Genomic DNA, 72,089 nt, shown 5'->3' with positions numbered 1-72,089 from the left:
TGGACCCTACTGCAAGGGATCAAAGAGGTGGTCACGAGGGTGGGGGGTGCCTCCCCCTAGGGTGCGCCCCCCTGCCTCGTGGGCCCCTTGGTGCTCCACCGACGTACTCCTTCCTCCTATATATACACACGTACCCCCAAACGATCAGAACGGGAGCCAAAAACCTAATTCCACCGCCACAATTTTCTATATCCACGAGATCCCATCTTGGGGCCTGTTCCGGAGCTCCGCCGGAAGAGGGTCGTCATCACGGAGGGCTTCTACATCATCCTAGCCCCTCCGATGAAGTGTGAGTAGTTTACCTCAGACCTTCGGGTCCATAGTTAGTAGCTAGATGGCTTCTTCTCTCTCTTTGAATCTCAATACAAAGTTCTCCCCCTCTCTCGTGGAGATCTATTCGATGTAATCTTCTTTTTGCGGTGTGTTTGTTGAGATCGATGAATTGTGGGTTTATGATCAAGTCTATCTATGAATAATATTTGAATCTTTTCTGAATTCTTTTAAGCATGATTTGTTATCTTTGCAAGTCTCTTCGAATTATCCGTTTGGTTTGGCCAACTAGATTGGTAGTTCTTGCCATGGGAGAAGGGCTTAGCTTTGGGTTTGATCTTGCGGTGTCCTTACCCAGTGACAGAAGGGGCAGCAAGGCACGTATTGTATCGTTGCCATCGAGGATAACAAGATGAGGTTTATTTCGTATTGCATGAATTTATCTCTCTACATCATGTCATCTTGCTTAAGGCATTACTCTGTTTTTAACTTAATACTCTAGATGCATGCTGGATAGCGGTCGATGACTGGAGTAATAGTAGTAGATGCAGAATCGTTTCGATCTACTTGTCACGGGCGTGATGCCTATATACATGATCATGCCTAGATATTCTCATAATTATGCTCAATTATATCAATTGCTCAACAGTAATTTGTTCACCCACCGTAGAATACTTATGCTCTTGAGAGAAGCCACTAGTGAAACCTATGGTCCCCAGGTCTATTCTCATCATATCAATCTCCATCATTTTTATATTGTTTTGCTATTTATTTTGCTTTTACTTTTTACTTTGCATCTTTATATCAAAAATACCAAAAATATTCTATCTATCAGATCTCACTCTCGTAAGTGACTGTGAAGGGCTTGACAACCCCTAATCGCGTTGGTTGCGAGTAGCTATCGCTTGGTGCAGGTACGAGGGACTTGAGCGTGGGCTCCTACTGGATTGATACCTTGGTTCTCAAAAACTGAGGGAAATACTTATGCTACTTTGCTGCATCATCCCTTCCTCTTCGGGGAAAACCAACACAAGCTCAAGACGTAGCAGAGCCTCGCCAGCAAAACACTGGGGGACAGAAAAATTCCCACCAAAGGTCAAAACAGTGAACATGATTCACATAACGAAGAGGAGGAGCAAATGTGCACTCCGAGACGTATGCACCGTGGAGCCCGTCACCCCCAAGTTCAACCCCTGGTCAGCCTGCCCGATCACTTTTGATCGTAGGGATCACCCGACTAGTATCCGGCATGGAGGATCGACTGCCTTGGTACTAGACCCAATAATTGACGGATACCATCTCACCCGAGTCCTTATGGATGGCGGCAGTAGTCTTAATCTGATATATCAGGACACAGTCCGCAAAATGGGGATAGACCCGACAAGAATCAGCCAAAGCAATACTACCTTTAAAGGAGTAATACCAGGCCTAGAGGCCCGTTGCACGGGCTCTCTAGTACTAGAGGTTTTATTCGGTTCTCCCGACAACTTCCGAAGTGAAAAGTTACCTTCGACATCGCTCCATTCCTAAGCGGCTATCAAGCACTACTCGGAAGAACGGCCTTCGCTCGTTTTCATGCAATACCGCATTACGCTTATCTTAAGCTTAAGATGCCCGGTCCACGTGGCATCATCATAGTTAGCAGAAACACAGAGCGTTCCTTACGTGCGGAAGAATGTGCGGCGGCTTTAGCAGCCGAACATCGAGCGGCCTCTACAACCAGAATAAATGATCGGTCGTCAAGACCGCAGACACGGCTAGACGAGTCCGGCGCGCCACTAGATGTAATAGCTCTATAAACCTAAGACTGGGGTCGATGGATACACCCCCATAGGTGGTGCTAGGGGCTTCCCACATGTAAAAAGGACTACATTTCGGCTTGACCTTATTTAGATTGAATTTTAATGGTTTATTAAAAATAACCAATTTTTTGCACGAAAACTTTCACCTGGGTTTTTCTCTCTTACAGATGATCATCGTGCTACACCCCTCTAGGATACGGCACAACGGAGACACATGCGCAGACGTGCAACAGGGCCCCATTCAAAGGTTTCTTTTTAGATTAAGACCATGTGTAAACCTTTTTTATGTGCTCTTGTTGCTTCACACCCTTCGGATACTCAACATAACCAAGAGGGATGCTGGCGTTATTGACATTTCATCACGTCAGACTAATGCACGTACCTGGAAATTCAGGGCTTACTACCGAGGGCATTACTCAGCCCAGTATACATTGTAAAGACCGAATACCTTAGGGAGTGTTCGGCGTCGCGAGTTTGGCCTTATATGCACCAGCTCGGAATCATGTCTTTGGTCAATAGTTGGGTTTGCCCAGCTCCCGTGTTTTGCTACCTTATGTTCCTCTCTATCGGCTAAGGTGGCACCGGGAGAACTACTACGGTTGTGCTCTGGTTCATCTGGATGAGCACCTCAGTAGAGAAAGCCGAAAACTGACTGTCATGATAAAGCGCGAGACTGGTCAACCACTCGAGGACTCAGCGGAATCTTCGCGATTCCTCCGCATTAATGAAGGACCAGTTTCCCAGTCATGTATGTACGCGCACTGTATTCGAATAAGCGCGGACATACCAGGGGCTACATAGTAGCCCCACTATCAAACTCCTATGGCTAAGTTAAAGTGTTAAAGCAATATAGTCCGATTGCCTTGTTCGCCACGCTATCACCTCCTTAATGGACCAAGACGTTGGATCAAGTGTGAATACGCGCTTTTCCGAACACCCCCGCATTATATGCGTGGGGGCTGAAGCCGACAACTGTAAACTTTCAGGTTATATGCATACATAAACGGCCGCACAGGAGGCATCATAATACTTTTAGGCAAAAGTATAAACACAACCTTTATAATCCAAATAGCATTGTTTTTACAATCGAGATACATGTCACTCAAACATGATACTCTTCGAGCACTAAGCCTCTCTTAAACGAGCGCCTTCTAGGACTTCTTCGAAATAGTGCTTGGCCGAGACCTGGCCTACAGCCGGACCTCGGGTGGCAATAGCGGTGGCATCCATCTCTGCCCAGTATGTCTTAACATGGGCAAGAGCCATGCGCGCACCCTCTATGCACGCCGACCTCTTTACAGCGTCGATATGCGGCACAACACCAAGGAATCGTTGCACTAAACTAAAATAACTATTCAGCCTTGGTCCTTCCGGCCAAAGATGGTCCACGACAAACCTCATGGCAAGCCCGGACAGCCTCCGAAGCTCAGTCCACTCGGCCATTTGCTCATTTAACAGCAGCGGACACTTTGGAGCACTGAACTGCGACCAGAACAACTTTTCCACTTCATGATCTTTTTGATCTTTGAAAAACGCAGTCGCATCAGCAGCACTCATTGCCAAGTCCGAATACGTGTCTGCAGCACTCCATAATTGACCCAGAGGGGCATACTTCGGATCTCCGAACTTCGTCCGCAACAAAAAGGGCTTCCTAGCCGTGATATCTCTGGCTTGACGGAGCTCCTCCTTCGTCGCTCTGATTTCAGAACAGGTTTCCTTGGCTGCTTCCACGACTTTCTTCAGGTCAGCCGCTCTTGCTTGGTTTTCCTTTTCAAGAAGCTCATATCGGCCGGCGGCATCTTCCAGCTCAATGATATGTCTCCAATGTATCTATAATTTCTTATTGTTCCATGCTATTATATTATCTGTTTTGGATGTTTATGGGCTTTATTATACACTTTTATATTATTTTTGGGACTAACCTATTAACCTAGAGCCCAGTGCCAGTGTCTGTTTTTTTCCTTGTTTTAGAGTATCGCAGAAAAGGAAAATCAAACGGAGTCCAATTGACCTGAAACTTCACGGAACTTATTTTTAGAAGGAAAACAACACGGGAGACTTGGAGTCCACGTAAGGGAATCAACGAGGAAGCCACGAGGCAGCGGGCGCCCCCCCCCCCTGGGCGCGCCCTCCACCCTCATGGGCCCCTCGTGGCTCCCCTGACGCACTTCTTCCTCCTATATATACCTATATACCCTAAAACGATCATGGAGCACAATAGATCGGGAGTTCCGCCGCCAGAAGCCTCCGTAGCCACCAAAAGCCAATCTAGACCCGTTCCAGCACCCTGCCGGAGGGGGAATCCCTATCCGGTGGCCATCTTCATCATCCCGGTGCTCTCCATGACGAGGAGGGAGTAGTTCTCCCTCGGGGCTAAGGGTATGTACCAGTAGCTATGTGTTTGATCTCTCTCTCTCTCTCTCTCTCTCTCGTGTTCTTGAGGGGATATGATCTTGATGTATCGCGAGCTTTGCTATTATAGTTGGATCTTATGATGTTTTCTCCCCCCTCTACTCTCTTGTAATGGATTGAGTTTCCCCTTGGAAGTTATCTTATCGGGTTGAGTCTTTCAAGATTTGAGAACACTTGATGTATGTCTTGTCGTGCGTATCTGTGGTGACAATGGGATATCACGTGATTCACTTGATGTATGTTTTGGTGATCAACTTGCGGGTTTTGCCCATGAACCTATGCATAGGGGTTGGCACACGTTTTCGTCGTGATTCTCCGGTAGGAACTTTGGGGCACTCTTTGAGGTTCTATGTGTTGGTTGAATAGATGAATCTGAGATTGTGTGATGCATATCATATAATCATACCCACGGATACTTGAGGTGACATTGGAGTATCTAGGTGACATTAGGGTTTTGGTTGATTTGTATCTTAAGGTGTTATTCTAGTACGAACTCTAGGGATGTTCGTGACACTTATAGGAATAGCCCAACGGATTGATTGGAAAGAATAACTTTCAGGTGGTTTCGTACCCTACCATAATCTCTTCGTTTGTTCTCCGCTATTAGTAACTTTGGAGTGACTCTTTGTTGCATGTTGAGGGATAGTTATGTAATCCAATTATGTTATTATTGTTGAGAGAACTTGCACTAGTGAAAGTATGAACCCTAGGCCTTGTTTCCTATCATTGCAATACCGTTTACGCTCACTTTTATCATTAGTTACCTTGCTGTTTTTATATTTTCAGATTACAAATACCCATATCTACTATCCATATACCACTTGTATCACCATCTCTTCGCCGAACTAGTGCACCTATACAATTTACCATTGTATTGGGTGTGTTGGGGACACAAGAGACTCTTTGTTATTTGGTTGCAGGGTTGCTTGAGAGAGACCATCTTCATCCTACGCCTCCTACGGATTGATAAACCTTAGGTCATCCACTTGAGGGAAATTTGCTACTGTCCTACAAACCACTGCACTTGGAGGCCCAACAACGTCTACAAGAAGAAGGTTGTGTAGTAGACATCAAGCTCTTTTCTGGCGCCGTTGCTGGGGAGGTTAGCGCTTGAAGGTATATCTTTAGATCTTGCAATCGAGTCTTTTAGTTTCTTGCTTTATCACTAGTTTAGTTTATAAAAGAAAATTACAAAAAATGGAATTAAGTTTGCCTCATACGCTTCATCTTTTTAATATCTTTCGTGAGTATGATGGAAAGGAAAATTGTGCCAAAGTGTTAAAAAAGAATGCATTAAAATGTTTGGCACTAAATATTTGAATGATGAGCATGATTGCAATGTTGTTAGTATGAATTCCTTGAATATCCATGATGCTAATGATATGCAAAGCCACAAGCTTGGGGAAGCTATGTTTGCTGAAGATGATATTTTTTGTCCCCCAAGTTTTGATGAGCAAATTTATTATGATGAAAGCATGTCTCCTATTTATGATAATTATATTGATGAAAGTGTATTTGGAGAGGTCATGTCTTTATTTTGTGATGAATCCACTATTCCGGAAGAGGTTCCAATTGATTATGAGAACAAAGTTGCTATCTATGATGATTATTGTGATGACTTGTATGCTAAAAGAATAATGATATCCATGAAACTTGTCATCATGATTTTAGTTTTCAATTGGATTATGCATCTCATGATAGTTATTTCGTTGAGTTTGCTCCCACTACTATTGATGAGAATAGATTTGCTTATGTGGAGAGTAATAAATTTCTATGCTTGTAGATCATGAAAAGAATGCTTTAGGTGCTGGTTATATTGTTGAATTCATTCATGATGCTACTGAAAATTATTATGAGGGAGGAATATATGCTTGTAGGAATTGCAATAATATCAAGTTTCCTCTCTATGTGCTTAAAGTTTTGAAGTTATGCTTGTTTTACCTTCCTATGCAAGTTGATTCTTGTTCCCACAAGTTGTTTGCTCACAAAATTCCTATGCATAGGAAGTGGGTTAGGCTTAAATGTGATATTCATATTCTTCATGATCCTCTCTTTATGTTACAATTCTTATCTTTTATGTGAGCATCATTGAAATCATCATGTCTAGCTAGGGGCGTTAAACGATAGCGCTTGTTGGGAGGCAACCCAATTTTATTTTTGTTCTTTGCTTTTTGCTCCTGTTTAGTAATAAATAATTCATCTAGCCTCTTTTTATATGTGGTTTTATGTGTTTAATTAGTGTTTGTGCCAAGTAGAACCTTTGGGAAGACTTGGGTGAAGTCTTTATGATCATGCTGTAAAAAACAGAAACTTTAGCGCTCACGAGAATTGCTGCCATTTTTATTTAGAAAGTGCTATTTAGTTAATTACTTTTGTAGATGATTAATAGATAAATTCCTCAGGTCCAGCAATTTATTTTAGAATTTTTGGGGTTCCAGAAGTATACGTTTGATCCATATTACTACATAATGTTCTGTTTTTGATAGATTTTGTTTTTGATGTGTTGTTTGCTTATTTTGATGAATCTATGAGTAGTATCGGAGGGTATGAGCCATAGATAAGTTGGAATACAGTAGATACTACACCAATATGAATTTAGAATGAGTTCACAACAGTACATAAGTGGTGATTTATTTTCTTACACTAACGGAGCTTACGAGTTTTCTATTAAGTTTTGTGTTGTGAAGTTTTCAAGTTTTGGGTAAAGATTCGATGGACTATGGAATAAGGAGTGGCAAGAGCCTAGGCTTGGGGATTCCCAAGGCACCCCAAGGTAATATTCAAGGACAACCAAGAGCCTAAGCTTGGGGATGCCCCGGAAGGCATCCCCTCTTTCGTCTTCGTTCATCGGTAACTTTACCTGGAGCTATATTTTTATTCGCAACATGATATGTGTTTTGCTTGGAGCGTCATTTTATTTCATTTTGTTTTGCTTGCTGTTTGAATAAATACCAAGATCTTGAATTCTTAAATGTTAGAGAGTCTTCATATAGTTGCATAATCATTCGACTACTCATTGATCTTCATTTATATCTTTCGGAGTAGTTTGTCATTTGCTCTAGTGCTTCACTTATATCTTTTTAGAGCACGGTGGTGGTTTTATTTTGAAGAAATAGATGAATTCTCGTGCTTCACTTATATTATTTTGAGAGTCTTAAATAGCATGGTAATTCTCTTAAATAATCCTAATATGCTAGGCATCCAAGAATAGTAAAAACTTTCATATAAGTGCATTGAATACTAAGAGAAGTTTGATACTTGATGATTGTTTTGAGATATGGACGTAATAATATCAAAGTCGTGCTAGTTGAGTAGTTGTGAATTTGAGAAGTGCTTGTGTTGAAGTTTGCAAGTCCCGTAGCATGCACGTATGGTAAACGTTATGTAATAAATTTGAAACATTAGGTGTTCTTTGATTGTCTTCCTTATGAGTGGCGGTCGGGGACGAGCGATGGTCTTTTCCTACCAATCTATCCCCCTAGGAGCATGCATGTAGTGCTTGGTTTTTGATGACTTGTAGATTTTTGCAATAAGTATGTGAGTTCTTTATGACTAATGTTGAGTCCATGGATTATACGCACTCTGTTGGAAATATGCCCTAGAGGCAATAATAAAATGGTTATTATTATATTTCTTTGTTCATGATAATTGTCTATTATTCATGCTATAATTGTGTTATCCGGAAATTGTAATACATGTGTGAATACATAGACCACAACACGCCCCTAGTGAGCCTCTAGTTGACTAGCTCGTTGATCAAAAGATAGTCATGGTTTCCTGACTATGGACATTGGATGTCATTGATAACGGGATCACATCATTGGGAGAATGATGTGATGGACAAGACCCAATCCTAAGCATAGCTCAAAGATCATGTAGTTCGTTTGCTATAGCTTTTCCGAATGTCAAGTATCATTTCCTGAGACCATGAGATTGTGCAACTCCCGGATATCGTAGGAGTGCTTTGGGTGTGCCAAATGTCGTAATCGCACTCTATTAGATATGGTGTGATCTATGATGTCTCTTACCGATTTACCGCTGTCATTTTGGGGCTATGCTTTAGAGACTGCCGCATTCACTTTAAATAGGGCTCCGCCGAAATCCGTTGAGACGACACCGTATGAATTATGGTTTGGGAAGAAACCAAAGCTGTCATTTCTAAAAGTTTGGGGATGCGATGCTTATGTCAAGAAACTTCAACCTGAAAAGCTGGAACCCAAATCGGAAAAATGCGTCTTCATAGGATACCCTAAAGAAACTATTGGGTATACCTTCTACCTCAGATCCGAAGGCAAGATCTTTGTTGCCAAGAATGGGTCCTTTCTAGAGAAAGAGTTTCTCTCGAAAGAAATAAGTGGGAGGAAAGTAGAACTTGATGAAGTATTACCTCTTGAACCGGTAAGTGGCGTAGCTCAAGAAAATGTTCCTGAGGTGCCTGCACTGACTAGAGAGGAAGTTGATGATGATGATCATGAAACTTCAGATCAAGTTGCTACTGAACTTCGTAGGTCCACAAGGACACGTTCCGCACCAGAGTGGTACTGCAACCCTGTCTTGGAAATCATGTTGTTAGACAACGGTGAACCTTCGAACTATGAAGAAGCGATGGCGGGCCCGGATTCCGACAAAGGGCTGGAAGCCATGAAATCCGAGATAGGATCCATGTATGAAAACGAAGTATGGACTTTGACTGACTTGCCCGATGATCGGCGAGCCATAGAAAATAAATGGATCTTTAAGAAGAAGACAGACGCGGATGGTAATGTGACCATCTATAAAGCTCGGCTTGTCGCTAAGGGTTATCGACAAGTTCAAGGGGTTGACTACGATGAGACTTTCTCACCCGTAGCGAAGCTGAAGTCCATCCGAATCATGTTAGCAATTGCCGCATTCTATGATTATGAGATATGGCAAATGGACGTCAAAACGGCATTCCTTAATGGTTTCCTTAAGGAAGAATTGTATATGATGCAGCCGGAAGGTTTTGTCGATCCTAAGAATGCTGACAAGGTGTGCAAGCTCCAACGCTCGATTTATGGGCTGGTGCAAGCATCTCGGAGTTGGAACATTCATTTTGATGAGATGATCAAAGCGTTTGGGTTTACACAGACTTATGGAGAAGCCTGCATTTACAAGAAAGTGAGTGGGAGCTCTGTAGCATTTCTCATATTGTATGTAGATGACATACTGTTGATGGGAAATGATATAGAATTCTTGGAAAGCATAAAGGCCTACTTGAACAAGTGTTTTTCAATGAAGGACCTTGGAGAAGCTGCTTATATATTAGGCATCAAGATCTATAGAGATAGATCGAGACGCCTCATTGGTCTTTCACAGAGTACGTACCTTGAAAAGATATTGAAGAAGTTCAAAATGGATCAGTCAAAGAAGGGGTTCTTGCCTGTATTGCAAGGTACGAGATTGAGCACGGCTCAATGCTCGACCACGGCAGAAGATAGAGAAAAGATGAGTGTCGTCCCCTATGCCTCGGCCATAGGGTCTATCATGTATGCTATGCTGTGTACCAGACCTGATGTAAACCTTGCCATAAGTTTGGTACGAAGGTACCAAAGTAATCCCGGCATGGAACACTGGACAGCGGTCAAGAATATCATGAAGTACATGAAAAGGACTAAGGATATGTTTCTCGTTTATGGAGGTGACGAAGAGCTCGTCGTAAAGGGTTACATCGATGCTAGCTTCGACACAGATCTGGATGACTCTAAGTCACAAACCGGATACGTGTATATTTTGATTGGTGGGGCAGTAAGCTGGTGCAGTTGCAAGCAGAGCGTTGTGGTGGGATCTACATGTGAAGCGGAGTACATGACAGCCTCGGAGGCAGCACAAGAAGCAGTCTGGGTGAAGGAGTTCATTACCGACCTAGGAGTCATACCCAATGCGTCGGGCCCGATGACTCTCTTCTGTGACAACACTTGAGCTATTGCCCTAGCCAAGGAGCCCAGGTTTCATAGGAAGACCATGCATATCAAGCGTTGCTTCAACTCCATTCGTGAAAGTGTTCAAAATGGAGACATAGAGATTTGTAAAGTACATACGGATCTGAATGTGGCAGATCCGTTGACTAAACCTCTCCCTAGAGCAAAACATGATCAACACCAGAACTGCATGGGTGTTCGATTCATCACAATGTAACTAGACTATTGACTCTAGTGCAAGTGGGAGACTGTTGGAAATATGCCCTAGAGGCAATAATAAAATGGTTATTATTATATTTCTTTGTTCATGATAATTGTCTATTATTCATGCTATAATTGTGTTATCCGGAAATCGTAATACATGTGTGAATACATAGACCACAACACGTCCCTAGTGAGCCTCTAGTTGACTAGCTCATTGATCAAAAGATAGTCATGGTTTCCTGACTATGGACATTGGATGTCATTGATAACGGGATCACATCATTAGGAGAATGATGTGATGGACAAGACCCAATCCTAAGCATAGCTCAAAGATCGTGTAGTTCGTTTTCTGTAGCTTTTCCGAATGTCAAGTATCATTTCCTTAGACCATGAGATTGTGCAACTCCCGGATATCGTAGGAGTGCTTTGGGTGTGCCAAACGTCACAACGTAACTGGGTGACTATAAAGGTACACTACAGGTATCTCCGAAAGTGTCTATTGGGTTGGCACGAATCGAGACTGGGATTTGTCACTCCGTATGACAGAGAGGTATCTCTGGGCTCACTCGGTAATGCATCATCATAATGAGCTCAATGTGACCAAGTGGTTGATCACGGGATCATGCATTACGGCACGAGTAAAGTGACTTGCCGGTAACGAGATTGAACGAGGTATTGGGATACCGACGATCGAGTCTCGGGCAAGTAACGTACCGATTGACAAACGGAATTGTATACGGATTGATTGAATCCTCGACATCGTGGTTCATCCGATGAAATCATCGTGGAGCATGTGGGAGCCAACATGGGTACCCAGATCCCGCTGTTGGTTATTGTGTTGGAAATATGCCCTAGAGGCAATAATAAATTGGTTATTATTATATTTCCTTGTTCATGATAATCGTTTATTATCCATGCTAGAATTGTATTGATAGGAAACTCAGATACATGTGTGGATACATAGACAACACCATGTCCCTAGTAAGCCTCTAGTTGACTAGCTCGTTGATCAATAGATGGTTACGGTTTCCTGACCATGGACATTGGATGTCGTTGATAACGGGATCACATCATTAGGAGAATGATGTGATGGACAAGACCCAATCCTAAGCCTAGCACAAGATCATGTAGTTCGTATGCTAAAGCTTTTCTAATGTCAAGTATCATTTCCTTAGACCATGAGATTGTGCAACTCCCGGATACCGTAGGAGTGCTTTGGGTGTGCCAAACGTCACAACGTAACTGGGTGGCTATAAAGGTACACTACAGGTATCTCCGAAAGTGTCTGTTGGGTTGGCACGAATCGAGACTGGGATTTGTCACTCCGTGTAAACGGAGAGGTATCTCTGGGCCCACTCGGTAGGACATCATCATAATGTGCACAATGTGATCAAGGAGTTGATCACGGGATGATGTGTTACGGAACGAGTAAAGAGACTTTCCGGTAACGAGATTGAACAAGGTATCGGGATACCGACGATCAAATCTTGGGCAAGTATCGTACGGCTAGACAAAGGGAATTGTATACGGGATTGATTAAGTCCTTGACATCGTGGTTCATCCGATGAGATCATCATGGAGCATGTGGGAGCCAACATGGGTATCTAGATCCCGCTGTTGGTTATTGACCGGAGAGGTGTCTCGGTCATGTCTACATGTTTCCCGAACCCGTAAGGTCTACACACTTCAGGTTCGATGACGCTAGGGTTATAGGGAAAGTATGTACGCGGTTACCGAATGTTGTTCGGAGTCCCGGATGAGATCCCAGACGTCACGAGGAGTTCCAGAATGGTCCGGAGGTAAAGATTGATATATAGGAAGTATGGTTTTGGCCACCGGAAGTGTTACGGGCATCACCGGTAGTGTACCGGGACCACCGGAGGGGTCCGAGGGTCCACCAGGTGGGGCCACCAGCCCCGGAGGCCTACATGGGCCAATAGTGGGAAGGGACCAGCCCCTAGGTGGGCTGGGGCGCCTCCCACCAAGGCCCAAGGCGTCCTCAAGAGGAGAGGGGGCAAACCCTAGGCGCGGATGGGCCCTAAGGCCCACCCTAGGTGCGCCCCCCTCTCTCTCCCCTTGGCCGCCTCCCAGATGGGATCTGGGGGCTGCCGCCACCCCTAGGGAGGGAACCCTAGGTGGGGGCGCAGCCCCTCCCCTTCCCCTATATATACTTGAGGTTTGGGGCTGCCCAACACATGTGATTTGCTCTCCCTGTTGGCGCAGCCCTACCCCTCTCCCTCCTCGTCTCTCGTAGTGCTTGGCGAAGCCCTGCTGGAGTCCCGCGCTCCTCCACCACCACCACACCATCGTGCTGCTGCTGGATGGAGTCTTACCCAACCTCTCCTTCTCCCCTTGCTGGATCAAGGCATAGGAGACGTCACCGGGTTGTACGTGTGTTGAACACGGAGGTGCCGTCCGTTCGGCACTACGATCATTGGTGATTTGGATCACGACGAGTACGACTCCATCAACCCCGTTCACTTGAACGCTTCCGCTTAGCGATCTACAAGGGTATGTAGATGCACTCTCCTTCCCTCGTTGCTAGATTACTCCATAGATTGATCTTGGTGATGCGTAGAAAATTTTGAATTTCTGCTACGATCCCCAACAGTGGCATCATGAGCTAGGTCTATGCGTAGTTACTATGCACGAGTAGAACACAAAGTAGTTGTGGGCGTCGATATTGTCAATTATCTTGTCGTTACTAGTCTTATCTTGATTCGGCGGCATCGTGGGATGAAGCGGCCCGGACCAACCTTACACGTACGCTTACGTGAGACCGGTTCCACCGACTTACATGCACTAGTTGCATAAGGTGGCTGGCGGGTGTCTGTCTCTCCCACTTTAGTCGGATCGGATTCGATGAACAGGGTCCTTATGAAAGGTAAATAGAAATTGGCAATTCACATTGTGGTTTTGGCGTAGGTAAGAAACGTTCTTGCTAGAAACCTATAGCATCCACGTAAAAACTTGCAAGAACAATTAGAGGACGTCTAACTTGTTTTTGCAGCAAGTGTTTTGTGATGTGATATGGCCAAAGGATGTGATGAATGATATATATGTGATGTATGAGATCATGTTCTTGTAATAGGAATCACGACTTGCATGTCGATGAGTATGACAACCGACAGGAGCCATAGGAGTTGTCTTTATTTTTGTATGACCTGCGTGTCATTGAGAAACGCCATGTAAATTACTTTACTTTATTGCTAAACGTGTTAGCCATAGTAGTAGAAGTAATAGTTGGCGAGCAACTTCATGGAGACACGATGATGGAGATCATGATGATGGAGATCATGGTGTCATGCCGGTGACAAGATGATCATGGAGCCCCAAGATGGAGATCAAAGGAGCTATATGATATTGGCCATATCATGTCACTATTATTTGATTACATGTGATGTTTATCATGTTTTTGCATCTTGTTTACTTAGAATGACGGTAGTAAATAAGATGATCCCTCATAATAATTTCAAGAAAGTGTTCCCCCTAACTGTGCACCGTTGCGACAGTTCGTTGTTTCGAAGCACCACGTGATGATCGGGTGTGATAGATTCCAATGTTCACATACAACGGGTGTAAGACGGATTTACACATGCAAACACTTAGGTTGACTTGACGAGCCTAGCATGTACAGACATGGCCTCGGAACACAGAAGACCGAAAGGTCGAACATGAGTCGTATAGAAGATACGATCAACATGAAGATGTTCACCGATGTTGACTAGTCCGTCTCACGTGATGATCGGACACGGCCTAGTTGACTCGGATCATGTATTCACTTAGATGACTAGAGGGATGTCTATCTGAGTGGGAGTTCATAAGATGAACTTAATTATCCTGAACATAGTCAAAAGGTCTTCGCAAATTATGTCGTGGCTCGCGCTTCAGTTCTACTGTTTCGATATGTTCCTGGAGAAAATTTAGTTGAAAGTTGATAGTAGCAATTATGCGGACTAGGTCCATAAACTGAGGATTGTCCTCATTGCTTCATAGAAGGCTTGTGTCCTTAATGCACTGCTCAGTGTGCTGAACCTCGAACGTCGTCTGTGGATGTTACGAACATCTGACATACACATTTTGATAACTACGTGATAGTTCAGTTAAACGGTTTAGAGTTGAGGCACCGAAGATGTTTTGAAACGTCGCGAAACATATGAGATGTTTCAAGGGCTGAAATTGGGATTTCAGGCTCGTGCCCACGTCAAGAGGTATAAGACCTCCGACGATTTTCTTAGCCTGCAAACTAAGGGAGAAAAGCTCAATTGTTGAGCTTGTGCTCAGATTGTTTGAGTACAACAATCATTTGAATCGAGTGGGAGTTGATCTTCCAGATGAGATAGTGATGTTTCTCCGAACTCATTACCACCAAGCTGCTAGAGCTTCGTGATGAACTATAATATATCAGGGACATATATGATGATCCTTGAGATATTCACGATGTTTGACACCACAAAAGTAGAAATCAAGAAGGAGCATCAATTGTTGATGGTTGGTGAAACCACAAGTTTCAAGAAGGGCAAGGGCAAGAAAGGATACTTCATGAAACGGCAAATCAGCTGCTGCTCTAGTGAGGAAACCCAAGGTTGAACCCAAACCCGAGACTAAGTGCTTCTGTAATAAGGGGAACAGCCACTGGAGCAGAATTACCCTAGATACTTGGTAGATGAGAAGGCTGGCAAAGTCGATAGAAGTATATTGGATATACATTGTGTTAATGTGTACTTTACTAGTACTCCTAGTAGCACCATGGTATTAGATACCGGTTCGGTTGCTAAGTGTTAGTAAACTCGAAATAAAAGGCTGCGGAGTAAATGGAGACTAGCTAAAGGTGAGCTGGCGATATGTGTTGGAAGTTTTTCCCAAGCTTGATGTGATCAAGCATCGCACGCTCCCTCTACCATCGAGATTGGTGTTTGCATTGAGCATAGACATGATTGGATTATGTCTATCACAATACGGTTATTCATTTAAGGAGAATAATGGTTACTCTGTTTATTTGAATAATACCTTCAATGGTCTTGCACCTAAAATGAATGGTTTATTGAATCTCGATCTTAGTGATACACATGTTCATGCCAAAAGATATAAGATAGTAATGATAGTACCACCTACTTGTGGCACTGCCACGTAAGTCATATCGGTATAAAACGCATGAAGAAGCTCCATGTTGATGGATCTTTGGGCTCACTCATTTTTGAAAAGTTTGAGACATGCGAACCATGTCTATTGGTGTATATGCATGAAGAAACTCCATGCAAATGGACCGTTTGGACTCACTTTATTTTGAATCACTTGAGACATGCAAATCATACCACATGGGCAAGATGACTAAAAGCCTCATTTTCAGTAAAATGGAACTAGAAAGCAACTTGTTGGAAGTAATACATTTTGATGTGTGCAGTCCAATGAGTGCTGAGGCGTGTAGTGGATATCGTTATGTTCTTACTTCACAGATGATTTGAGTAGATGTTGAGTATATTTACTTGATGAATCACGAGTCTGAATTATTGAAAGGTTCAAGTAATTTCAGGGTGAAGGTGAGAGATCGTCGTGACAAGAGGATAAAATATCTATGATATGATCATAGAGATGAATATCTGAATTACGAGTTTGGCACAGAATTAAGACATTGTGGAAATTGTTTCACAACTAATACAGCCTGAAACACCATAGTATGATGGTGTGTTCGAACATCATAACTGCACCCTTGTCGGGTGGTAGGTGCGACATATGCCAACGGGTGGCTTATCATTGTGGGATCCAATAAGACGTCGCCGGTGCCTGGAAGCGGGATGAGGCGAAGACATGCACGCCGTCGAATCTTACCCAGCTTCGGGGCTCTCCGTGGAGATAACACCCCTACTGCTTGTTTGCGGGGTCTCCGCATGATCACTAGATGAACAAGTAGCTACACGATGCTCCGTGAGCTGTTTGGCGAGAGGAGGAAGAAGGGTACTGCTCGCTCTCTTCTCCTCCCTATGTGGTGTCTAAAACTAGCAGGGATCAACCCTTTGCATGGGTGTCCCGGGGGGTTTATATAGGCCTACCCCCCGGGGGTACAATGGTAATCCGGCTGGGCGTGGGGCCCAGCCGTCTGTGTCTACACTCGCCGGCTTCTGCGCCGGCTGCTGGGGCCCGCCGGCTGGTGGGTCCCGCCGGCTGCCGGCTCCTTGGTCGACAGGCAGGCCCCACTGTCCAGGGCCTTGTCGGTGGTTGGTTACTGTTGCTCAATCCTGGTGACGAGGGCTTCGCCGAGGTGGGCGTGGCTATAGTGCCGCCGTCCGGCGGGTGATCGCTGTAGCCTCACCGCGTCTTGTCTCCTTAATGGGGCGTCTCCTTCGAGGGAGGTGGCAAGCCGGTTGTGGGGAGCCGGCTCTGTCTTGGGCCGACTGGGGGAGGCCTGGCTGCCTTCGGGTGTCTCTCTGCCCGAAGGGGCCCTCCACCCATGGGCCACGCTGGCAGCCCGTCGTGGATGACATCAGGGTCAACGTGGCAACAGTGCCACGCCGGACGGGTCGTGGCCACCCGTACGGTGTACTGTGCCAGGCGTGCTCCGGGATTCGGGGGTGGCAGGCTTTACTGTAGCCACGCCCCGTCACATCGCCGTTATGTGGATGCAGACTTCGAGGGTACGATCTTGACCGCCTTGTGGGAGCCGGCTTCTTGGAGTCGGCCTTCTCGTGGCCGGCTTCTCGGATCCGGCCCTCCCGCGGCTTTCTTCATGAGGGCTAAAGTCGGGTTGCCTTCCGATAGCCGGCCTGGGAGACAGCCGGCAAGGGGAAGGCGGCCCTATGTCTTGGATTCTTGAGGGCCGGATCGGCTCATAATTTTTTCAGAAGGGCCAGGGGGAGCCGGCTAGGCTACCCATGGTTATTTACTCCGACAGTAGTCCCCAAAGCTGATCGAGCTTCGAGGCTGACAAAAGGACGAAAAGCTCCGTTAGCTTCCTATCCTGAGGGGCCGGCTATGCTTGTGCGCGTCGTCTTCGGGAGGCCCCGTTTCTCGTTGGCGGGAACGCGGGTCGGCCTGCGAGCTGACCGCACGCCATCCCACGGGCCACGTGGCAAGGAGATCCTGCCAGTGCACGCACGCGACAGGACGCCGCCGCAGACCCGGGCCCGCCACTCCTAGGCCTCGGCCCGAGCGTGGATCTTCTGCGGCCCACGCGGACCGCTCGCCTTCCCGCGGTGGTTTTATTACGCCATCAGGGCGCAATAATCGCAGGACGTGGGGGAGTGGGCACAGTTGATCCCCACGTTCCCCCATGCCACGCCTCCTTGGCTCCGCCGCGCGGGTCTATAAGTAGGGGGAGGAGGGGGAGCGGCAGAGGCTCGCACGCTCTCCCTCGCTCTACCCCTTCTCGCCTTCCTTCTTCTTCTTTCCGCCGCCGCAGCAATCCTTTGCCACGCCGTTCCGCCGTCGGACCTCTCAGTTCCTTTGGTCCCGCCGTAGCGGGGTCGTGCGCGTCTCCGTTGTCGCATCGTCTTGCTCCTCTCCGCATCGCTTCCATGGCGCTGTCGAGCTCGTGGGATGGCTCCAACATCCATGAGGACCACGTCGAGTTCCTCCGCCGGACGCAGTGCCTGCCGGGCGAGAACTTCGTGCGGGTTCGTCAAGCGCCGGCAAGGGAGATTTCGCCGGCACCGGAGGAGGGCGAGCGGGTGATCTTCCGCTCGCACTGCCTGCGCGGCTTTGGCCTCCCAGCGAGCGGATTCCTTTGAGCCTTCCTTGAATTCTACCACCTCCAACCGCATCACCTCACGCCCAACGCGGTGATGCTGCTGTCGGCTTTCGTCACCCTGTGCGAGGGCTTTCTTGGGGTTCTCCCCACGCTCGAGCTCTGGGGGGAATTCTTCCAGAGCAAGCTCGGCACCGTCGTCGTGGGCGTGCCCGCCCCCTGCGGAGCCTTCATTGCCATGAGGCGGGCGAGCGAGAACAATCTGTTCCCGCCCATCCCGTTGATCTAGTCGGTGAAGCTCTGGCAGAAGTCCTACTTTTACGTGAGGAACGTCGCCCCACAAGGTGACTACGTCAACCTGCCGGCTTACGTAGCCAGCCCACCGGCTGGGAGGCAACCTTCGTGGAGCTACCGGGCCAGGTCGCTGTCTCAGGCCGGGAACGCAGCCATCTCCCGGCTCCGGGTGATGATCCAGTCGGAGGGCCTAACTGGAGCCGACTAGGTGGCCGCCTTCGTGGAGCGCCGGGTACTTCCGCTCCAAGGCCGGCCTCACATGATTTGCCAGATGAGCGGCCGCTTCGACCCATGCCGGCTGAGAACCAGGGAGATGCCTCATGCAGAGGTGTCTTACATGGTGAACTACATCTCCAACTGCAAGCTCGCCGAGGACTGGCGATACGGCAAGGAGCCGTATTCTCGCGCCAACCCTCCGCCTGCCGTAAGTTTTTCTTCTTTTCTTCCTTTTTGTAGCCGGCCTCATGATAGCCGACCTCTGATCAGTTGGTTTGCCCTTAGCAGAACCCTCTTCTTCCGCCGACAGCCGGGGCCGCAGGGGTAGAGCGCCAGCTCCTCCCCGACCATGCGGTGGACGACGCCGACGACCCAGACCTGGGAGCGGCCGCCATGGAAGACGCCATCATGGGGGACGGCGACGAGGCAGGAGGCGCGGGGCCCGGAGCCGGCTTCGAGGACTGGCCGGACGACGACAAGGTCGAAGCCACCCCGCACCGCCAGCCGGTGCTTGATCATCAAGGCACGGGTTCGTCTGCCGTGCCCGCTACCCGTGGCGGCGTGCAGAAGCGTCGGGCCGCGTCGACCTTCTTCGGCAGCTGGCCGAAGAAATCCAAGGCTTCCACGGCGGCGACCAAGTGGGATGAGGCGGCCGCGAAGGCGGCCCGCTTCCGCAAGGCGGTGAAACAACCGCAGGCGATCTCGGCGTAAGTCGTCGAATGTCTTGCATATATTTTTTTGTTGTCTTTTTCGACCGAAGCTCTTCTAAACCTTTCTTTATTCGCCGGACAGGACATCGCTTTCCCTTGAGCGGGGTCCTGGCAGCTCCGTAGTCGGGCCGACTGGAGGGTCTTCAGGCTCCCGTCGCGTGGATCCCCACGCCGACCTTAGGGAGGCCACGGAGCAGAACGCACGGGAGGCGCGGGAGGAGCGGGAGGCGGCAGAGTGAAGGACCGCCCAGGCGATGAAGGAGCAGGCCGACGCGACGGCCAAGGCCCGGGCGGAGGCGGCAGCCGCGGAGACGAAGGTGGATGCCTCACACAACCAGCCTCCGCTGCTCGTCGTTCCCCTCCGCGTCGTGGCCCCCGACATTCCCGTGCCCCCGTCGGAGGAGGTCGACCAAGGCCCGCCGGTGATGGAGAGGAGAGAGGACCACGTGATCTTCGTGGAGGGGGCGCCGCAGATGGCGCCGACTGGAGCGGGCCAAAGCGGCCAATCAGCTGCGGCGCCAGAGCAGCCGTCCGGGGTCGAGCCTGAGGCAGGGGCCGGCCTCGAGGTGCAGCCGGCATTGCACCGGCGCGCAGGGGGTGGCGCCTCCGAGCCGGAACCGCACCGAGCTGCGGGCACTAGCCACACGGCGGAGGCCCTGGAGGCAGCCAGCGCCAGCACGTTCGAGTGGACTCCCAGCGGGGGGACGAGCGAGCTGAACGCGGTGGCCCAGGAGGTCCGGAACCGGCTTCAAGCTCAGGCCGCCTCGCTGCAGCGATACACCCAAGAGTTCCTCGCGACGCGGGCCATCATCCGGGTGAGTCTTCTGGCCTTGGTTATTTTACTCTTTTGATTTCTTCCATGGGGGCGCGTCAGCGCACCCACTGGGTGTAGTCCCCGAGTTCCGAGTCGGCTCCTGCGCAGGCAGCTTGGAACTTACTAGGTCCTGACAACTTAACTTATCCTCGCCTCCTGTATAATCTTCCAGGAGTATCATAACCTCCGTGCAGCTGCCTTCAACTCCCAAGCTCAGGAGCTGGGCCAGAGAACCGAGGACCTGACCAGCAGCCGGAGTGTGTGCTTTGTCTCGTTCATCTCCTGTGGGGGCGCGTCAGCGCACCCACTGGGTGTAGTCCCTGAGATTCGGGCCGATTGCTGAGAAGTCGGGTCGGATCTTCCTTGATGACTTCTTCCTTATTAATTTTTCCTTTGTCTTCATGCTTGCAGGAGCCAATGCCGACTTGAGGGGGCACCTCAGCGGGGCCCAGGCCGCCCTTCATGCCAAAGAAGCCGAGTACAACGCCTTGGTCCTGGAGCGCGACCGCCTGGCCAAGAACTTGGCCGACCAGGAGGAGAGCCACAAGGCAGCCCTGAAGAAGGCGCAGGACAGCGAGGACGCCCTGAAGGCCGAGTTCGAGACCGAAGCGGCGGGCTGGGCTGAAGCGAAGCAGGCGCTGAGCCAGGGCTTCAGTCGTATCGAGGATCTGATCGATGGTAAGCCGCCTTCTTCACTCCTTGCCTGCCCCTTGATCCCTGATTTGTGTTCTGACTTGCGCTCCTTCTTGTTCTCTATGCAGACTACTTTCCCGGCTACTCCGTCTTCGCCACCCAAACCATCGAGGCCCATCGCGAGGCACGCCGGCAGGCGGGGGCTGAAATCGCGCTGTACGCGAGCCGGACGCTTGAGGAGCAACTCTTGGCGGTCCAAGCCCGGCTGCAGCCGGCTCACCGTATGCTCCGCCGCCTCCAGCGCGCCGGGACGCAGGTGTTGGCCGCCCTCTGGCCAAGCGAGACGATTCTCCGCACCCCGAGTCGGACTGCCGACTGGCTGGAGGTTGCGGTCGGCCGCTTCGAGGCCTGGAAGGCATCGGCAGCCCGGCTTGGAGCTGGGAGGGCGTTGGAGTTCGTCCGAGCCTGGTATCCACGGCTGAACCTGGACCAGCTGCGCACCTGGCGGCTGGAGCCCGACGAAGAGATGGAAGAGGTGCGGCCGGCTATCGCTCAGCGCGCTTCGACGATCGCCGAGTGTACTGACATCAGCGTCTTCGCTCCTGAAATTAATGACGATGGCGTTGCCTAGCCGGAGGAGTGGTTCGGGCTGGACCCGGCAGCGGGTGAAGACTCGGCAAAGGAGATCGCCTCCAGCGATGAAGGCGAAGACGACGAAGGAGAGGAAGGCGAGGACGTTGAGCCGACCGGTGAAGCGGCCAGCCAGCCTCAGCCTGATCGTGCCTCCAGCAACGAGGCGCGTGCTAGTGCGCCCTCTGCGGGAGGCGGTGATCATGCCGAGGTTCGCCAGCCGGCCACTCCTCCAGCCGGCACTGCCATCTCCACCGACCTGCCCGACTCGCCAGTCGCTCCCTTGGCTTAATCTGCCGTCCTTGTTTTTTCCTGCTTGTTGCCTTTTGAACAATTTTATTAAACTTGCGCAGTTCCACCCAGTGGGGGTGTATTCGAACTATGTTGAATGCTAGCCTTTCGAAGATCTTTTATGTAAATATTATTGTGTGCGTGTTTGGTTTCCATTCGTGTATGCTTTTTATCCTTAGGCTGTTTCCTTTGCCGCCTTCCCCTTTTGGGAAGGCAAGTACTCGAGCTTTCTTAGATTGAAGCGAGGTGAATGGAAGCCAGCCGGCCGGCTACTCTGGTTGTCGGTCGGTGGTGGGAGAAAAACCGGCTTTTGTTATATTAGTCCATTAGTCCCTAGCCGTTTTTCATGTGGGCGTCCTTTCCTGCCTTTAACTCTTGCCAGCCGGACAGCCGGTTCTTCGATCTGCGACTTTTGGCAAGAGAAGGCTTGGGAGCCGGTACACTACTTGTCTGACTGCGGGTAGGACTTCTAATATAACTCCAGGCGGCCAGTCCCCGGGCCGACTAGTCGAACCCGGTGCCGGACGGAAAAAGTGAATGTAATGACAATGTCATAAGCATGATACTCTTCATCCATAGATAAAAGATGGCAGTCCCCGAGCTCTCCTCGGGGGGCCTATTGTCTCGTACTTAATACAAAAGTTAGCGTGATACATACTTCATTTCAACTGTAAAATCTTCAGAGGAGGTTGGCGTTCCATGGTCGTTCCGACTCCTCGCCGGAGTCGTCTCTCTTTCGTGCCTTCAGCTTCTGCGCGTCGATCAGGTAGTAGGAGTCGTTGCCTAAAGCTCTGCTGATGACGAAGGGGCCCTCCCAAGGGGCCAAGAGCTTGTGCTGGCCGGCTGTTCGCTGGATCAGCCAGAGCACAAGATCGCCCTCTTGGAAGGATCTTGGCTTGACCTTCCGGCTGTGGTAGCGGCGCAGGCCCTGCTGATAGATGGCGGACCGGATGAGGGCTAACAGCTGGCCTTCTTCCAGCAGGTCGACGCCGTCTTCCCGTGCTTCCTTGGCCTCTGTTTCCGTGTACATGGTTACCCGAGGCGAGTCGAACTCGATGTCAGTTGGGATGACCACCTCGGCACCATACACGAGGAAGAAAGGAGTGAAGCCGGTTGACTTGTTTGGGGTAGTGCGCAGACTCCAGAGGACAGCCGGCAGCTCATCGAGTCAACAGCCGGCTGAACGCTCCAGTGGTACGACCAGTCGGGGCTTGATGCCGGAAAGGATGAGGCCGTTGGCTTGCTCGACCTGGCCATTTGACTGCGGGTGGGCAACAGACGCTAAGTCCAACCGGATGCCTTGCGTCGCGCAGAAACGTGCCAAGGCTCCCTTGGCGAAATTCATGCCATTGTCGGTGATGATGCTGTGTGGCACGCCGTACCGAGTTGTTATATCTGCGATAAATGTCACGGCAGTCGGCCCATTCAGCCTCTTGATTGGCTTCGCCTCAATCCATTTGGTGAATTTGTCCACAGCGACAAGCAGATGTGTCATGTCGCCGCGCGCTGTCTTGAATGGGCCCACCATGTCCAGTCCCCAAACGGCGAAGGGCCAAGTGAGGGGAATGGTCTTGAGTGCTGAAGCCGGCATGTGTTGCTTGGAGCTGAAGAGTTGGCATCCTTTGCAATGTTTAACTAACCCCTTGGCGTCATCCAAAGCAGTCAGCCAAAAGAAACCATGGCGGAAAGCTTTGGCGATGAGTGATCTTGAGGCCGCATGGTGGCCGCATTCTCCTTGCTGGATGTCTCTGAGGATTGCAATGCCCTTCTCTTGCTCGACACATCGCTGGAGGACTCCAGTGACACTGCGCTTGACGAGTTCTCTGTTGACGATTGTGTATGCTCCGGCTCGGCGTTGGACTTGTCTTGCCTCTGTTTCGTCAACCGGCAGATCTTGGTTTATTAGGAAGTTGAGGATGGACTGAGCCCATGATGGAGCTGCGACTTCTTCTATTGCCAACACGGCTACTGCGACTAGGGCGGGCGGGCTGGGTGGTGAAATGCTGGAGTCAGCCGCCACCTGTTGTGTTGGTGCAGTCTCCGGGCCGACTACCGCAGTCCCCGAGTCGGGTGTGGTAGTCCCCAGGTCGGGCGTAACTACAGAAGTCCACGAGCCGCCTGCTAATGTCCCCTGGCCGACTATCGAAGTCCCCGGGTCACCTTCTTGGTTCTTCGAGCCGGGCCCGGCTGCATCGGGGTCAGGCGGCACGAAGATGGAATCAGACTCTGGAGACGGCTTGATAGACGGCTTGAGGAGGCGTTGTAGAGAGACGCCGGTTGGTATTGCTTGCCGAGTGGAGCCTATTCGAGCCAGGGCATCAGCTGGCTCGTTGTCGGCTCGCGGTACGTGGAGAAACTCGCATCATTCAAAATACACATTGATCTGCTGAACGAGGAAGCGGTAGCTTGCCATATTTGCGTCCTTGGCGTCCCAGTCGCCGGATGATTGCTGGACCACCAAGTTCGAGTCGCCATAACATAGGATCCGGCAAATGCCGAGTTCTTTGGCAAGCCGGAGCCCGTGTATGAGCGCCTCGTACTCGGCCACGTTGTTGGAGGTAGCAAAGTGAATTTGCAGTGTGTATCTGAGCTTGTCGCCTTTGGGAGAGGTGAGGATGACGCCGGCTCCCAAGCCGGTGCGCATCTTGGACCCATCGAAGTGCATGCGCCAATGAGTGGAGTTGGGAGCTGGCGGTAGGTACTGGGTCTCGGCCCAGTTGACGAGGAAGTCGGCCAATGCTTGGGACTTGATGGCGGTGCGAGGCTGGTAGAAGATCATGTAAGGGGCCAGCTCGATGGCCCATTTCGCCACCCGGCCGGATGCATCCCGGCTGCCTATGATCTCGGCCAGCGGGGCGGTGCATACAACCGTGATGGGATGCTCTTGGAAGTAGGGCTTCAGCTTCTTGGCGGTGAAGTACACGCCGTAGCACATCTTCTGGTAGTGCGGGTAGTTCTGCTTCAAGGTAGACAGCACCTCGCTCAAATAGTACACCGGCCTCTGGACCGGCTGGGCTCGGCCCTCTTCTGGGCGTTGGACTACGATGACGGTGCTGACCACCCGGTTGGTTGCGGCAATGTAGAGGAGCATGGGCTCTTTCTCAGTCGGCGCCGCCAGGACAGGCGGCGTGGCCAGCATCTTCTTCAGCTCGTGAAAAGCTTGGTCGGCTTGGTCATTCCACTCGAAGTGGTTGGTCTTCTTCATGAGGCGGTAGAGGGGAAGAGCTTTCTCTCCGAGCCGGCTGATGAAGCGGTTCAGGGAGGCCAAGCATCCGGTAAAATTTTGGACGTCTCGAAGTTTGGTGGGAATCGACATTCTCTCAATGGCCTTGATCTTTACTGGGTTGCATTCGATGCCGCGTTCGGAGACCAGGAAGCCTAGGAGCTGGCCGACTGGCACTCCGAACACGCATTTATCGGGGTTGAGCTTGATTTGGAACCGGCGCAGGTTCTCAAATGTTGCCTTGAGGTCTTCCAGCAAGGTGTCGTGCTTCTCCGTCTTCACCACAATGTTATCTACATAGACGTGGGCGTTTCTGCCGAGCTGCTTGAGGAGGCACTTCTGCATGCAACGCTAAAAAGTGGCACTGGCATTTCTCAAGCCGAATGTCATAGTCAGGTAGCAAAAGGCTCCGAATGGCGTGATGAAGGCGGTCTTCAGGCGGTCTGCCGGATCTAACTTTATCTGGTGGTACCCTGAGTAAGCATCTAAGAAACTCAACAGCTCGCATCCGGCCGTGGAGTCTATCACTTGATCAATCCTTGGCAGGGCAAAGGGATCTTTGGGGCAGGCCTTGTTGAGGCTCGTGTAGTCTATGCACATGCGCCACTTGTTATTCTTCTTTAGCACGAGGACCGGGTTGGCGAGCCACTCTGGAAAGAAAACTTCCATAATGAAGCCGGCTGCCAGAAGCCGGGCTATCTCCTCTCCCACAATCCTTCTCTTCTCCTCCGACAGTCGGCGGAGGGGTTGTTTGACTGGTTTTGCATCTTCTCGGACATGTAGTTTGTGCTCGGCGAATTCCTTCGGAACACCCGGCATGTCCTTGGGGGACCATGCAAAGATGTTCCGATTCTCGCGGAGGAAATCGGCGAGCTCGCCTTCCTATTTGCTGTTTAGGTTTGCCCCGATGACGGAAAACCTCTCTGGGCGCTCGGGGTCAAGAGGTATCTTCTTCGTCTCCTGGGCCGGCTGGAAAGATCCTTAAGCATCATGCTCCTTGGGATCGGGGGACAAGGCCGACTGTTTGTCGGCCATGGCCACGACTCGGTCCAACATCTTCTTTTCTTCGGCAATCACAAGGGATTTAGCCAGCCGACTGCTGGCTGCTGCGCACTCGGAGGACTTCTTGTAATCGTCGGCTATGGTGATGACGCCCTTGGTGCTCGGCATCTTCATCTTGAGGTATGCATAGTGGGGAACTGCCATGAACCTGGCCAAGGCGGGTCGGCCAAGCAATGCATGGTAGGGGCTCTCCAGGTCCACCACTTCAAACCAGATCGCTTCCCGGCGGAAATGCTCCTTGTCCCCAAAAAGTACATCAATCTTGATCTTGCCAATGGGGGCGCAGGACAGGCCGGGTACGATGCCATGGAACACAGTCCGAGTAGGCATGAGTTGCTTCGTCTTGACATTCAGCTTCTCCAGGGTGTCACGGTACAGGATGTTGATGCTGCTCCCGCCGTCTATCAGCATGCGGGAGAAACGGGCGGCGCGTCTATCCGTTGCAAGGGTGGCATCCAAAACCAACGCATAAGAGCCGGGAGACGGCATCACCTCTGGGTGGTCGGCCCGGCTCCAGCTGATAGGTTTTTCTGACTAGTGCATGTGCTCGGCGGGGTTGGCAGCGATCATGCTGACTTCTTGGTGCTCTCGGCGTTTGCTGCGCCGGTCTTCGGGCTGGCTTGTAAAGATGACATAGGCGGCATGCTCGTCGAGGAACTCATCGTGCATGGCTCCGACTGCGGGCCGAGCGGTCGGCGGCTGCGGAGCCGGAGGCGGCGCAAGCCCTTCGCCTTTGGAGATTCGGATGAGCCAGTGGCACTTCCGGGTCGTGTGGTTGGACGGCTTCGCGCCGCTGTGGAACTTGCATGGGGCGTCGAGAGTCTGCTCGTAGGAGAAGGCCGGCTGCCAAGCCGGCTTGCCGCCCTTGGGTTTCTTGGGCGCGGGCCGCCCTTCGGGCCGCTCATCTTCGACTGTGGCCACCTGCCGACTAGCGAAAGGCGGCACGGGGCCCTTGCGCTTGTGGTCGTTCTAGTGTGGGCGTCGGCCAGAGTCCCCAGCCGGCGTCTTGGGCGCCGGGTTGAGTACCTTCCCGGACGCGTCTACCCAGAGTTTGGTCTTCATTGAGGAGTCGGCGGTGGCATACTTATCCGGTATGACCAGAAGCTCGTCGAGGGTAGTCGGCTCGTCGCAGAGGAGCTTGTGCTTGAGGAGGGTGCCTTCTCGGCACCCGGCAGTGAAGTATTCTATGGCTTGCACCTTGTGCACCCCTTCGCAAGAGTTGCGGAGCTCGGCCCAACGCATGAGGTAGTCGCGAGTGAACTCGGCGGGGCCTTGTACGCACAAGGAGAGCTGTCTGGGCATGGGAGCCCGCTTGTAGGTGCTGGTGAAGTTGCAGACGAAAGCTTCTGTGAAGTCTAGCCAGCTGTTGATGCTGTATGGCTTGAGGCTATTGAGCCAGGTCCGTGCCGTGCCCTGCAGCATGAGGGGCACGTACTTCACGGCAAAGCGCCTGTTGCCGTTGGCTATGCTAACCGCCATGGAGTAGTCGATCAACCAATCTTCCGGCTTCACAGAGCCATTGTACTTGGGCGTGTCTCTTGGGAGCGAGAACCCTTTGGGGAAAGGCTCGTCGCGGATGCGGGGGCCGAAGCAAGGCGGGCCGACATTGTCTTCTTCTTCCAGCGCCAGGGATCGCGCCAGGCGGTCGATCCGATGGCGGGCGTCGTTCTCGCCGACTCCTTCGCGACGACCTAGCCGGCCGCTGAAAGTCGGAGACGCAACAGGCGGTGGGGTGGGATATCTCTCTCCATGGGGCCAAGGCGGAGGCGGGTTGCCCCGCCACTCCACGGCCCGGGGGTGGCCTTCTGCGTCTCGCTCGATGGAGATTCGGGTTCGGCTTCGGCTGGCAGCCGGCTCTTTCTCGCGCCGCGCGCAGGTTTTACCCGTAGTCGGCGTCCGGGACGTCGCGCCGTGATCTCAGCGCGGGGGAGGGCTTTCCGCGCGGGCGTCGGCTTCGTGCCGCTGCGCGGCTGCATCGATTAGCTGCTGGATGCATCGGGTCATGTGGGGGAGTTCTTCGGCCCCCAGTCCGTCTAGCTCATCTACGGCCGCCTGGGCGGCGCGCAGGTTCTCGAGTGGAGTGGCGTAGACTGGGCGGTCGACTCCTAACGTGTCGGCGACGACAGCGCCGCACTGTCTGACAGCGCCGGCCCGGCTGGGCCCGCCTGGGGGCGGCGTGCCAAAGGCGGCGCGGTCGGCCTCGCGTCGGTGGGCCTCAGCGAGGCATCTCATGGAAACCAACTTCCGGCCCTCCGCGAGGAGGGCGAGGCGGCGAGCCTCCAGTGCTTCAGCGTTGGCATCGGTCGGGAGGGGGATGGAAAAGTCGTGGCCCGCCGCGTGCGGGGCGTCGTGGGCGCTCTCGTCAGAAGCGCCGCCGTAGCCGATGACCATCACCTCGGTGGTGACAGCGTCGCCGCCATCAGCCCGGGGAAGCGGGTCATTGTAGATTGTGACGTCGGTGGGGAAAGTGTCGAGTGAGGCCGTGTCGGAGTCGACAGGCATCGGGTCGGTGGAGCCAACCGACTCCAAGTCCACAGCAGGCTCGCCGGAGACGTGGAGCTGGGCGAGGAGGTTGACGAGGTGGTCGGTGCCCGCGTCGGAGGCGAGCTCGTCAGAGATGAGGGTCTTGTCGAGGAGATCGGCGAGGTCGCTCGCTGCGCAGACGTTGGTGACGCCTTGCAGCGCGTCGTGGCAAGCCCCGTCGGGCGTGCCGGGCTGGCTACGCTCGCGAGGGAGGAAGAGGGTTCCCGTCCAGAACAGGTCTCCGGACGATGGTGCACCTGGCCCCACGGTGGGCGCCAAATGTTGGGTGGTAGGTGCGACATATGCCAACGGGTGGCTTTTAATTGTGGGAGCCAATAAGACGTCGCCAGTGCCTAGAAGCGGGATGAGGCGAAGACATGCACGCCGGCGAATCTTACCCAGCTTTAGGGCTCTCCGTGGAGATAACACCCCTACTGCTGCTCTGCGGGGTCTCCGCATGATCACTAGATGAACAAGTAGCTACACAATGCTCCGTGAGCTGTTTGGCGAGAGGAGGAAGAAGGGTACTGCTCGCTCTCTTCTCCTCCCTATGTGGTGTCTAAAACTAGCAGGGATCAACCCTTTGCATGGGTGTCCCGGGGGGTTTATATAGGCCTACCCCCCGGGGGTACAATGTTAATCCGGCTGGGCGTGGGGCCCAGCCGTCTGTGTCTACACTTGCCGGCTTCTGCGCCGGCTGGTGGGTCCCGCCGGCTGCCGGCTCCTTGGTCGATAGGCAGGCCCCACTATCCAGGGCCTTGTCGGTGGCTGGTTACTGTTGCTCAATCCTGGTGACGAGGGCTTCGCCGAGGTGGGCGTGGCTATAGTGCCGCCGTCCGGCGGGTGATGGTTGTAGCCTCACCACGTCTTGTCTCCTTAATGGGGCGTCTCCTTCGAGGGAGGTGGCAAGCTGGTTGTGGGGAGCCGGCTCTGTTTGGGCCGACTGGGGGAGGCCTGGCCGCCTTCGGGTGTCTCTCTGCCCGAAGGGGCCCTCCGCCCGTGGGCCGCGCTGGCAGCCCGTCGTGGATGACATCAGGGTCAACGTGGCAAAAGTGTCGTGCCGGACGGGTCATGGCCACCCGTACGGCGCACTGTGCCAGGCGTGCTCCGGGATTCAGGGGTGGCAGGCTTTACTGTAGCCACGCCCCGTTACATCGTCGTTATGTGGATGCAGACTTCGTGGGTACGATCTTGACCGCCTTGTGGGAGCCGGCTTCTTGGAGTCGGCCTTCTCGTGGCCGGCTTCTCGGAGCCGGCCCTCCCGCGGCTTTCTTCATGAGGGCTAAAGTCGGGTTGCCTTCCGATAGACGGCCTGGGAGACAGCCGGCAAGGGGAAGGCAGCCCCATGTCTTGGATTCTTGAGGGACGGATCGGCTCGTAATTTTTTCAGAAGGGCCAGGGGGAGCCGGCTAGGCTACCCATGGTTATTTACTCCGACAACCCTATTGGATATGATGCATACCATGATGTCTCTTATCGAATTACCACGATACTTTATGGGTTAGGCATTAGAGACAACCACATTCACTTTAAATAGGGCACCACGTAATTCCGATGAGATGACACCGTATGAACTATGGTTTAGAGAAACCTAAGCTGTCGTTTGTTAAAAGGTTTGGGGCTACGACGCTTATGTGAAAAGTTTCAGGCTGACAAGCTCGAACCCAAAGCGGATAAATGCATCTTCATAGGACACCCAAAACAGTTGGGTGTACCTCCTGTCTCAGATCCGAAAGCAATAAGGGATTGTTTCTAGAATCGGGTCCTTTCCCGAGGAAAAGTTTCTCTCGAAAGAATTGAGTGGGAGGATGGTGGAGACTTGATGAGGTTATTGAACCATCTCTTCAACTAGTGTGTGGCAGGGCACAGGGAGTTGTTCCTGCGGCACCTACACCAATTGAAGTGGAAGCTTATGATAGTGATCATCAAGTCACTACCAAACCTCGTGGGATGACAAGGATGCGTACTACTTCAGAATGGTACGTAATCATGTCTTGGAAGTCATGTTGCTAGACAACAATGAACCTATGAGCTATGGAGAAGCGATGGTGGGCCTGGATTCCAAAATGGCTCGAGGCCATATAATCCGAGAGAGGATCCATATATGAAAACAAAGTGTAGACTTTGGAAGAACTACTTGATGGTCGTAAGGCTGTTAGGTACATATGGATTTTAAAAGGAAGATGGACAATGATGGTAAGTATCACCATTAAGAAAGCTCGACTCATCATTAAGATGTTTTCCGACAAGTTCAAGGAGTTGACTACGATGAGACTTTCTCACTCGTAGCGATGCTAAGAGTCTGTTGGAATTATATTAGCGATTACTGCATTATTTATGAACTCTTGCAGATAGGATGTCAAAACATTGTTTCCTCGACGATTTTCTTGAGGAAAGGTTGTATGTGATACAACCGGAAGGTTTTGTCAATCCTGAAAGATGCTAACAAGTATGCAGAGCTCCAGCAATCCTTCTAAGGACTGGAGTAAGCATCTTGGAGTTGGAATGTATGCTTTGATGAGATGATCAAAGTTTTTGGGTGTATACAAAGTTTATGAGAAACTTGTATTTCCAAAGAAGTGAGTGGGAGCACTATAGAATTTCTGATGAGTATATGTTGTTGACATATTGTTGATCAGAAATGACGTAGAATTTCTGGAAAGCATATAGGGTTATTTGGAAAGTGTTTTTCAATGGAAAGCCTGGATTAAGCTACTTGAACATTGAGCATCAAGATCTATAAGGATAGATCAAAACGCTTAATGGTACTTTCAAATGAGCACATACCTTGACATGATCTTGAAGGTGTTCAAGATGGATCAGTCAAAGAAGGAGTTCTTGCCTGAGTTGTAAGGTATGAAGTTAAGACTTAAAGCTCGACCACGGCATAAGAAAGAGGAAGGACGAAGGTCGTCTCCTATGCTTTTGTCATAGGCTCCATACGGTATGCCATGCTGAGTACCACACCTGATGTGTGCCTTGCCACATATTTGGCAAGAGGGTACAAAGTGATCTAGGAGTAGATCACCAGATAGCGGTCTAAATTATCCTTAGAGGAATAAGGATATGTTTCTCAGTTATGGAGGTGATAAAGAGTTCGACGTAAAGAGTTACATTGATGCAAGCTTAACACCTATCCGGATAGCTCTGAGTAGAGATACCGGATACATATAATGGAGCAACAATTTAGAATAGCTCCAAGTAGAATAGTTATTTGAAATGGCTCCAAATGTAGCATAGTAGTTGCATCTACAAGTTGACATGGAAATTTGCGAAGTACATATGGATCTGAATGCTGCAGACCCGTTGACTGAAACCTCTCTCACAAGCATAACATGATCAAACCCAGAACTCTTGGGTGTTAGTCACATGGGGATGTGACCTTGAGTGTTAATCACATGTCGATGTGAACTGTATTATTGACTCTAGTGCAAGTGGGAGACTGTTGGAAATATGCCCTAGAGGCAATAATAAATTGGTTATTATTATATTTCCTTGTTCATGATAATCGTTTATTATCCATGCTAGAATTGTATTGATAGGAAACTCAGATACATGTGTGGATACATAGACAACACCATGTCCCTAGTAAGCCTCTAGTTGACTAGCTCGTTGATCAATAGATGGTTACGGTTTCCTGACCATGGACATTGGATGTCATTGATAACGGGATCACATCATTAGGAGAATGATGTGATGGACAAGACCCAATCCTAAGCCTAGCACAAGATCATGTAGTTCGTATGCTAAAGCTTTTCTAATGTCAAGTATCATTTCCTTAGACCATGAGATTGTGCAACTCCCGGATACCGTAGGAGTGCTTTGGGTGTGCCAAACGTCACAACGTAACTGGGTGGCTATAAAGGTACACTACAGGTATCTTCAAAAGTGTCTGTTGGGTTGGCACGAATCGAGACTAGGATTTGTCACTCCGTGTAAACGGAGAGGTATCTCTGGGCCCACTCGGTAGGACATCATCATAATGTGCACAATGTGATCAAGGAGTTGATCACGGGATGATGTGTTATGGAACGAGTAAAGAGACTTGCCGGTAACGAGATTGAACAAGGTATCGGGATACCGACGATCGAATCTCGGGCAAGTATCGTACCGCTAGACAAAGGGAATTGTATACGGGATTGATTAAGTCCTTGACATCGTGGTTCATCCGATGAGATCATCGTGGAGCATGTGGGAGCCAACATGGGTATCTAGATCCCACTGTTGGTTATTGACCGGAGAGGTGTCTCGGTCATGTCTACATGTTTCCCGAACCCGTAGGGTCTACACACTTAAGGTTCGATGACGCTAGGGTTATAGGGAAAGTATGTACGCGGTTACCGAATGTTGTTCGGAGTCCCGGATGAGATCCCGGACGTCACGAGGAGTTCCAGAATGGTCCGGAGGCAAAGATTGATATATAGGAAGTATGGTTTTGGCCACCGGAAGTGTTCCGGGCATCACCAGTAGTGTACCGGGACCACCGGAGGGGTCCGGGGATCCACCAGGTGGGGCCACCAGCCCCGGAGGCCTACATGGGCCAATAGTGGGAAGGGACCAGCCCCTAGGTGGGCTGGGGCGCCTCCCACCAAGGCCCAAGGCGTCCTCAAGAGGAGAGGGGGCAAACCCTAGGCGCAGATGGGCCCTAAGGCCCACCCTAGGTGCGCCCCCCTCTCTCTCCCCTTGGCCGCCTCCCAGATGGGATCTGGGGGCTGCCGCCACCCCTAGGGAGGGAACCCTAGGTGGGGGCGCAGCCCCTCCCCTTCCCCTATATATACTTGAGGTTTGGGGCTGCCCAACACATGTGATTTGCTCTCCCTGTTGTCGCAGCCCTACCCCTCTCCCTCCTCGTCTCTCGTAGTGCTTGGCGAAGCCCTGCTGGAGTCCCGCGCTCCTCCACCACCACCACGCCGTCGTGCTGCTGCTGGATGGAGTCTTCCCCAACCTCTCCTTCTCCCCTTGCTGGATCAAGGCGTAGGAGACGTCACCGGGCTGTACGTGTGTTGATCACGGAGGTGCCGTCCGTTCGGCACTAGGATCATCGGTGATTTGGATCACGACGAGTACGACTCCATCAACCCCGTTCACTTGAACGCTTCCGCTTAGCAATCTACAAGGGTATGTAGATGCACTCTCCTTCCCTCGTTGCTAGATTACTCCATAGATTGATCTTGGTGATGCGTAGAAAATTTTGAATTTCTGCTACGATCCCCAACATATTGACCGGAGAGACGTCTCGGTCATGTCTGCATGTCTCCCGAACCCGTAGGGTCTACACACTTAAGGTTCGGTGACGCTAGGGTTGTAGAGATATTAGTATGCAGTAACCCGAAAGTTGTTCGGAGTCCCGGATCAGATCCCGGACGTCACGAGGAGTTCCGGAATGGTCCGGAGGTAAAGATTTATATATAGGAAGTCCAGTTTCGGCCATTGGGAAGGTTTCGGGGGTCTCCGATATTGTACCGGGACCACTGGAAGGGTCCCGGGGGTCCACCGGGTGGGGCCACCTATCCCGGAGGGCCCCATGGGCTGAAGTGGGAGGGGAACCAGCCCCTGGTGGGCTGGTACACACCCCCTTGGGCCTCCCCTGCGCCTAGGGTTGGGAAACCCTAGGGGTGGGGGCGTCCCCCACTTGGCTTGGGGGGCAAGCCACCCCTTGGCCGCCGCCCCCTTGGAGATCCATCTCCTAGGGCCGGCGCCCCACCCAAGGCCCCTATATAAAGAGGGGGGAGGGAGGGCAGCCGCAACCCTTGGCTCTTGGCGCCTCCCTCTCCCTCCGTTACACCTCTCCTCCCCGCTTGTGCTTGGCGAAGCCCTGCCGGGATCCTGCTGCATCCACCACCACGCCGTCATGCTGCTGGAGCTTCATCAACCTCTCATTTACCCTTGCTAGATCAATAAGGAGGAGACGTCTTCCCAACCATACGTGTGTTGAATGCGGAGGTGCTGTCCGTTCGGCACTTGGTCATCGGTGATTTGGATCACGACGAGTACGACTCCATCAACCCTGTTCTCTTGAACGCTTCCGCGTGCGATCTACAAGGGTATGTAGATGCACTCCTCTCTCCCTCGTTGCTAGATGACTCCATAGATTGATATTGGTGATGCGTAGAAAATTTTAAAATTCTGCTATGTTCCCCAACAGTGGTATCAGAGCTAGGTCTATGCATAGTTTCTATGCATGAGTAGAACACAAAGCAGTTGTGGGCGTCGATATTGTCAATTTGCTTGTCGTTACTAGTCTTATCTTGATTCGGCGGCATCGTGGGATGAAGCGGCCCGGACCGACCTTACATGTACGCTTACGTGAGACTGGTTCCACCGATTGACATGCACTAGTTGCATAAGGTGGCTGGTGGGTGTCTGTCTCTCCCACTTTAGTCGGATCGGATTCGATGAACAGGGTCCTTATGAAGGGTAAATAGAAATTGGCAATTCACGTTGTGGTTTTGGCGTAGGTAAGAAACGTTCTTGCTAGAAACCTATAGCAGCCACGTAAAAACTTGCAACAACAATTAGAGGACGTCTAACTTGTTTTTGCAGCAAGTGTTTTGTGATGTGATATGGCCAAAGGATGTGATGAATGATATATGTGATGTATGAGATGATCATGTTCTTGTAATAGGAATCACGACTTGCATGTCGATGAGTATGACAACCGGCAGGAGCCATAGGAGTTGTCTTAATTTATTTGTGACCTGCGTGTCAACATATAACGTCATGTAATTACTTTACTTTATTGCTAAACCGTTAGCTATAGTAGTAGAAGTAATAGATGACGAGACAACTTCAAGAAGACACGATGATGGAGATCATGGTGTCATGTCAGTGACAACGATGATAATGGAGCCCCGAAGATGGAGATCAAAAGGAGCAAATGATATTGGCCATATCATGTCACTATTTGATTGCATGTGATGTTTATCATGTTTTACATCTTATTTGCTTAGAACGACGGTAGCTTAAATAAGATTATCCCTCGTAATAATTTCAAGAAAGTGTTCCCCCTAACTGTGAACTGTTGCGAAGGTTCGTTGTTTCGAAGCACCACGTGATGATCGGGTGTGATAGATTCTAACGTTCGAATACAATGGGTGTAAGCCAGATTTACACACGCAATACACTTAGGTTGACTTGACGAGCCTAGCATGTACAGACATGGCCTCGGAACACAGAAGATCGAAAGGTCGAGCATGGGTCGTATAGAAGATACGATCAACATGAAGATGTTCACCGATGTTGACTAGTTCGTCTCACGTGATGATCGGACACGGCCTAGTTAACTCGGATCATGTTTCACTTAGATGATTGGAGGGATATCTGTCTGAGTGGGAGTTCATTGAATAATTTGATTAGATGAACTTAATTATCATGAACTTAGTCTAAAATCTTTACAATATGTCTTGTAGATCAAATGGCCCATGTTGTCCTTAACTTCAATGCGTTCCTAGAGAAAACCAAGCTGAAAGATGATGGCAGCAACTATACGGACTGGGTCCGAAACCTGAGGATCATCCTCATAGCTGTGAAGAAAGATTATGTCCTAGAAGCACCGCTAGGTGATGCACCTGTCCCAGAGAACCAAGACGTTATGAACGCTTGGCAGTCACGTGTTGATGATTACTCCCTTGTTCAGTGCGGCATGCTTTACAGCTTAGAACCGGGGCTCCAAAAGCGTTTTGAGAGACACGGAGCGTATGAGATGTTCGAAGAGCTGAAAATGGTTTTTCAAGCTCATGCCCGGGTCGAGAGATATGAAGTCTCCGACAAGTTCTTCAGCTGTAAGATGGAGGAAAATAGTTCTGTCAGTGAGCACATACTCAAAATGTCTGGGTTGCATAACCTCTTGACTCAGCTGGGAGTTAATCTCCCGGATGACGTGGTCATTGACAGAATCCTTCAGTCGCTTCCACCAAGCTACAAGAGCTTTGTGATGAACTTCAATATGCAGGGGATGGAAAAGACCATTCCTGAGGTATATTCAATGCTGAAATCAGTAGAGGTGGAAATCAAAAAGGAACATCAAGTGTTGATGGTGAATAAAACCACTAAGTTCAAGAAAGGCAAGGGTAAGAAGAACTTCAAGAAGGACGGCAAGGGAGTTGCGGCGCCCGGTAAGCAAGCTGCCGGGAAGAAGCCAAAGAATGGACCCAAGCCCGAGACTGAGTGTTTTTATTGCAAGGGAAGTGGTCACTGGAAGCGGAACTGCCCCAAATACTTAGCGGACAAGAAGGCCGGCAACACTAAAGGTATATGTGATATACATGTAATTGATGTGTACCTTACCAGTACTCGTAGTAGCTCCTGGGTATTTGATACCGGTGCGGTTGCTCACATTTGTAACTCAAAGCAGGAGCTGCGGAATAAACGGAGACTGGCGAAGGACGAGGTGACGATGCGCGTCGGGAATGGTTCCAAGGTCGATGTGATCGCCGTCAGCAGGGTGCCTCTACATTTACCTACGGGATTAGTTTTAAACCTCAATAATTGTTATTTAGTGCCAGCTTTGAGCATGAACATTGTATCAGGATCTCGTTTAATTCGAGATGGCTACTCATTTAAATCCGAGAATAATGGTTGTTCTATTTATATGAGAGATATGTTTTATGGTCATGCTCCGTTGGTGAATGGTTTATTCTTAATGAATCTCGAGCGTAACGTTACACATATTCATAGTGTGAATACCAAAAGATGTAAGGTTGATAATGATAGTCCCACATACTTGTGGCATTGCCGCCTTGGTCACATAGGTGTCAAACGCATGAATAAGCTCCATGCAGATGGACTTTTAGAGTCTCTTGATTACGAATCATTTGACACGTGCGAACCATGTCTCATGGGTAAAATGACCAAGACTCCGTTCTCAGGAACAATGGAGCGAGCAACCAACTTATTGGAAATCATACATACTGATGTGTGCGGTCCAATGAGTGTTGAGGCTCGCGGTGGCTATCGTTATGTTGTCACCCTCACTGATGACTTGAGTAGATATGGGTATGTCTACTTAATGAAACACAAGTCTGAGACCTTTGAAAAGTTCAAGGAATTTCAGAGTGAGGTTGAGAATCAACGTGACAGGAAAATCAAGTTCTTGCGATCAGATCATGGGGGAGAATACTTGAGTCACGAATTTGGCACACACTTAAGAAAATGTGGAATAGTTTCACAACTCATGCCGCCTGGAACACCTCAGCGTAATGGTGTGTCCGAACGTCGTAATCGCACTCTATTAGATATGGTGCGATCTATGATGTCTCTTACCGATTTACCGCTGTCATTTTGGGGCTATGCTTTAGAGACTGCCGCATTCACTTTAAATAGGGCTCCGTCGAAATCCGTTGAGATGACACCGTATGAATTATGGTTTGGGAAGAAACATAAGCTGTCGTTTCTAAAAGTTTGGGGATGCGATGCTTATGTCAAGAAACTTCAACCTGAAAAGCTGGAACCCAAATCGGAAAAATGCATCTTCATAGGATACCCTAAAGAAACTATTGGGTATACCTTCTACCTCAGATCCGAAGGCAAGATCTTTGTTGCCAAGAATGGGTCCTTTCTAGAGAAAGAGTTTCTCTCGAAAGAAATAAGTGGGAGGAAAGTAGAACTTGATGAAGTATTACCTCTTGAATCGGTAAGTGGCGCAGCTCAAGAAAATGTTCCTGAGGTGCCTGCACCGACTAGAGAGGAAGTTGATAATGATGATCATGAAACTTCAGATCAAGTTGCTACTGAACTTCGTAGGTCCACGAGGACACGTTCCGCACCAGAGTGGTACGGCAACCCTGTCTTGGAAATCATGTTGCTAAACAACGGTGAGCCTTCAAACTATGAAGAAGCGGTGGCGGGCCCGGATTCCAACAAATGGCTAGAAGCCATGAAATCCGAGATAGGATCCATGTATGAAAACAAAGTATGGACTTTGACTGACTTGCCCGATGATCGGCGAGCCATAGAAAATAAATGGATCTTTAAGAAGAAGACAGACGCAGATGGTAATGTGACCATCTATAAAGCTCGGCTTGTCGCTAAGGGTTATCGACAAGTTCAAGGGGTTGACTACGATGAGACTTTCTCACCCGTAGCGAAGCTGAAGTCCGTCTGAATCATGTTAGCAATTGCCGCATTCTATGATTATGAGATATGGCAAATGGACGTCAAAACGGCATTCCTTAATGGTTTCCTTAAGAAGAATTGTATATGATGCAGCCGGAAGGTTTTGTCGATCCTAAGAATGCTGACAAGGTGTGCAAGCTCCAACGCTCGATTTATGGGCTGGTGCAAGCATCTCAGAGTTGGAACATTCGTTTTGATGAGATGATCAAAGCGTTTGGTTTATGCAGACTTATGGAGAAGCCTGCATTTACAAGAAAGTGAGTGGGAGCTCTGTAGCATTTCTCATATTGTATATAGATGACATACTGTTGATGGGAAATGATATAGAATTCTTGGAAAGCATAAAGGCCTACTTGAACAAGTGTTTTTCAATGAAGGACCTTGGAGAAGCTGCTTATATATTAGGCATCAAGATCTATAGAGATAGATCGAGACGCCTCATTGGTCTTTCACAGAGTACGTACCTTGACAAGATATTGAAGAAGTTCAAAATGGATCAGTCAAAGAAGGGGTTCTTGCCTATATTGCAAGGTACGAGATTGAGCATGGCTCAATGCCCGACCACGGCAGAAAATAGAGAAAAGATGAGTGTCGTCCCCTATGCCTCGGCCATAGGGTCTATCATGTATGCTATGCTGTGTACCAGACCTGATGTAAACCTTGCCGTAAGTTTGGTATGAAGGTACCAAAGTAATCCCGGCATGGAACACTGGACAGCGGTCAAGAATATCCTGAAGTACCTAAAAAGGACTAAGGATATGGTTCTCGTTTATGGAGGTAACGAAGAGCTCGTCATAAAGGGTTACGTTGATGCTAGCTTCGACACAGATCTGGATGACTCTAAGTCACAAACCGGATACGTGTATATTTTGAATGGTGGGGCAGTAAGCTGGTGCAGTTGCAAGCAGAGCGTTGTGGCAGGATCTACATGTGAAGCGGAGTACATGGCAGCCTCGGAGGCAGCACAAGAAGCAGTCTGGATGAAGGAGTTCATTACCGACCTAGGAGTCATACCCAATGCGTCGGGCCCGATGACTCTCTTCTGTGACAACACTGGAGCTATTGCCCTTGCCAAGGAGCCCAGGTTTCATAGGAAGACCATGCATATCAAGCGCCGCTTCAACTCCATTCGTGAAAGTGTTCAAAATGGAGACATAGAGATTTGTAAAGTACATACGGATCTGAATGTAGCAGATCCGTTGACTAAACCTCTCCCTAGAGCAAAACATCATCAACACCAGAACTGCATGGGTGTTCGATTCATCACAATGTAACTAGACTATTGACTCTAGTGCAAGTGGGAGACTGTTGGAAATATGCCCTAGAGGCAATAATAAAATGGTTATTATTATATTTCTTTGTTCATGATAATTGTCTATTATTCATGCTATAATTGTGTTATCCGGAAATCGTAATACATGTGTGAATACATAGACCACAACACGTCCCTAGAGAGCCTAATAGTTGACTAGCTCGTTGATCAAAAGATAGTCATGGTTTCCTGACTATGGACATTGGATGTCATTGATAACGGGATCACATCATTAGGAGAATGATGTGATGGACAAGACCCAATCCTAAGCATAGCTCAAAGATCGTGTAGTTCGTTTGTTGTAGCTTTTCCGAATGTCAAGTATCATTTCCTTAGACCATGAGATTGTGCAACTCCCGGATACCGTAGGAGTGCTTTGGGTGTGCCAAACGTCACAACGTAACTGGGTGACTATAAAGGTACACTACATGTATCTCCGAAAGTGTCTATTGGGTTGGCACGAATCGAGACTGGGATTTGTCACTCCATATGACGGAGAGGTATCTCTGGGCCCACTCGATAATGCATCACCATAATGAGCTCAATGTGACCAAGTGGTTGATCACGGGATCATGCATTACGGCACGAGTAAAGTGACATGCCGGTAACGAGATTGAACGAGGTATTGGGATACCGACGATCGAGTCTCGAGCAAGTAACGTACCGATTGACAAAGGGAATTGTATACAGATTGATTGAATCCTCGACATCGTGGTTCATCCGATGAAATCATCGTGGAGCATGTGGGAGCCAACATGGGTACCCAGATCCCGCTGTTGGTTATTGACCGGAGAGACGTCTCGGTCATGTCTGCATGTCTCCCGAACCCGTAGGGTCTACACACTTAAGGTTCGGTGATGCTAGGGTTGTAGAGATATTAGTATGCAGTAACCCAAAAGTTGTTCAGAGTCCCGGATGAGATCCCGAACGTCACAAGGAGTTCCAGAATGGTCCGGAGGTAAAGATTTATATATAGGAAGTCCAGTTTCGGCCATCGGGAAGGTTTTGGGGGTCTCCGGTATTGTACCGGGACCACCAGAAGGGTCCCGGGGGTCCACCAGGTGGGGCCACCTATCCTGGAGGGCCCCATGGGCTGAAGTGGGAGGGTAAGCAGCCCTTGGTGGGCTGGTGCGCCCCCCCTTGGGCCTCCCCTGCGCCTAGGGTTGGGAAACCCTAGGGGTGGGGGCGCCCCCACTTGGCTTGGGGGGAAGCCACCCCTTGGCCGCCGTCACCTTGGAGATCCATCTCCTAGGGCCGGAGCTCCCCACCAAGGCCCCTATATAAAGAGGGGGAGGGAGGGCAGCCGCAACCCTTGGCTCTTGGCGCCTCCCTTTCCCTCCGTTACACCTCTCCTTCCCGCTTGCGCTTGGCGAAGCCCTGCCGGGATCCTGCTGCATTCACCACCACGCCGTCGTGCTGCTGGATCTTCATCAACCTCTCCTTTCCCCTTGTTGGATCAAGAAGGAGGAGACATCTTCCCAACCGTATGTGTGTTGAACGCGGAGGTGATGTCCGTTCGGCACTTGGTCATCGGTGATTTGGATCACGACAAGTACGACTCCATCAACCCCGTTCTCTTGAACGCTTCCGCGCGCGATCTACAAGGGTATGTAGATGCACTCCTCTCTCCCTCGTTGCTAGATGACTCCATAGATTGATCTTGGTGCTGTGTAGAAAATTTTAAAATTCTGCTACGTTCCCCAACACACTCTCACCCTTCCATCATTGCTAGCCTCTTCGGTATCGTGCATTGCCCTTTCTCACAGTGAGAGTTGGTGCAAACTTCGTTGGTGCATCCAAACCCCGTGATATGATACGCTCTTTCACACATAAACCTCCTTATATCTTCCTCAAAATAGCCACCATACCTACCTATTATGGCATTTCCATAGCCATTCCGAGATATATTGCCATGCAACTTTCCACCATTCCGTTTATCATGACACATCCATCATTGTCATATTGCTTAGCATGATCATGTAGTTGACATAGTATTTGTGGCAAAGCCACCATTCATAATTCTTTCATACATGTCACTCTTGGTTCATTGCATATCCCGGTACACCGCCAGAGGCATTCATATAGAGTCATACTTTGTTCTAGTATCGAGTTGTAATCTTTGAGTTGTAAATAAATAGAAGTGTGATGATCATCATTAATAGAGCATTGTCCCAAAAAGGGAAAAGCCAAATAAAAAAAGAAGGCCAAATAAAAAAAGAAAAAAAAAGGCTAAATTAAAAAATAAAAATAAAAGGGACAATGCTACTATCCTTTTTTCCACACTTGTGCTTCAAAGTAGCACCATGATCTTCATGATAGAGAGTCTCTTGTTTTGTCACTTTCATATACTAGTGGGAAATTTTTCATTATAGAACTTCGCTTGTATATTCCAACAACGGGCCTCCTCAAGTGCCCTAGGTCTTCGTGAGCAAGCAAGTTGGTGCACACCCACTTAGTTTCTTTTGTTGAGCTTTCATACATTTATAGCTCTAGTGCATCCGTTGCATGGCAATCCCTACTCCTTGCATTAACATCAATCGATGGGCATCTCCATAGCCCATTGATTAGCCTCGTTGATGTGAGACTTTCTCCTTTTTTGTCTTCTCCACATAACCCCCATCATCATATTCTATTCCACCCATAGTGCTATGTCCATGGCTCGCGCTCATGTATTGCGTGAAAGTTTATAGGTTTGAGATTACTAAAGTATGAAACAATTGCTTGGCTTGTCATCGGGGTTGTGCATGATGAGAGAATTCTTGTGTGATAAAAATGGAGCATGACTAAACTATATGATTTTGTAGGGATGAACTTTCTTTGGCCATGTTATTTTGAGAAGACATGATTGCTTAGTTAGTATGCTTGAAGTATTATTGTTTCTATGTCAATATTAAACTTTTGTCTTGAATCTTTCGGATATGAATATTCATACCACAATTAAGAAGAATTACATTGAAATTATGCCAAGTAGCATTCCACATCAAAAATTCTATTTTTATCATTTACCTACTCGAGGACGAGCAGGAATTAAGCTTGGGGATGCTGATACGTCTCCAACGTATCTATAATTTTTTATTGTTCCATGCTATTATATTATCTGTTTTGGATGTTTATGGGCTTTATTATACACTTTTATATTATTTTTGGGACTAACCTATTAACCCAGAGCCCAGTGCCAGTTTCTGTTTTTTCCTTGTTTTAGAGTATCGCAGAAAAGGAAAATCAAATGGAGTCCAATTGACCTAAAACTTCACGGAATTTATTTTTAGAAGGAAAGCAACACGGGAGACTTGGAGTCCACGTAAGGGAAGCAACGAGGAAGCCATGAGGCAGGGGCGCGCCCTCCACCCTTGTGGGCCCCTCGTGGCTCCCCTGACGTACTTCTTCCTCCTATATATGCCTATATACCCTAAAATGATCGGGGAGCACAATAGATTGGGAGTTCCGCCGCCAGAAGCCTCCGTAGCCACCAAAAGCCAATCTAGACCCGTTCCGGCACCCTGCCGGAGGGGGAATCCCTCTCCGGTGGCCATCTTCATCATCCCGATGCTCTCCATGACGAGGAGGGAGTAGTTCTCCCTCGGGGCTAAGGGTATGTACCAGTAGCTATGTGTTTGATCTCTCTCTCTCTCTCTCTCGTGTTCTTGAGGTGATACGATCTTGATGTATCGTGAGCTTTGCTATTATAGTTGGATCTTATGATGTCTTCTCCCCCCTCTACTCTCTTGTAATGGATTGAGTTTCCCCTTGGAAGTTATCTTATCGGATTGAGTCTTTAAAGATTTGAGAACACTTGATGTATGTCTTGCCGTGCGTATCTGTGGTGACAATGGGATATCACGTGATTCACTTGATGTATGTTTTAGTGATCAACTTGCGGGTTCCGCCCATGAACCTATGCATAGGGGTTGGCACACGTTTTCGTCGTGATTCCCCGGTAGGAACTTTGGGGCACTCTTTGAGGTTCTATGTGTTGGTTGAATAGATGAATCTGAGATTGTGTGATGCATATCATATAATCATACCCACGGATACTTGAGGTGACATTGGAGTATCTAGGTGACATTAGGGTTTTGGTTGATTTGTATCTTAAGTTGTTATTCTAGTACGAACTCTAGGGCTGTTTGTGACACTTATAGGAATAGCCCAACGGATTGATTGGAAAGAATAACTTTGAGGTGGTTTCGTACCCTACCATAATCTCTTCGTTTGTTCTCTGCTATTAGTGACTTTGGAGTGACTCTTTGTTGCATGTTGAGGGATAGTTATGTAATCCAATTATGTTATTATTGTTGAGAGAACTTGCACTAGTGAAAGTATGAACCCTAGGCCTTGTTTCCTATCGTTGCAATACCGTTTATGCTCACTTTTATCATTAGTTACCTTGATGTTTTTATATTTTCAGATTAAAAATACCCATATCTACTATCCATATACCACTTGTATCACCATCTCTTCTCCGAACTAGTGCGCCTATACAATTTACCATTGTATTGGGTGTGTTGGGGACACAAGAGACTCTTTGTTATTTGGTTGAAGGGTTGCTTGAGAGAGACCATCTTCATCCCACGCCTTCTACGGATTGATAAACCTTAGGTCATCCACTTGAGGGAAATTTGCTACTGTCCTACAAACCTCTGCACTTGGAGGCCCAACAATGTCTACAAGAAGAAGGTTGTGTAGTAGACATCACTCAACAACCAACTTGGCTATTTTATCTTCGCTCTTGCGATGAGCAGCCTGTTCGACTCTTAAGTCTTCGGCTGCCTTTAGGGCGGCCGCATCACTCCTCCTGGATTGTTCCTTGGCCCGGGCAAGTTCCGCCCGAAGGGTCTCCACGGCGGCAGCTTCATCTACAATCACAACATATTATAGATACTAGCATCATGCTCCTCTTAATATTTGTTGACCACCCAAAAATACATACCCTGTGCCTCGTCAAGCCGCTTGTTCACAAGCGCAATGTCGGCACCTGCCGCGTCAAGTTACCGGCTCATTCCGACCAACTCAGTAGTCCGGTCAGCCACCGGACTATCAGCCGCCTACACATGAAAGCAACCTGATCATTACTTGGGACTACGATCCTCTGTTTGCCGCCTCTGGACAGCAACCAGAGTCTCAGGGGCTACTATCTGTATAGAGCACGCCTAGCGTGTGCGGTACCATCAAAAAATTTATATATTATTTTGCGTACCTCAAAGCCTCTTAGCAGGCTCGTAAAAGCTTCATGCAACCCACTTGTGGCGGATGAGATCCTCTCAACCACCGTACCCATTAAAGTACGATGCTCCTCTGAGAAAGCCGCTTGCTCCAAAAGACTCATCAGTGCGTCCAGGTTGCGCACCGGATAGTCCCAGACTCTTTCTGTTGCTCTCCTTAGGAGACGAATGCTCCGGGCTTCGCGTGGACGAAGGGTTACCTTCTGGCCTTGGCGGATCAGCAGAAATCCTCCGTGATGACACCTCAGGGTCGTCCGCTCCAGGAGGCGGGGAGGCGTTTTGCTCTCCATCATCTCCGGAAGAAGATCCCCCGAAGACGAACTCTGTTGAGAAGGGCTACGAGCCGGACTGCAAGATATATGTCTCGGTTATTGTCCTTGGAGATAAAGCAGGATATATTTACCAAAAGTACTCTTGATTCACTTACAGCTCGGTGGAGGGCTGGCCCCCTTGCGGGCACTGTGCGGTAAGGACGCCCTCCGGGGCAGGCCCTCCTGGCGAAGGTTTCTTCCCTCGTTTGGAAACCTTCATTTCCAAGTCTTCAGGGGCGGTCCTTTTCCTTCCTTGGGGAGAGGGGATTCTGGATTCTTCTCCCTGATTATCCTCCTTCGCAGAGACACTAATTCCCCCGGTTTGGATGAGTAATGCATGAGGCCCGCTTTTGGCTTCTTTATCCCTCCCTTTTATCTTCTCCTGATGGCACTTGATAAAGTGCGTGCTCAAGCATCCTGGCTAGTACAGGATCCGGTGAGCCTTCAGGAAGGAGGGCCGAACACCTGATCATCTTCGCCTTTTTTATCCAGTCCTGGCCAAGAGCATTTTTTTTAGAATGATGTTATGACAAATGAAAAGACGACGTGTTCGGTCGCAGAATTACTTACATGGGTATCTGGACGATTGTAGTTTAGACCCGCATCCTCGGTGGTGTCCGGACACTTTATTCATGATCCGAAGAACAATCCATACATCCCTTCAAGCATCATGCCGAAGAATTGCTGAATAGTTCGCGGTTCTTCTGGGTTGAACTCCCACATACGGAGAGATCGACGTTGGCATGGCAGGACCCGACGAACTAGCATAACTTGCATTACCTTGACGAGACTAACATCCCTCTTGAGGAGATCTCGGATGTGACTTTGCAATGTCAGCACGTCATTAACTGGCCCCCAGTCCATCCCCTTGTTGACCCATGATGCCAGTTGTGGCGGGGGGGGGGGGGCGAACGAAAGGAGGGGGCAGCTAGCCACTTAGTACTTCGGGGAGCTATGATGTAAAACCACCCCCGCTGCCATAAGTTGGACACCTGGGTGAAAGGATCGATATGGTTGACTAGAGGGGGGATGAATAGGTGACTACCAATTTTTACTTTTCTTTACCAAATTAAACTCTGCATCAAAGTAGGTTGTCTAGATGTGCAACTAGGTGAGCAACCTATATGATGCAATAACAACAAGCATACAAGCAAGCAAGGGAAGAAACACTAAAGATCTTGCACAAGTAAAGGTAAGAGATAACCAAGAGTGGATCCGGTGAAGACGAGGATGTGTTACCGAAGTTCCTTCCTTTTGAAGGGAAGTACGTCTCCGTTAGAGCGGTGTGGAGGCACAATGCTCCCCAAAAGGCCACTAGGGCCACCGTATTCTCCTCACGCCCTCACACAATGCGAGATGCCGTGATTCCACTATTGGTGCCCTTGAAGGCGGCGACCGAACCTTTACAAACAAGGTTGGGGCAATCTCCACAACTTAATCGGAGGCTCCCAACAAGACCACGAAGCTTCACCACAATGGACTATGGCTCCATGGTGACCTCAACCGTCTAGGGTGCTCAAACACCCAAGAGTAACAAGATCCGCTAGGGATGAGTGGGGGAATCGAAAATCTCTTGGTGGAAGTGTAGATCGGGGCCTTCTCAACCACTCCCGAGCAAATCAACAAGTTTGATTGGCTAAAGAGATAGATCGGGCAAAATGGAGCTTGGAGCATTTAATGGAGCTTGAGCAATAAATGGAGCTTGGGGGAGGAAGAGGTAGGTCAAAGAGAAGAAGGGGACTCCCTTTTATAGTGGGGGCAACAATCCAACCGTTGCCCCCCACCAACCAGCCCCGCACAGGGCAGTACTACCGCTGAGAGGGGGCGGTACTACCGCCAGGACAGCGGTACTGCCACGCCAGCCAGCGGCACTGCCACGTAGAGGAGACTAGTAAGGAAAGGACCCAAACGCGGTACTACCGCGGTGGTAGGGGCGGTACTACCGCTCCTGGAACGGTACTACCGCCTCTACAACCGCAACTAGTGCCGCAAAACCCGACACGAGAAAAAGACCTCTCGAATCGAGGCAGTAGGAGCCAGACTGCCCGGCGGTACTACGGCAGCGGGGTCACGGGCGGTACTACCGCTGTGGAGCGGTACTGCCACTTGTGACCCTTCGGCCGTACTACCGCTGGCAGTGCGGTACTATCGTTGGGGCGCATAAGAGAGAGAGAGAGAGAATCTCTCAAAGATGCTGAGGACGAGGCGGAGGTGCCAGGCACCCCAGCGGTACTACTGCTGTGGAGCCACGGGCGGTACTACCGCTGTGGAGCGGTACTGCCGCTTGTGGCTCCTCAGCGGTACTACCGCTGGGTGCACGGTACTACCGCTTGGACCCAGACAGGACAAGGAAGAGAGAAGAGAACTCTACAATGGAATGGAAAAGCTCGGAGGGTGAGAAGCTGATGTGTACGTGATGATTCCACCCATGCAATACCCCAGCGGTCCCCCTCTTGATAGTATTGTGCCCTCTACGCAACTAGTCCACCGAGAAAGAAATGAAAGAGCTACACCGTCTTGAAATACACTCAGAGGGGAAGAAAGCGTCTCGTGCCAGGGGAGAATCTGTGAATTATTCAAAGCACAAGATTAGTCCACAAACATGTTGTCATCAATCACCAAAACTACCTTGAGAGAGATATGCCGTAACACCGGGAAGGAACCCTTTGGCCATGGAGCATCGGCGCCTTTGCTTATTATGGCACCTCCACATTCTGCGTGTCGCCCATCGATCATCTTCGGCTTCACATTGAAGGTCTTGAGCCATAAGCCGAAGTGTGGGGTGATGCGGAGGAAGGCCTCACACACGACGATAAACGACGAGATGTGAAGGATGGAATCTGGGGCTAGATTGTGGAAATCGAGCTCGTAATAGAACATAAGCCCTCTAACAAAGGGATCAAGACTAAAGCCTAGCCCTCGGAGGAAGTGGGAAACAAATACGACACTCTCGTTGGGTTCGGGAGTGGGGATGACCTGCCCTTGAGCGGGCAGCCTGTGCGAGATTTCGGCGGTCAGATACCTGGCTTCTCTTAGTTTCTTGATGTCCTCCTCTGTGACAGAAGAGGCCATCCACCGGCCTTGAAGGTTGGATCCGGACATGGTAGAAGGTCCGAAGCGCTTAACCTGAGCCTTGGGTGTTGGAACTCGAGGTGAGGGAAGGGAAGGATTGAGCGCGAGAAGAAAAGGATAGGCCTTGGCCCCTTTATAAAGAGGGCGAATATCAGGCGTCCTCCGCGTGACCGTTTGGAACTTGCCTAAAATCGAGGAGTCATACTAACAAGCACGATTGGGTTACCCACACCCGTATTGATGAGAATCCCATGATAAGGGGAACACGATCTCTGCTTCGACAAGACGTGCCAATAAAACCGCCTCGCAACACGTGCAGTGGCTGGTTGAGAAAAATGGTTCGAATAATGACCGGGCCATGGCGTGATGTCACGTTATGAACAATTGTCAGCAGATTAGATTTGTGGAAATATTATACTCTCTACGGTGGTATGTGGAATTTGTTTTGCAGAGCCGGACACGATCCTTGTGTTCAAAATCTTCCATGGAGTATTTGGAGAAGGAACCCGCCATGCAATGTCGAAGACAATCTGCGCGCAGGACTCATCGTCATTGAAGTCTGGTTCAGGGGCTACTGAGGGAGTCCTGGATTGGGGGGGGGGGTCCTCGGACAGCCGGGCTATATATTTTGGCCGGACTGTTGGACTATGAAGATACAAGATTGAAGACTTCGTCTCGCGTCCGAGTGAGACTCTCCTTTGCGTGGAAGGAAAGCTTGGCAATTCGGATATATAGATATCCTCCTTTGTAACCGACTCCGTGTAACCTTAGCCCCCTCCGGTGTCAATATAAACCGGAGGGTTTAGTCCGTAGGACAACGTCAATCAGAATCATATGCCAACTTCTAGGGTTTAGCCTCTACGATCTCGTGGTAGATCAACTCTTATAATACTTATATCATCAAGATCAATCAAGCAGGAAGTAGGGTATTACCTCCATCTAGAGGGCCCGAACCTGGGTAAACATTGTGTCCCCCGCCTTCTATTACCATCAGCCTTAGACGCACAGTTCAGGACCCCCTACCCGAGATCCGTCGGTTTTGACACCGACAGAGGGGGCGACTCCCCCGCATGGCGCGCCCCTGCTGGCCGCCGACCTCCTCCTTCCCCCCTTTATATACGGGGGCGGGGGGCACCCCAAAGGACACCAAGAAATCTCTTAGCCGTGTGTGGTGCCCCCCTCCACAGTTTACTCCTCCGGTCATAGCATCGTAGTGCTTAGGTGAAGCCCTGCGCGGATCACATCACCATCACCGTCACCACGCCGTCGTGCTGTCGAAACTCTCTCTCGACCCTCTACTGGATCAAGAGCTCGAGGGACGTCATCGAGCTGAACGTGTGTTGAACACGGAGGTGCCGTACGTTCGGTACTTGGATCGGTTGGATTGTGAACACGTTCGACTACATCAACCGCGTTAACATAATGCTGCCGCTTTCGGTCTACGAGGGTACGTGGACACACTCTCTCCGTCTCGTTGCATCTCCTAGATAGATCTTGCGTGATCGTAATTTTTTTTTTAAAATTACATGCTACGTTCCCCAATAATCGTGACCGCGCCCTATCAGATCTGCGCCTCCCCTCCCAACCGACCGTTGACCTTGTGTGCGCGCCATGCGTGCCAGCCACCCTCACGCATCGCGCACAACAACCCGCCAGATCCGGTCCGACCCATGGCAGCAGGCTCCGAAGCTGCGACTACCTGCCTCCGGCGCGCTCCTTGCCTGCTCGCACGCCACAGCCGCGTCAACGTCGTGGCCACCTTCCTACACGCGCGCCGGTAGCAGTGAAGCGTTCGCATCAACCCCTCGTCACCCAGCTGAGCCCCGCATCTTAGCAGGCAAGCCGCCCCTGGCCTGCACTGCTCGTGTCCCAGCGAGATGGAGAAGTCCCCACCATTTGCCCCGCAGTGCCCTCTAATGGCTGCGAGGAGGGGGGTGGGTGGGGGCAACGGCAGCGGTGATTTGGGGTTTCTCCCGGGCCGCTGCAAGGAACGACACGAAAATGACCCATGAAAACAAGTATAATTGGGACAAGTATGCAAAGTGCTAAAAAGGCACGCAAGGAGCTATCCTTGGGCTTTGGATCGGCGGAGGAGCCGAGATGGCGGCGTGGATCAACCACGGCAACCAAGACGTGACACTTCTTTTTTTTTTTTTTGAACTTAGACGTGACACTTCTTGGGAAGCGTTGTTTGTTTGGTAGGGCCAACCCCACGGGATCTTGCCGACAGAGTTTTGTTTTTCCACATCAAAAAATGCGCCAAACAGCAGTAGGATATTGCAACCTCGCGGAAGCACGCGAAAATCGGACGGATCCACGAAAAACTCGGCACCGTCGGCCGTCCGTTTCGCTGCCATATAAACGTAGGCCGTACTCCACTCAGACCTTCTTTTTCTCTTCCTTCTGCGCAAACCGAATTCGGCGAGAGGATTTTCCAACCAATTCGTCACAACAAAATCGTACTACTACTACTTAAAACAGAAACGTGAATGAACTTTGTATAAGTAAATATAGGTAACTCACCCAGATTAAATAAATAAATTAAACCAAAAGCGATTATTAATAATTTACAAAATACTGTAACTAATCGTCTTTCCCCATTACCACCAGACGAGGCGAGAGCAGTTCCCTCTGCGTCTGCGTCCATCCATCATCCGTCGTCTTCTTCCCCCCTCCCATCCCATCCCATCCCATCCCATCCGCGCTCGGCGGCCCTGTCCCTTTCCCCTCTGCTTTCCTCATCCCCTCTGCCCCGCCTTTCCCATCGCAGACGCAGGCGCAGGCGCAGGCGACTCGATCCTCTCCCTCCCTCCCTCCCTCCCTCCCTCGTCCTATCCCCAATAGGGCAAACCGCGTTCTTGATTGTCGGGCCGGGCCGTCCCGCCGGGCACGGATGTCGTCTCCGAGCAAGCGCCGGGAGATGGACCTCATGAAGCTGTGAGCACGCGCAATGGAACCCCGCACATAGATTTCTTGTGGGTGTACGGGGATTTTCACGGCGGATTCCCTGATCTGTGTTTCCGGTGCTTTCTTTGCAGGATGATGAGCGACTACAAGGTCGAGACGGTGAACGACGGGATGCAGGAGTTCCTCGTCGAATTCCGCGGGCCCGAAGAGAGTACGTGCCCGCGTTTCTTCTTCTTCTTAGAACCGATTTGATGATTCGCTTCTTCTCGCCTATAGTAGCCTCTGGTTTCTGAATCTAGATATAGATATATACTACTAGCACAAGTTTCGAGATTTCCTTCTTCTGCTCATTCTACCGATTTAGCTCAAGAGCAACGCCGAATATATAGATCTCAATGTTTTAACGTCGCTGGCAGCTTCCCTTGCATGTTGACGCCTTTAGCTCTTGTTAAGCTTCAGTGATTATGTTTCCATACCAGCCCAGCAATATAAGATGAGTTGCTACAATGGTTGACTGCTGCTCTCAGTGATGGATTTTAATATTAACAGGTCTCTACCAAGGAGGTGTATGGAAGGTTCGAGTAGAACTGCCCGATGCGTATCCTTACAGGTCTCCGTCGATTGGTTTCGTTAATAAGATATATCACCCGAATGTCGATGAACTGTGAGTGTTCTCTCGAATTCAGTATTCATGCTCAGTCGATCCGAAACTATGATGCTATAACTTTCTAGTATTTCCTAACCACTTGTGGATGAATGCAAATTGTAGGTCTGGTTCCGTCTGCTTGGATGTCATTAACCAGACATGGAGCCCAATGTTTGGTAAATTCTAATCTCTCTATTTCATTGTTCTTTAGACGAACATGCTAATTAGCTTCCTTACATTCTCTGTATAAACGCAGAGCTCTACGGTTGTTGTTATGACAATCTTCTAACCTTGCAACTGTATAATACTTTTTTACAGATCTTGTCAATGTGTTTGAAGTCTTCCTTCCGCAACTTTTGTTATATCCAAATCCCTCTGATCCATTGAATGGAGAAGCTGCTGCACTCTTGATGCGTGATCGCCCTGCTTATGAGCAAAAAGTGAAAGGTGATTATATTTATTTAACACACATCTCTCTAGTAAAACTTTTATCCATTGGATTATCTTTACGCTCCTTCCAAACTAGTGTAAAGAGGGAATTCATCTCTTTCATAGACATGGTGGCCTCGCACCCTGACTTGTCTTTTTAACTTACAATGCCGAGTTCATCTAGACAATAAACAATCGTAATTCATAACTAATAAATGCGTGTGTTGCACTCGGACTTGTTGTATGGACGTGGCGGCTTGCTTTATACATAAAGCGGCGCGAAAGCCTGCATTTAGTAACTAAAAAATGTGTGTGTTGCACTCGGACTTGTTGTATGGACGTGGCGGCTTCTTTGTACATAAAGCGGCGTGAAAGCCTGTATTTAGTAACTAATAAATGCATGTCAGAGACCTCTTTTGGATAGGTTTTAGCTAAGAAGCCTCCAAAGAATGTTGGTTTGTTGCAGTTGTTCTTTTGGGCGTTCAGTTATATGTTCTATATAGCAATCTAAATTTACCTGATAGGTTACATAGTTATGTATGTAATCTGAGTAGGCTTCAGACCCATAAGCGCATAGCGTAAGTTTTAACCTGTTGCTTGCTGCCTGGTTACCATAGATTGGCTGCAGTAGCCAGTAGGTTAAATTTATGTGGTACAAGGAGATGCTTGCGTAGTTATAACTTGTGTATGGTTTTATCTCATCTAGAAATCAAAATACAAGTTCGTTTATGGGAAATTGCTGCATAAAATTTGACCTGGCTGCTCATTTACCTGCGCCCAAGTCTAATATCCCAACTTGTATGCATATTGTTTGTGCATATAAGGTGATGCATATCAGCATCAAATTTGCACAACATCAAGTAATTAGACTATTATTGATGAGAGGGGGTGTTTGGTCAGCATGGGATGGGTAGGTACAATTTTTTCGAGCAACTGGCAGGAGCTCTGCCTATTAGTTAAGTTGAAAAGGAGACGGTCTGTACAAGCACCTGTGGCATGTTTGCTAGAAAACATGCCAAAACCCAAATAACCAAGAAACAATACTGGTTTTATCCTGGATGTGGGATCATGAGGTAATGCGATAAGTAATTGTAATCATGGAAGACCTCCAGAGGAAGTGAGAAACATGTTGTAGTTGTATCGTGCTAGAGACCTGGCAGTGTGTCCAAATCTTCTGATGCAGCTTGTGTTTGCTGAGGCAGCTTGTGCTTCTAGGATGAGATGGAGACGCTTTGCTTTATTCGAATATATGGTTCTTAGTCATTAGTCATGTAGCTAAATCAAACTTAAGAAGACTATATCTGATATATTGAGCGCAGAACTCATCAGGAGATACTATTTTCGTAACCATATGCATGTTTGTTGGATCATGCTCTCTTCCGTGGTACTTGTAAGCTGACTTCTATTGCTACTGGTTCTGCAGAATTCTGCGAGAAATATGCCAAGCCAGAGGATGCGGGTATAACCCCAGAAGATAATTCGAGCGACGAAGAGCTGAGCGAAGAAGACGACGATGACTCCGGTGACGATGAGCCCATACTGGGCCATGCAGACCCATAGTCAGTTCAGGACCTGTTTCTCCGGCGCAATTTGCACACAATGTTTTGTTGCAGCAACTGCAATTAAACAGCCTGTAGTTCGTCCAAGCCCAAGTCTGAATGCCATGTAAATAAGTGCACTGTCAGTGTTTTCAAATGTTACCTCCAGCCTCAGTTTAATATGCAGCAGCACTTAAATTTACCTTCTGAGATGGATGTGCGTCATCGATCGAAAACAAGTTGTTTGTTAAAGGTCACAGTTGAAAAGCGAGAATTCTCGTCGATTTCCTACGGGATCGAGCTGTTTTCTGGTGAAATTCCTGCGCTCCAAACTGTTCCTAGCTGAATGAACACTATAAGTTGGTGCAAATAAATATGTGGTTCTCTCTTCAGTTTGGGGGTTCAGTAGTTAGTTTGTACTCCATCTGTTTCAAAATATTTGAAGTTCTAGATTTGTCCTAATTCTACAGAAAAATGTACAGACATGTACAACATCAAATAAGTCTTCTTACATTTATACTATAAAAATATCTGCTCATGCTATATATGGTTGGTTGATGTTGATACGGTATAATTTTCTATAAACTCTGTTGAACTTCAAATGTTTGAGTTAGAACAAACGTAGAAATTCAAATATTTTGAAACGGATGGAGTACATGTATGTAAAATGTTGAATTTCTACGCCTCCAAAGAGGAAATGCTGTATTTGGGGGGTGGTTTCAGTAGGAACAAGTCATTCGTGTAGCGGTTGGTTCGTTGGCCGGTTAGCCACACGCTGGTCGTTTGGAGACTGACGGAAACCGTCTCATCACGGGCGTCTTTGACGCGCGCCGGCGAGAATGGCGCGGCAGGGCAGACTCGTCCTCGTCGCCGCCGCGGCCGCCCTGCTCCTCCTGCTGTGCGGCGGGACGGCGCTGGGGGCGAAGCGGGCGGCGATCCCGGACGACCTCCGCGACGTGGTGGACGACGAGGAGGACGAGGAGTGGCGGCACTGGGGCGCCGGCTCCGGGGCGCGGGACGTCCCCGACCGGCCGCCGCCGGACCTGTCGCGGATGGACCCCGCCGCGCTCCGGGCCGAGATCCTCCGCGGCCACGGCGGGCCGTCGCTGGGCTTCGTGAAGCTCCGGCCCGGCGTCCGGCGGACCCGGGAGGAGGTGGCGGGGATCGCGACGCGGTGGAGCAACGTGCTGCGGACCGGGTCGGTGGCGGCGAAATTCGTGGCCGTGGACTTCGGCACGCTCATGTTCACCATGGAGAGAGGGCGCGACATGCGCGAGGTAAGGGGATCACTCATTTGCTCTGCATTTTTCTTCAGTTATTACGACTCGGGCAGTCAGGCTTCATTTCTTCCCGGCCTGACACTACATAATTTGAAGATCTTCATAGTTCATATGCGTGGATTAATCAGCCAGTACTACGAACAGCAGTTTGTGTGCACATTCCTGATGTTATTAGGCATGAAACGAAAATCAATCCCGTAACCGAAAAACGAACAATTCTAGTGTATCGGTACAATCACCATCTGAGATGCTAATTCCTAAGGTTACTTACATTTTTGTTCAGAGCACGCACGGCATCTGATGTTCAGACCTTAAAGTAATTACTGTGAAACATTTCCCTTTTAGATAGATCATCCCCGGATCCATTGTCAGAATGAAACCAGAGTACAGTACAAAGTCTAGCTAAATTAATTACTGTGAAACATCATCGATGTGTTTCCTTTCCTGCTCTTACCGGCGTCCTATCAATTCCGTGTGTGTGTGTGTGTGTGTGTGTGTTCTTGTAGCTGAAGGAGTTCATTCTGGGGCGAGTTCAAGGTCGGCGACCAGTTTTTCCGGAGGCCCGGAGACCCGCCCCTGGACCAAGTTATCGAGATGCTACGGAAACAGACCAAGAATGAAGATTCTTAACACGCTTGCAATGTGTGTGTATGTGTTCTTGTAAGAATGAAGATTGAATTTTTCTTTCTTTCTCCTGCGTCGTCTTTTGCAGTCTTAGATTCAGTGAGTAAGCTAGCTAGCGGTCAATAAGTAAGTAAGCGCCGCCCGGTGGGCCGGAAGCTGCTACAGGTCAAACTCCTCTCCAAGATTGCAAGCGTTTCGACCGCTCTGTGCTCTGTGGAAGGGCACGAGTGGTTCTGCTGTGTCTGTTGGTTCATCGGCCCCGTCGGCTTCGGCAGACACGGCACGGCAAGAGCGTCGGGTGCGCTTGGTCCGCCGTTTCTCCATGGATGTACGTGCGTGGCTCTTTTCGAAGCATAGCTGCTTTGTTTCTGCACACGCCAAATCGAGAATCAGTTCATCAGTCCTTGAACCAAACGAGGGAACAAGGATGTTTCGTGCTGCTTAAAAAAAAAACTCGACCCAAGGGGAGAGAAACCCCGAAGGCATTTTTATTTATATATTGTAAAGGTTGAGAAAAGGCCCTAAACGCAGGCCTGCGCCGCGCAAGTATACGCGGCGAACACGCTGGCTTGCACAATATGGATGTTTCGTGCTGCTGGAATGTTGGTTCAACTTACAAGTATGGCTCTTTGATTGATCGCTCCAAATGACAAGCAAGCGGTGGCGTCAAGGTGCACAATGAGTAGTTTTTTCTCTCTCTTTCTTTTCAAGGCACTCTTGCTAAGCTTTATTTATATCACCACAATGTTTACAGGTAAGAAAGAAATTTCTCGCACTGGTCTAACCAAACATGGTGACCAAACCCAAGCGTTAATGCATGCTTTTTTTTACAGGAAGACAAACTTTATTAATCATATGACCGTTACATCATTCGCTAATAGTTTAACAATGAACTCCGGCGGGGCATCAACCCAAAAAGATAAATGGGCTGGATTTGAAGAAACCCTCCGGAAGACATATTTTGTGTCCGGTGTCAACAACTGAGGTAGAATAGGCCCATGCACAACGCCGGGTGCTTAGCCAGATGCCGTAGAAATAAACCTGTTTTCTTTTACTCATGTTGGATTGCACCGGCGCTTAGGAACGGAGGCAGAAGCAAATGTTTACTTCCTGTGCCAGCCAGTGCTTAGAAAATAAATGCTCCCTTAAAGCCTTATTGACGGGGAAAAAGGGGCCAAATGCCTCTTTCTGAGCAATCGAAGCACCTGTGCCTAGCACCTCTGCATTGCAAGACGATGTGCAACGGTGCACTTTTTTCTCAAGCACCTGTATGTAAGCATCCATCATTGTACAAGGCCTTAGAGCATCTACACTCGGGCCTTTCATACCCGTCTCGAACGTCCGGGCAATCCGTCCGGTCATTGACCGGTCAAAAAAAAATCAACCCAATCAGACCTTTAAAACTGCAGACAAACGTCCGGGCTGACCGACACCCGCCATATCCAGTCCAAATATAGGGCGGATATGGGATGACCCCGGCACGTCCGCCTGACAGGCCCGACCCACCATCGATCCCATAAAATAACCCAATCCGGCCGACGAGCTCAAACCCTAGCTCACTCTCCCCCTCTCTCTCGCTCCGTCCATTCCTCTCCCTCTCTGATTCCGCCCCCATCCACTACGATGAGCAGCTCCGACAGCGATTCCGGCTCGGAGCTCGACTACGAGGAGGAGATGGCCCTCCGCATTGCGCTGGGGCGGTCCAAGGTGAAGATCGGCGGCGGCTCCGGATCAGGAGCGTCGTGGACGCCGGAGCTGCACCCTCCTGGCCCGCGCGCAGCGATGCAATGACAGAATAGTCTGCATCGGCTCCGCGCCGTCTTCTTCCCCCGCCGGCCACTCCTTCTCACGGCCAACGTTGGGTGCTTGTGCCCGCGTCGCCGGCACGCACGTGCACTCCGGTCTCCGAAGTCAGAGGCGCGCATCGCGCGCCGCGAGAGGTAGCATGCACGGGAGAGGGACGCGGCGGAGCAGTCCGTGCGCCACCGCCGCGGGACGGAGGCGGCCCCCGACAAGGACGCACGTCTTCTCACATGAATCTACCGCCGCTCCCTCACGACGGTAGAGACAGACACTCCCCGCCTCCGACAGAAGAACGCAAAGGCGCTCCGGCTTGCTATTGAGCAATCGGAGCGCGAGGCGAAGGAGGCAACGATGAAGAAGGCTCGAGTCGCCAGGTTGAAGGGGGGGAGACAGGATGGTTCGTCGGATGAAGGGACTCATCGTCCTCTCCGACTCCAAATCCAACGACGGCAACAGCTGCACCTCCTCATTGGACGACCAAGACCCTCCACCAGCTGCAGACACCTACAACTGCAGCGGCGACCGGAAGGGCAAAGGCCCGGCGAGGAAGTGGTGATTCATCCCCCTCCTCAATGTTTATATCGTTTGTAGTTGTACAAGTTTAAGAACTTGTCCGACGATGAACTAAGATTTTTTGCATGTGGCGAAGTTTGTTAATGTCCGTTTGCAGTCGATTTTGTGTTTTTTTGTAGTTGGTTTTTGTTGTCCATCGTTTGATCATGTAGGGAAGATCAACGTTTGCATGTGTAGTATAGATATAAGGCGTCGGATATGAGATACGCAGATGCAAAGTGCTAAATACGAGGCGTGCCCGACTGTTTGAGAGGCCAGATTTGGCCATCACAACTATAGATGCTCCTACGTGGATACGATAATACAAGGACAGGTCCCCGTATCGAGATCTAGCAACTGCCACCTTGTGAACGAAGAAGTGGGCAGGGCAGGTGAGGAGGTCGTTTTCGCGAGAGCAGCAGTGGCACGCGCTGCGGTCTGCAGATGATAAGGCTGGCCATAGTGGGGTAACATAAATAGTATTATGTATTTCGGACTCACAATAATATTTATGTGGCAGGCAATTAAAGAAGAGAGATAATTATAGTAATATAGAAAAATACCGTAACATAATAAATATGATGCTACTATGTGTCATGCATGATAATAAATGAGACTAATCTATCGTGCTATGCACTATGACTAGTCTAAGACACGCACAGAGGAGGGGAGAGGGACGAGCGATCTAGCGGCGGCGCTCGCTCCGGTGGAACGTGGGGCGCCAGCAACTTTGGTGGAGGCCTCACATCTGCGCCTGTGTGACACTATTGGCAGATCCGGCGGCGACGCTCGCGCTCGCTCCGGTGGAACTGGGGAAGCCAACAACTTTGGGTGTGGAGGCTTCACATCTGGGCCCGCCTCACACGATTGACACACGCCGGCAACCTGGGAACGAACCTCGCCGGGCAGCCAGCTCACAGCGCGGCTAATCCCGCTAGCTGCTTGGTCTAAGAAGATCGGTGGAAGCACGTGAATGAGAAAGAGAGATGGAGCGGGAGAAAGGAGATGGACGCAGATGCTTCTCGGTGGACACACGTTGATGGCCTGATGGGTGTTACGTGCCGGTCAGTAGGCCCCAAGCCCCCAACCCTGTTTTGTCCCGGTTATAGTATTTCTTTTTCTAATTTTTGCGAGGGGATTATAGTATTTCTTGCGCTTGGGCCAACATTTAATCTTCTAAATCAAACAAACCTTCCATTAAAAAACTACATGATCAAAATCATTAGAATCCAAATCTTTTGATAATTTGATAAAATATTTTAAATGAATTATTAAACTCTCGAAGAGTATGTAAGGGCATCTTCAACACCGAGCCTCGAAACGACCACAACCGTCCAGACCTCATGGTCCAGACGTGTTTTGCCATTCAATGCGGGTCTATATCGGTCTGTCGACCGGCCCAGACTTATTTTCTCCCGCAATACGAAAACAAATTGAAGGCTTTGCGGACATCCAAACCGCTGTCACGCTTGATTCTATCTGCCATGGCCCACCCAAAAAACCCTCCTTTGCCCATGTCCCTCCTATCCGAAGTGGCCAGCGCCGCTCCAAAGCATCGATCTTGCATTCATGCCGGCTTAGAGCGATGCGTCATCTCAATGGCCCTTTGGCATTGAAGCGACGCCGGACGAGAATGCAGCCCACGCCGTTTCCCGGTGCACACTGTAATTCCACGTTCAAATGATAACTCATCATTCCGCCTCCCTACATTAAACATGCGCGGTTGCCGAAGAACCTACTCCGGCGCCACAGGTCTGTTCGTCTACTGCCCGCCATTAGCCACCTCTTCGCTTGCCCTGTCATTCGCCGACTATTTAAACTCCAACCCCAGTCATAGACGCATCCATCCTCTTCCTCACCGCACCACGACCGTCATGGCCTCCTTGAGCTCCAAAGCCATCTGGGACAACCTCTCGTTCGACCAAAAGACTGAGATGCCGCCATTGCTGCCGGTTTGCAGGCCGCCAGGCAGACGGTGGCCGGCGCTGCGGACATCCCAATGGAAGATGTGACCAATGACGGGCGACGCCACCCTCCTCGTCAGTCCATGCCGGCATGCCCGTGCAGGAGGCCTTGTTCCGACAGGCTCAAGCCGACCAGGAGTACAACCTCCACCTCCTCAATGAGCTCTGGTGCGTGATGGAGCAACTTGCCACCGGCACGGAGCACCAGACATGGACCAGGCGGAGGAGAAGGCGCTGGTCGACTCCTATCGCACGGCCTACAAATTCCGTCGCGGCCGTTGGCGGTACCGCCAACGTCAGTCGGAGATAGAAGTGGTCTTCAAGGAGATCAGTGAGGCGGGCGACAAAGTCTATGGAAAGAGCGAGGACGAGGAAGACGTTGCTAGCCCCGCCACGCCCGCGCCTCACCGCCACGACCACAAAGCCGGCACGTCCAAGGGCGCTAGCGACAGCGAGGAAAAGTATATCATGGGAGTTCACCTGTGCTCGGACACCAAGAAGGTCACTGCCCTTTAGCTCCCGCTAAGCCAAGATTGACGGGCTCAAAATCGTCGGCCAATTAGCCGCTTGTAGGCTGTGGAGGCGAAGCTGGAGTTTTCAGTTCCCAGGGCTCATGGCCGGCCGAAAATGGGCGAACGGGTGTTGGCGGACATTTAGACTAGGTTTAGAGTAGGATTTAGTTCAAATATGTCGAAATGTAATTAGTTTGCTCCGGTCTATATGAAAAGCATCTGGTTTTGTCTAAAAATTATTCAAGTACGAATGAATATCATCCGGTTTGTTTAAATATCCATCAAATTTGTTGACTTTTGTTAAATTTCTTCTGAAATGCAACCGGACATATGCGGATAGCTTTGGATGGTCGTCTTCCGCACCAGTGTCCGTGTGCTGCCCCCCCCCCCCCCCTCCCCGGCGACATGTGGACGAATGTGGTGTCTCTTTTGCAGGTCAACGTTGGATATGCCCTAAAAATCACACGTATGTTTCTCCCGCTAAAAGACTATCCCATGCTTCTGTAAGACTCAGATTGTATGTTTCTGCCGGAAAAAAACTATTCCATGCATCACTATTCTTTCCTTTGTTAGAAATGCAGAGCGTAAGCATGCGTCAAAGAAGGACGTTAGGGTGACTTCTCACATGAACACTTTATAGTCCAAATAAGTGAAGCGTAGTGACATGTGAAGTAGGGGTTTTTCAATTTTTTCGTCCGCTACAACGTACGGGCATTTGTACTATAGTCATATAATAATATAACACAAGGTGGTACTAATAGCATGTTCGTCCGTCGATCCGTCCGCCCGATCGTTTTGCCTTCATATCCACGCTCCCGACGGCCGCTCGCCCCGCCGCTGCTTGCCCCTTCACGCCTCGCCGCCGCCGCCCCTTCACGGCCCCGCTCGCCTTCACGCCCCGCCGCCGCGCCTTCTCGCTGGCGGCCGAGCAGCAGCAGCACGCCCCCGATGGCCGAGCGACAGCAGCACCACGCCGAGCGACAGCAGCAGCAGCACGCCCCCGACTGCCCACTCCGACGCCTCCCCCTTCACGCCGCTCGGCCCGCCCTACCGCACTGGTCGCTCGGCCCAGAACCAATCCCCTTCACATTTGCGCCTCCACTCTCCTCCTCCGTCGACAGGTCCGCTAACCGCTCCTCCCATCCTCCCAGGCTTGCCTCGACGCCGCCCCACAGCCGCGCTCCCACATCGTCCGCTGCAACACCTTGCCGTGCATCGGCGCCGCCATTCCGCCTGCAACACCTTGCCGTGCCTCACACTGGAGCTGTCGTCCCGCCCGCAACTCCTCGCCTTGTGGCGGCGCCCGGCACGCGCGCCTCTCCGTCGTCCGACCGTCTCGCGAGGCCACGCGACTCGCGTGCTCGAGGGAGGCGAGGCGAAGTGGTCTTGGGTCTTTGAAGCCACTACGTGTTTACAGTTTCAGTCATTGGCTCATTGCACATGGTACTATTCATTCACCCTGCACGAGGTACAACCACGCCATGGATCTGCTCAGTTCTTTTCTTTGATCTACTCTATCCCGCTAATCCCGCTCCTAACCCTCCTCCGTCCTCTTTTTCCTGCAGAGCAGCCGAGCCTCGACAAACCCTCGGCAAGAAAAGACTTCCACCGAAAGGCATGAACAGTTCTTTCTAAACATCCCTATCGTTTCCTTTGTATCTTCAGAATCCATCGCAATTGATTTTACAGAGAGCAATTCATCTTTGGCTCACCACTGAAGAAATTTGCAGCACCTGATTTGTGTAGCATGATTTATTTTTTCAGAGACTTTCAAGTGAGATCCCCGTCCATCTTTCAGACATCTACTAGAATCAAATTCAGAGAATCCCTTCTTAAGAATAGAAGATTTGTCTTCACATTTAGTTTGGGTTCTTCACCAGGACAAACTAGCAAATGTACTCATCTATTTTTACTGCTTTATAATTGTCGTGATGCGTGGAGTAAGTACTAACAGACTTCTGCATGTCTATATTTGACATGGATTATATATATACACAACGTGACTATACATGATTTAGCTAAGATATTTTTCATACCAGATACTGAAGGTTAAAATCACCCTTCTTCCAAACTGATTAATTGTAGAGTGCTTTTTATATGCAACTACCAGTTGTTATTTTCCTCCTTTGCCTTTACCCAATGACACCATGCATTCTTCATAGGATGAGGCCATGGGCATTGTCAAAATCCCAATCAGGCCATGCTTGACGCCATGTTCAAGGAGCTGGACCTTCCACTACCACTGTCCACTTTTACCCATCAGTATCCTGACTGACAAACAATGGACAAGTATCTTTGTCTAGCAACGCTTTAAAACCTGTACGCACGGCTGAGAACCAAGATTTAACTGAAGCACTCAAGTAGAAAATACAAGGCAGAAGTGAAGGGTGGATGGGGTGAGAAAGAGATGGGAAAAAGAAAGCATTCTCAGTTTAAAAAAAGAGGTCATGACATGTTTTTTAATAGTCCAAAAACATACATTATAGATGATACTATGGTTTACATCACTGCAATATTTGTTGATGCCAAACACCCTAAAATATTTAATACTCCCTCCGTTCACTTTTGTAAGTCGTTTCAGACAACTCCAAATAGCCTGTTTTACACATTGTCTGAAATGCTTCAAGGTCTTATAAAAGTGAACAGAGGGAGTACTATACTATACACGTACATTGCTCTTAAAGTCATATATAGGTTAATACTGAAATCTTTATTTTATTTTTAAGAAACTAATTGGTGATGCTTTGTACATAATAGTCAGGACCTGGTTCACATGACTATGCTCCGTGCCTAAATGATCTTCACCACCCTGTCTGCCCTTCTATATATTGTTTATCATTTGTACTTTTATATCTGCAGATGAGTAAGAAACAAATGGATGTGCCTCTGTTTGAATCAAGAGAACGTTCCCTGTTTCAGGACCTAACAAACACAATTATGGATTGTAGTACAAATATGACACATAATCCAACGGACGATCCTAAAAGGAAAAGTGTCCAGTCATGGTATGCAGGAATGTTGGATTAGAATAAAGCAGAATACAATGTGAAGCATCATATATCTTGATCACAAAAGAGAGTTGCAGCTCTCGACTGTCTTAACCAGGGCCAATTATCACAAACATGTGTTTCTCTATTAGACTGTGCTATGGTTAATCTCTGTACAACAATTCTCATATCTAACATCATGTGTTTCTAACTGCAGCTTTTGGTCAGGCCCCACTTGTTTCTAGCTATCCGAGGTTCCAATTAAATGCAAGGGCATCTGCAATGCTTATTTGTCGCATTCATTCAGTATGTATTAACTCTTCTTTCTGATGACAACAATGTAGCATAAACTCACCGAAAATGAGCCACTCCCTCCTAATGCCCCCTCATGGTGCCAGAGAAACTCTCAGGTCAGAAAAATTCTAATAATTGCTGAAGCATTTATCTTTTCAAGCTGTAACAAGAGTTTGTCGACAAGGCTGCCTTGCAATATTAACCTCATCTATATTATTTTCTGGAGATGTTATATTGCCTGACCATGAATTTGGCTTGAAATGCTCTAATGAGGCTTTAAAGTTCTTGGAATTGTGGTAAGACCCACTCTCACATTTAGCTTTATTCGCCATCAAACTTCTGTAAAGGGGGTTACCGAACCACCTTACACACTGTACCACAAAATTGTGTTTCCACTGACAGTTGAAATGCATTTTTTTCTTAGATTATAACCTTTGGCCAGAGGAACTTTATAAAACATGGCATGCTGATGAAAATGTCTTCTTAAAAAATGAATTTATAATTAGAAGTTGTGTTCTAATTTGCTCTAGCTGTAGAATTATTGAAGACGGGTTAAGAGTAGTGTCTTTTTAATTAGCATGAATTATATAGCAGGCTGGCTATGAACTGAAATTATGTCCTCTTGTTCACTGATTATCTATGAACCGAATATACTCTCCTGTAATACATTGGTCTTTCATATGCTGGTTGTGCACACATGACATTAGCTTCTCCTTTATTACTATATTTCATCAGTTTATTGGAAATCGAAATATCACTTGAAACTTCTATGCTTGTGGCACCTTTGATATTTAGTTCATTGGTCTTTTATATGCTGGTGATGGAGGCAAATCCTCTTGAGCTGAAAGTCGTAAATTATCCTTTTGAGTTGTTGCTTTCTGCAAGGTATTTTTGTCTCCACGAATGATGTAATCATGTCTCTGCAATTTTACCTCGATGCACTCATTCAACGTGAAGAAAGTTTAAGTAATTGCAATTCATTCATTCTCCATGAGAGGAGTGACAAAGTGTACTAGCAATATGTATTCTCCCATTGAAGTGGCATTGTGTAGCTTATTAACATAATTTTCGTTCTTGTCTGCATATAGTCTTTATTTTGTTTGCCTTGCTACTCTGAATTGGAGTGATGTTTGTTTATTGGTTTCTATGCAAACAAATGGATGATAGTACATCAAGATTCTTAATATTTGTACCGCGACTAATATTTGAACTTCTACTTTACCCAAAACTCTCAGAGGTGTAGCATGTGAGACTTGAAAAATGGTTTGGGATTTCAGAGTTCATGTGTGCTGTGGTGTGGGTTGGCGGTGTCTGCTGTCTGCGGTGGTCGAAGCGGTCTGTTGTGTGTGGGCTGCGGTGAGCTGCGACAAGTTGGCTGCAGCGAGGTGTGGTTGATGCCGATGATGGCGCTGGCATGCCGCAGGCCAAAGCCGGGGCGTGACAGCGTGATGGTGTTGTGGTTGCGGCGGCATGGTTTGCGGGTGGCAGAGGGTGCATTGGTTGGCAGCAGTCAATATACGATGCGGAGGTTCGGGTGGTGTCCTGTTTGGCACCGATGATGGTGGTTTGCGGTGAAGTCAGAGTCGCTGGCTTGCGGAGGAGTGATGACGATGACACTTGTAGTCTGCCTCGACGGCGCTCTTCTTTCGACGGCGTGTGTGTGTGTCTTGTGTGGATAGCCAGGTTGGCTGGTGGTGCCCCTTTGTGGGTTGTATCGGTTTTCGCCTGGTTTTTAGTAATTAACCGAGCAAATCTTTTCTTTATTAATGAGATGAGGCAAAGCTTTTGCCTCCGTTAAAAAAATTTATTTTCACAATTGTTAAACATCTCTAATTTTCTATTGTCTAACTTATATTTTTATTTATTTTATTGCTATATATTTTATTTCTTGGACAAATGATAAAAAACACATAATAATACGTGTGTTACACGTGCAAGTTTACTATGTAATATGCAAGACATAGAAGGAACCCAGTTTTGGCGGCCGATTATTTTTTGTTAAGCAAGTGCTACAAAATTATATTTCATTTCCTTCTTTGAAATTGCATCGTGCATCTTGATGAGTAACTTTAGTGATTTGGCTTTGCATAGATTTATACAATGATTTGCTCACATTGAGCATCATGTGAATGCTAATTATGCATTTCAAAGGAAGTTCTTTTCTTGGAAAGCAAAGGCAGTAGATTTTGATCAAAACCCAGTGATTTATTTTCTCAATTGCTTCTGCAATATATAAAAGTGGCATACATTTGATCGATAATTTGGTGAAAACTTTATAGAACAAATGTCACATGTATATCTAAATCATATCATTTTATGTTTTTTAAGGATCAGCATTGCATGTCAACAATTTCACACCAAAGGAAAGATAAGGGAGGCAGAAGCGGATTGTGCACAACGAGGTAAACTACTGAATACCACAGAAACTCTTAATCTTTTTGTAATATCCATTGCAACACAAGGAATCTTTTGCATGCAGAATTTTCACGAACAATAGATGTGTTTTGCACATAATTGAATACACATAAACTTTTCTCCCGTTGCAACGCACGGGCATTTGTGCTAGTATATATCTTTACCTACTAATAAAGCAGTTACTACTAATAAAGCAGTTACTGCTTCTGGTCGTACGTTATTGGCATTTTTGCATAAAAGCCCCCGCGATTTTGGGTATTCAACCCGCAGTGCAATAATAAGTCAACTCCAACCGATATTGACGAGAGAAAAAACGAAATAACCCACCCACCCGCCGATGCATCAGTCCTTCCCCACATCAGCAGTCTTTAAATTGACTATTAGTCCCACCTCGTAGCTTTGTATCGAATCCTACAAATTTATATATGTTCGAAAGTAGACAATTTAACAAGCCGAATAACAAAGCAGAGATGGCTGATCAAGAGAATAAGAGAGAGATCAGATAAAACGAGCCTCTCTCAAGGCCAATGCATCACCGCCGCAGACTTGCCTCAGGGAAGCGGAACAGAGCCGTGGGCGCTAGATGGAGGAGTGGCGCTGGGTGGTGGTGGGGAGCCCCTCTCTCTCCGGTAGATGGCTGGGGTGACGGGGGGCAGCGGGACCGGTGCGCAGTGGCGCAGAGAGGGTCTCTATCGAGCTGGACTTGGCGCTGGACGTCGCGGGTGATCCTCGTGTTCGTCGTCTCCATGCCCAGACGAAACAGGCAGCGACGAGCCGATGACGGCTCCCGACACGGTCGGAGAAGGTGGGGCGGCGCGGATCTGGCGCTGAACAGCGGCGGGAGCTTGAGCGTCGGGGTCGGAGATCCATGGCGCGGGTGTGATTCTCCCTGTACAGAAAAGATACGGGGGTGAGAGGTGAGGGAGAGATCCAGAGGGAGGGAGTTAGGGAAGGGAATGGAGAGGGGGGAGGTTAGCGGAGCAGCGGGCCGGAGTTGCAGGGGGGTAGCCGGCCATGGCGCCGATCACCGGACTGGACGGGGGAGGCGAGGAGGGGCTGCAGGCGCCGGGGGTCGAGGGGAGTTCCTTGCTCGGGCGTGGTTGGTGCGGGAGGCGGCGTACGGGCGGCGGCGTTGTTGCAGCGCGGCTGGGCTGTGTATGGGCTCCTGGCATGGAGAAGTGGCGCTGGGTGTGATGGATGTGGAGAAGATAAGAATTGAGTGGTGGAAAAGGAATTGTCGGTGGGATTGAGTGTTGGTTGCTACTGCTTTTTTTAAACGATGCGATGTTTTTCTTCTGCTTTTCTGCGTAGAGCTAGGTGTCGGTCTCTGCTTTTTCTGCGTAGAGCTGCTAGGTGTCGATCTCTGCTAGCATAGTACAATTTACTTGGCTGCTGTTTAAGCCTGCCATATCTTAATATTAATTATGAATACATTAGTAGTTACAGTACTTAAAAGATGTGTGACTGAAATATTGGAAAGATTTGTTTAAAAAGTATTGAAAATAAATACTATTTCTTAGGGGAAAAGATATTTCGGGCTCACCTATGGACTACCTGATCATCAATATATTCCTCGAGTCTTGATGTTCCTGATAGATTTGTTTAAAAAAATATTGAAAATAAATACTATTTCTTAGGGGAAAAGATATTTCGGACTCACCTATGGACTACCTGATCATCAATATATTCCTCGAGTCTTGATATTCCTGATGCCGTTGATGAGATAGAGATGAGGGACGGACAAAGAGTTGAGAGGGTATGGCAACGGTGCATCCTGCTTGAACTGGGTCTGGAGGAGGGGTTGTGTCCTATTTCGACTCTCACGCCGGCGAGAGAGAGAGAGAGAGATGTGGTCATGGCTATGCCGATCATGTCCTTAGTCCTTCCGTGCACCACCTCTATGCATGTGGCTACTCCCCTCCGTCATATCATATATCCTGATCCTGTTCGAGCCCTGATGTTGGTGTCAAGGGAAGCAACCGTGTTGGCGCAGTCGGCGTGCTCCTACTGTTGGTGGTCGTCACTGGCGGAGCTAGACCAGGAAGACTGGGGGGAGCGGGCAAAAAGAAAAAACAATTTCTAGGGGGTGCAAAATCTCTATTTTTTCCCAATCCATAAATCTCTATAAAGAATTTCTTCACTATTTTTGCCCAGTCTGGGGGCAACGGCACCTGCAGGGATGCATGTACCTCCGCCAATGGTGGTCGTGTATCAACAAAAGAGCATCAAGCATTGTAAACTCTTTACTATCTAATGGTCATCTTATCTTTGAAGTGGTCAACTAAAAATATGAATTCATGATAAGACGGGGAAGAATCTAACAGATTAAGAGATAGAGCTCGATATTTCACCATGATAGATGAACTCTAAAATATCAAGCAAACCCTAAAATTTATTTCATACCTGTTGCAACGCACATGTTTTTTTTTTCTAAAATGTCAACTTTTATTAAAAATAAGGAAATTCCCACGTTTAACCATATTATCAACATTTATTAAAAATGGATATAAAAATTGATGCACAATGACACATGCAGCAGGTTATGCCCATTTATCCGCCCGGTGCAACGCACGGGTATTTTGTACTAGTATATCGGATTGACTCCGTGGGTTCACCGTCACAATACGCTTTCTTCTCGTAAAATTATGCTTTTAGTTTAAATTTAAAACATATACGCGAGGTGGTACTAAAGCGTCAATTTCATTCAAAACATACCTTACGTGGGAATTGAACTCACGACCTCAGGCATCAAGCATTGTAAACTCTTTACTATCTAATGGTCATCTTATCTTTGAAGTGGTCAACTAAAAATATGAATTCATGATAAGACGGGGAAGAATCTAACAGATTAAGAGATAGAGCTCGATATTTCACCATGATAGATAAACTCTAAAATATCAAGCAAACCCTAAAATTTATTTCATACCCGTTGCAACGCACATGTTTTTTTTTTCTAAAATGTCAACTTTTATTAAAAATAAGGAAATTCCCACGTTTAACCATATTATCAACATTTATTAAAAATGGATATAAAAATTGATGCACAATGACACATGCAGCAGGTTATGCCCATTTATCCGCCCGGTGCAACGCACGGGTATTTTGTACTAGTATATCGGATTGACTCCGTGAGTTCACCGTCACAATACGCTTTCTTCTCGTAAAATTATGCTTTTAGTTTAAATTTAAAACATATACGCGAGGTGGTACTAAAGCGTCAATTTCATTCAAATCGTTTGGCATCGAGAAAGCGAACGAAACAGCCCATCCAAAAAAGGCCGAGCGAACGAAATAGCCCATGAGCCGTCCCCTGTAACCCAGGTAAAAACGTACCTTACGTACATCATTTGGGCCACAGGATTACTCATGGGCCGGCAGGCATTAAGGCAAGAAAAATTAATTGCTTCATGCGGGAATTGAACTCACGACCTCATGTCCCAACCACACAGGAACTACCAACTAAGCTATCTCATGTTCATTCAAAATAATAGGATACACAATCTAACTAATAATCCCACATCGCATTTTTACACCAAATTCCATTAACTTATATACACACGACTGCGAGAATCAACGGGTAGAGATGGAAAACAAAGCAACAGATAACAGACAGCTAAAGATGTATTTGCATGTGATGTCAGTCCAACAAATCACTATCCGTTGTGTTTTCATTTTTGCAAAGACTATTTTATTATTAATGGTAGCTGCTACGGATCAGTCGGATGATTAGGAAATCATCCGGCTAGCTAGCCGTACGATTCAAGCGCGGGTGGTCGTCCAATTCATGCGATGCAGCCAGTCTTCCTTTCCTTTCCATGCGTCTACACACAACGTGCCCTGTAATGACACCTGTGACCTTCTGCACAAAATGAGGTTGCAGCAGCAACGCCTCGGCCGCGGCACCGTCGCCGGCAACCGCACAACAGTGGATGTTGCAATCCCGACGAGCACAGCTTCGACGAGACACGAACCTAGACACTATCTGTTCCATCTCTCGCCACGCAGCGGGACTCATGCTACGAAAAGTCTGAGCGACGCCGGCCATGTCCTCGCCGCTGGTGCCTCTATGTATGTGACTTTGCAGCTGCGCCACCCCCACCCCGTCCGTAGATGCTTCGCAGCACACACCAGCTCCTATGCCAGCACCGACAATGCCGGCGACGATTCAATGCAACCCCGGCGAAGCTTCAATGCACCCGTGGTGCTTCAATGCAGCTCCGGCGACGATTCAATGCAACTCTGGCTGCGCTTCATTGCAACCCAGCGAAGCGTTCAACGACATCGCGGCGCTTCATTGTAGCTCCAGCGGCCCCATCGATGCTCCACTGCAGCAACGTGCATGGCGAGCTCCATGGCAGCATCCGCGCAGGCGGATGCTGTGACGCCGCGTGCGAAGGCAATGGGGGATGCACCGATTTAAGAACGACAACACATGGCGGCGCCAATAGATGCTTCGATGCAGTGCCCGCTATCGACAGCATGCGGCGGCTCCGATGGATGCTGCGACGCCGCGTGCGACGGCCATGACGGATGCACTGATGCAACAACGACAACACACGGCGACGCTGATGGATGCTTCGATGCAGAGCCCACTATCGACAGCACGCGGCCTCCGGTGGATGTCGCGACGCAGTCCTGTTGTGGTTCGCGACGATGTCATCCTCTCTAGCTTGTATCAATGGCAGCTACGAGCATGGCGGGATTTGCAGCTGCAGGGTGGCTGATGGGGCAGGGTAGCATCCATCCGGCGGTGGTGGCGGTGCCTCTCAGTTCCCAGTTGTGGTGGTTGGTGGTGCTTGCCATGGGATTGACGACCTCTCCTGTGGCAGTTACGAACAAGGAAGAAAGGAAAAAAAGAGAGAAAACGAGTGGAGAAGAGGGGTGGCGAGGAGACAAAGCTATTGGAGCAGTGGGTGGCTTCTCATGGGACACGTGCCGCACATAGGAGCCGATTTAAGGTAGTAAGAAATCATCTGGCTGAAAGTAAACCTTTTCCATTATTAATTTGGCTATATATAGTGGAAAAATCAAAGAGTATCCTACTTAAGTACCCCCTCCGTAAATTAATATAAGAGCATTCAAATTACTATTTTAGTTATCTAAACACTTTTATATTAGTTTACAGAGAGAGTAGTTGCCTTATTTATAATAACCACACTAACCTGAAAGTTAAGCACATCAACTAAGCTTGATTTTTCTCTGAAGGCAGTTCAAAGAGCTCAAAGGGATATTTTCCTACGTAGTCAAACTGTAAAATGTACACTGTCAAAGTGTTGTTATCTTGGTCATCTCCTCCCAATTGCACAATATATCTTTATTATTAATTTCACCACAACAGAATTATTGTTCTTCTTTTACTTGAGAATTATTTCACCACAACAGAATTATTGTACTTAGTATGCGAAAC

The 72,089-nt window shown here is 49.0% G+C and overlaps 1 protein-coding gene and 1 pseudogene across 1 annotated transcript; both read left to right on the top strand.

The window, feature by feature from the left end:
• Positions 1 to 51,369: 51,369 nt before the first annotated feature.
• On the top strand, positions 51,370 to 54,542 carry LOC123088149 (ubiquitin-conjugating enzyme E2 4). Its single transcript, XM_044510321.1, has 6 exons — positions 51,370 to 51,668; positions 51,770 to 51,849; positions 52,188 to 52,302; positions 52,408 to 52,460; positions 52,603 to 52,731; positions 54,137 to 54,542. Exons 1-6 carry the CDS (start codon positions 51,625 to 51,627, stop codon positions 54,271 to 54,273), a joined length of 558 nt encoding a protein of 185 aa, XP_044366256.1. The 5' UTR covers positions 51,370 to 51,624; the 3' UTR covers positions 54,274 to 54,542.
• Positions 54,543 to 54,968: 426 nt separating this feature from the next.
• On the top strand, positions 54,969 to 56,767 carry LOC123083139 (uncharacterized; annotated as a pseudogene).
• Positions 56,768 to 72,089: the final 15,322 nt, after the last annotated feature.

This window comes from Triticum aestivum, chromosome 4A, assembly GCF_018294505.1.
Source record: "Triticum aestivum cultivar Chinese Spring chromosome 4A, IWGSC CS RefSeq v2.1, whole genome shotgun sequence".
Classification (NCBI taxonomy): domain Eukaryota; kingdom Viridiplantae; phylum Streptophyta; class Magnoliopsida; order Poales; family Poaceae; genus Triticum; species Triticum aestivum.
Note: the sequence above shows the minus strand (reverse complement) of the source record. Positions and strands in the feature narration are given on the sequence as shown.

What these genes read in the sequence shown, in the direction of transcription:
- LOC123088149 (XM_044510321.1), top strand. Translation starts at nt 51,625, where the DNA reads ATGTCGTCTCCGAGCAAGCGCCGGGAGATGGACCTCATGAAGCT. An exon ending in CACCCGAATGTCGATGAACT is followed by an intron (nt 52,303 to 52,407) that starts GTGAGTGTTCTC and finishes TGCAAATTGTAG; the next exon opens with GTCTGGTTCCGTCTGCTTGG. An exon ending in TTATGAGCAAAAAGTGAAAG is followed by an intron (nt 52,732 to 54,136) that starts GTGATTATATTT and finishes CTGGTTCTGCAG; the next exon opens with AATTCTGCGAGAAATATGCC.